This window comes from Glandiceps talaboti, chromosome 13 (genome assembly GCF_964340395.1).
Source record: "Glandiceps talaboti chromosome 13, keGlaTala1.1, whole genome shotgun sequence".
Lineage (NCBI taxonomy): Eukaryota > Metazoa > Hemichordata > Enteropneusta > Spengelidae > Glandiceps > Glandiceps talaboti.
The window spans coordinates 21,822,085-21,894,173 of NC_135561.1; the positions used below are offsets into that span (position 1 = coordinate 21,822,085).

The 72,089-nt window shown below is 37.1% G+C and overlaps 2 protein-coding genes across 2 annotated transcripts in view; both read left to right on the forward strand.

Moving 5' to 3' along the window:
• The first annotated feature begins 23,419 nt into the window (after positions 1 to 23,419).
• Positions 23,420 to 33,072, forward strand: LOC144444599 (glucose dehydrogenase [FAD, quinone]-like). The gene is made up of 15 exons (XM_078134086.1): positions 23,420 to 23,611; positions 25,816 to 25,881; positions 26,354 to 26,499; positions 26,736 to 26,836; positions 27,777 to 27,826; positions 28,076 to 28,201; positions 28,580 to 28,696; positions 29,169 to 29,261; positions 29,658 to 29,711; positions 29,937 to 29,996; positions 30,301 to 30,395; positions 30,596 to 30,791; positions 31,195 to 31,247; positions 31,602 to 31,769; positions 32,221 to 33,072. The coding sequence occupies exons 1-15, from the start codon at positions 23,420 to 23,422 to the stop codon at positions 32,351 to 32,353; spliced, it is 1,650 nt and encodes a 549-aa protein (XP_077990212.1). The 3' UTR covers positions 32,354 to 33,072.
• Positions 33,073 to 54,649: 21,577 nt separating this feature from the next.
• The window catches only part of LOC144444182 (putative inhibitor of apoptosis), a 24,092-nt gene continuing 6,652 nt past the window's right edge, over positions 54,650 to 72,089 (forward strand). Inside the window, exons 1-2 of the mRNA XM_078133595.1 lie at positions 54,650 to 54,756; positions 56,161 to 57,405. Coding sequence (XP_077989721.1) covers positions 56,268 to 57,405 — 1,138 coding nt within the window. The 5' untranslated portion in view covers positions 54,650 to 54,756; positions 56,161 to 56,267. The remainder of the gene's footprint in view (positions 54,757 to 56,160; positions 57,406 to 72,089) is intronic.

Genomic DNA, 72,089 nt, shown 5'->3' on the forward strand with positions numbered 1-72,089 from the left:
ATTTTAGTATGGTTCGGTAGGTACATGTACACAATGTGATGTCATCGTATTTTAGTATGGTGCGGTAGGTACATGTACACAATGTGATGTCATCGTATTTTAGTATGGTTCGGTAGGTACATGTACACAATGTGATGTCACTGTATTTTAGTATGGTTCGGTAAGTACATGTACACAATGTGATGTCACTGTATTTTAGTATGGTGCGGTAGGTACATGTACACAATGTGATGTTGTCACTGTATTTTAGTATGGTTCGGTAGGTACATGTACACAATGTGATGTTGTCACTGTATTTTAGTATGGTTCGGTAGGTACATGTACACAATGTGATGTTGTCACTGTATTTTAGTATGGTTCGGTAAGTACATGTACACAATGTGATGTCATCACTGTATTTTAGTATGGTTCGGTACGTACATGTACACAATGTGATGTCATCACTGTATTTTAGTATGGTTCGGTAGGTACATGTACACAATGTGATGTCATCACTGTATTTTAGTATATGGTTCGGTAGGTACATGTACACAATGTGATGTCATCACTGTATTTTAGTATGGTTCGGTAGGTACATGTACACAATGTGATGTCATCACTGTATTTTAGTATATGGTTCGGTAGGTACATGTACACAATGTGATGTCATCACTGTATTTTAGTATGGTTCGGTAGGTACATGTACACAATGTGATGTCATCACTGTATTTTAGTATGGTGCGGTAGGTACATGTACACAATGTGATGTCATCACTGTATTTTAGTATGGTTCGGTAAGTACATGTACACAATGTGATGTCACTGTATTTTAGTATGGTTCGGTAAGTACATGTACACAATGTGATGTCATCACTGTATTTTAGTATGGTTCGGTAGGTACATGTACACAATGTGATGTCATCACTGTATTTTAGTATGGTTCGGTAGGTACATGTACACAATGTGATGTCATCACTGTATTTTAGTATGGTGCGGTAGGTACATGTACACAATGTGATGTCACTGTATTTTAGTATGGTTCGGTAGGTACATGTACACAATGTGATGTCATCACTGTATTTTAGTATGGTTCGGTAAGTACATGTACACAATGTGATGTCATCACTGTATTTTAGTATGGTTCGGTAGGTACATATACACAATGTGATGTCATCACTGTATTTTAGTATGGTTCGGTAAGTACATATACACAATGTGATGTCATCACTGTATTTTAGTATGGTTCGGTAAGTACATGTACACAATGTGATGTCATCACTGTATTTTAGTATGGTGCGGTAGGTACATGTACACAATGTGATGTCATCACTGTATTTTAGTATATGGTTCGGTAGGTACATGTACACAATGCGATGTCACTGTATTTTAGTATGGTTCGGTAAGTACATGTACACAATGTGATGTCATCACTGTATTTTAGTATGGTTCGGTAGGTACATGTACACAATGTGATGTCATCACTGTATTTCAGTATGGTTCGGTAAGTACATGTACACAATGTGATGTCACTGTATTTTAGTATGGTTCGGTAGGTACATGTACACAATGTGATGTCATCACTGTATTTTAGTATGGTTCGGTAGGTACATGTACACAATGTGATGTCACTGTATTTTAGTATGGTTCGGTAGGTACATGTACACAATGTGATGTCATCACTGTATTTTAGTATGGTTCGGTAGGTACATGTACACAATGTGATGTCACTGTATTTTAGTATGGTTCGGTAAGTACATGTACACAATGTGATGTCATCACTGTATTTTAGTATGGTTCGGTAGGTACATGTACACAATGTGATGTCATCACTGTATTTCAGTATGGTTCGGTAAGTACATGTACACAATGTGATGTCATCACTGTATTTTAGTATGGTTCGGTAGGTACATGTACACAATGTGATGTCATCACTGTATTTTAGTATGGTTCGGTAGGTACATGTACACAATGTGATGTCATCACTGTATTTTAGTATGGTTCGGTAAGTACATGTACACAATGTGATGTCATCACTGTATTTTAGTATGGTTCGGTAGGTACATGTACACAATGTGATGTCATCACTGTATTTTAGTATGGTTCGGTAAGTACATGTACACAATGTGATGTCATCACTGTATTTTAGTATGGTTCGGTAAGTACATGTACACAATGTGATGTCATCACTGTATTTTAGTATGGTTCGGTAGGTACATGTACACAATGTGATGTCATCACTGTATTTCAACTGGCATCATACAAATGTATTCTCCTTCAGACTAATCGACCAAAGAAATGTCAATTCGTATTTAACGAGTTGAGAAAACCTCTCTCAGATCTTGTCTGGCTGTCTTAATTTCATAGTGACAAATAAGCCCTTGTACACTCACATGTCACTAAAATAAACAACCTAATTACAGATAACCTTACGTTACAGATTGCCACCAGATATAAATGAGCTATGTCGATATGGTGACTCTTTTCAGAATGGTTACAGTCCAATAACGACATTTTATGCTGCTACAGGCTCACATGCACAGGGTGGTGATCTACACAACTATATTGAGGTAACTTTATTATGTAAAGATAATCAGATAAATCCATTGTGTTAGGATTAAAAGTTTAGTTGAAAGTAATATTGGAACGACTTAAATGACTAAACACGTGATCTAAAGCTGATCTCAGATTTGTCAAAAATACACATCTTTCAGCAAACATTGTTGTCCTATATAAAAACAGATATAAACAGAACCTGCTGAGTATGTATGTAATGTGTATAACTGTGATATTGTCATATCTCATACCACATTATAGGTTGCTATATGTTATTGTTATATCTCATTCCACGTTAACGTGATAGATTGCTAACCCATGTATACCTTGTCAGAGTGTATGTAGTATGTATAACTGTGATATTGTTATATCTCATACCACGTTATAGGTTGCTAAACCATGCATACCTTGTCAGAGTGTATGTAGTGTGTATAACTGTGACAATGACTGTTCACCTACCAAGACCATAGAGTATCACGTACATGTAGATGATTTAAATCTGCCTGAGTGGATGATACAGAATGGAACGGAGGTTATATTGGACTACTTTGTCAACATTTTAGCTATAAGTGGTAAGTAAAGTTATTGACATTTACAGTGTGCAAATAATCATCAAGAACTATTAGAGAATGTATTCACTTAAAACAGAAATAAAAACAGATTCTCTGTACTTGTTGGTAGTAAGGCCTAAACAAATTGTTTGGTTACGGTTACCGGAACCACTTAGTTTTACACGCCGACCCTAAACTTTTTTCACGCATTCAAGAAACAAAAATAATAAAAATTAGTCTTGCAAGAAATAGTGGACGCCGACACTGACATCAACTTTGAAAACGGTTCTTACAATCTGTAATGGATGTACATGAGAAGAAATTGCATTGATACTACAGAGATCATTTGGAAAACAACGGAAAACAATTTACATAACATATAAAAATCAACTTATCCCATCTATTCTAAAATTGAGCGTAATCGGAACCATACTTTTTTTGTTAGACCTAAACGGAGTTACAAGAATAAAAAGAAACACCAACTTTTTCAAATTTTTTTCCGCTAGTCTGCAATTACATACCATCCATGTCAAAAACTTTGTTGTCTTTACATTTAGCTTCCGGTAGACGTACATCAGCAATCTCTAGTGGTGTATTATTGGACCGAGAACCCCCTGTCTTTGATAATCTGTATAGTATTGATGTATCTTGGTCTGAGACACAGCAAGTAGACTACCAGGGTAGTAATTCTACCATCGCTGCCATGTGGACAGCTCACGATGAAGATTCAGAGGTAATGTAACATTGTCGTAAATCAAAGCTACACGTCCTCCCCTTTTTTACGGCACCACTTATCAATGATCTGCTGTAGGCTGTGTTTGTCTTGTTGTCACAGATATGAAAATCTCTAAATGTAATATGTAATTCCTGTACAGTTTGAATTCCACGTTTCATGCAGTCCTAAACATTGCTCTGAACGAATTTGCTTATCTTACTTAATTTCCGTTTCTCTCTCTCTCTCTCTCTCTCTCTCTCTCTCTCTCTCTCTCTCTCTCTCTCTCTCTCTCTCTCTCTCTCTCTCTCTCTCTCTCTCTCTCTCTCTCTCTCTCTCTCTCTCTCTCTCTGACTCTGTCTCTCTCTCTCTGACTCTGTCTCTCTCTGTCTCTCTCTCTCTCTCTCTCTCTCTCTCTCTAGATCTCTCTCTCTCTCTCTCTCTCTCTCCAGTTTTATAGTTTTACGTATACTAAATTATTGCATAAATATGAATGTGAATGTGTTTTGACACCTTACTCAGGGGTTCGAAAGATGTATCATAAAAAAGAAAAAAATAAAGTCTTTTCAAAATTGATAAGATGTCTTTTTTCTCAGCTATGCTTACTTTAAATTTGCGAACACATTTGTCAAAGTGTATGGTAAGACTAATAAGGCCAAAAGAAATGTTTCTGGTCACTGAGGACATTTTGTCCAAAGTGGTGCGACGATGCCACTTTTTTGTTATTCTCAACAAACCTGTCACTCAATCTACTACATGTATTTATGGCAGTTACTGTTCTTTTTATTTAGTACTTTAGAGCAAGTGTGTGTGCTTGTTCATGATTGGCTCTGCAGTTGTCTTTACGTAGGGAGGGTAATTTTTGTGTTTCCCCTGGATCTGCAGACAGCATGGGCTGGGCAAACACGACACAAAAACCTAGGGTATTTAAGTGATGTGCGCGCTGACCAGTAACAATTTTCCTTTTTAGCCTAACACTAGCTATGATTAATTCCACTACAGTCATATTTAGAAACGATATAAACCATCTTCAATTTCATTGTAGATAAAAGATTTTCAATGGGCCATAGGCACGTCTCCAGGTGCTACTGATATACAAGGATTTGTGTCCGTGGGAAATGCCACCAAAGTTAGCAATGACCAACTCTTTGGAAAATTACACAATCGCCATATGTACTATGTGACAGTTAGAGCCATCGATGAGGCAGATTTGTACACAGATCAAACAACAGGTATATAATAAAACATATTGAATAAAATGATTGATGATACACGTTTCCTGTGAAATCGTATTATTATACAACCAATGTACAAAATAAAAAGACCAATCAGATTTATTTCTGCTTAAATTCACTTAATACTGCTATTTGACATGATTCGGAAGCTAAGGGAATAGCACTTCAGTAATTTAAACAAATTTGAAATCTTGTCAAAACACCTACTTTACATGACATGCACGCGACAGTAGGGAGCCCTCCACGACACTCTTAGGAGAGGGAAATGTGTGTCAAGTTCAATAGGCAAAACAATAACGAATGTATATAAGTACGAGTCATCTGTATGGTTTGCACTGTAACAGATACCGAGTATGAAAAGGCAATTGAAAACCTGCCAGTTGAGTGGTCATATCAGACAGGAAGAATGTCAGATATTTGCATAGCAAATTGGACCCTCTAGTTGTGAGTTAACGACCATTTTTGTCAACGAAGTAAATTTCGTACTTTAAAGTTAATAAACGATGCACTCTTCACATACTATTGATTTGTCATTTTTAACAGGTGTAGAAGTGATAATGGAACCACTGACGACGTTTAACATGCAATCTGCCCCTATATCACAATCCGGCGAAATTAAACCTTTCTGTGGAGACAACGTGTATTTGACTAACGATCTGATGTCTACAGGTGTAGCTTGGGATAAACTTGATGATGACCTTGTCGGAGATTACTGTAAGTTTATTTTATTAGCCAATTCTAGATTATCAATTTAAGGTCATTCTGTAAGTAAATTATACATGAACTAAATCAGGTCATTCTGTAAGTTAAAACTAAACTAATATGAAATATGTCGTTAAAATTGAGTGAGGACTACAAAAACGTTGCTAAGTTCTGAGGTCTAATCATTTACTGGTACGCATTAACCCACCGTACTTCTAACTATAGGCTACAGTTACAACAATATATTAATATAAACTTATGTTAACTGATAAGGTAGATGTTCTTTATGAATATATGACAATGTCTTCAAGTCTCTTCATACTTATTACCTTCAGATTTCCCCCACTATATAATAGTTGGTAAATACCATACAATTTCTACAGTATGTAATTAAAGAATCCACAGATACATACCATTTTTTCCTCAGATATTTTCAGATACTTAAATTTTTTGGTCTTCAGTTTTCAGGATTGGCTCCAAAGAAGGTTTGGACGACATTATACCTGAACTATTGGCGGTGTATAACGATTCTGGCATTGTTACCATTGGCAACGGAAAGCTCTTCCTAGCTTCAGTACCCAGTTTTAATATTTCGGAGCTGAAATTTCTAAACGATGAATGTGCTGAGAGATATTGTGGTGACGTAATCTTGACAGATAATGATTTTTATATGGAACCTGGCAGGTAAGTATATTATTTGCAATTAATCAAATAGTACAAAAATTAATATCACAGAGATGAACATGTTCAATCTACAACCTTGCCAACATGAATCTATCTTTAGTTAGAAGGTAGCTGGCTCTTGCCTAATTCATGTCTCTGTAGTTTTTTCTATATTCTGCTGATGGAAAAACCCTGATACCTTATCTCATCTGATTAAATTTTAAATTTCACTTTCTTATCCGTATATTTGTAGGACTCTGTATTGTGAAGTTATAGCTTGTACACTTGGTCACAGATGTGAAGTAACCAGCGTTATTAAAACAACATTGTATCGTAGGTATCCACAGCAGTTTTAGTGGCATGGGTTGTTTCACAGTACTATAGTTTTAAATGGCATGGGTTATGTTTCGCAGTACTGCAGTTTTAGTGACATGGGTTATGTTTCACAGTACTATATTTTAATGGCATGGGTTATGTTGCACAGTACTATAGTTTTAATGGCATGGGTTATGTTGCACAGTACTATATTTTAATGGCATGGGTTATGTTTCACAGTACTATATTTTAATTGCATGGGTTAGGTTTCACAGTACTGTATTTTAATGGCATGGGTTAGGTTTCACAGTACTATATTTTAATGGCATGGGTTAGGTTTCACAGTACTATATTTTAATGGCATGGGTTATGTTTCACAGTACTATATTTTAATGGCATGGGTTATGTTTCACAGTACTATATTTTAATGGCATGGGTTATGTTTCACAGTACTATATTTTAATGGCATGGGTTATGTTTCACAGTACTATATTTTAATGGCATGGGTTATGTTTCACATTACTATATTTTAATGGGATGGGTTATGTTTCACAGTACTATATTTTAATGGGATGGGTTAGGTTGCACAGTACTATATTTTAATGGCATGGGTTATGTTTCACATTACTATATTTTAATGGGATGGGTTATGTTTCACAGTACTATATTTTAATGGGATGGGTTAGGTTGCACAGTACTATATTTTAATGGCATGGGTTAGGTTTCACAGTACTATATTTTAATGGCATGGGTTATGTTTCACAGTACTATATTTTAATGGCATGGGTTAGGTTTCACAGTACTATATTTTAATGGCATGGGTTATGTTTCACAGTACTATATTTTAATGGGATGGGTTATGTTTCACAGTACTATATTTTAATGGGATGGGTTAGGTTGCACAGTACTATATTTTAATGGCATGGGTTAGGTTTCACAGTACTATATTTTAATGGCATGGGTTAGGTTTCACAGTACTATATTTTAATGGCATGGGTTATGTTTCACAGTACTATATTTTAATGGCATGGGTTATGTTTCACAGTACTATATTTTAATGGCATGGGTTATGTTTCACAGTACTATATTTTAATGGCATGGGTTATGTTTCACAGTACTATATTTTAATGGCATGGGTTATGTTTCACAGTACTATATTTTAATGGGATGGGTTATGTTTCACAGTACTATATTTTAATGGGATGGGTTATGTTTCACAGTACTATATTTTAATGGCATGGGTTATGTTTCACAGTACTATATTTTAATGGCATGGGTTATGTTTCACAGTACTATAGTTTTAATGGCATGGGTTATGTTGCACAGTACTATATTTTAGTGGCATGGGTTATGTTTCACTACTATATTTTAATGGGATGGGTTATGTTTCACAGTACTGCAGTTTTAGTGACATGGGTTATGTTTCACATTATTATATTTTAATGGCATGGGTTATGTTGCACAGTGCTATAGTTTTAATGGCATGGGTTATGTTGCACAGTACTATATTTTAATGGCATGGGTTATGTTTCACAGTACTATTTTTTTAATGGCATGGGTTATGTTTCACTACTATATTTTAATGGCATGGGTTAGGTTGCACAGTACTATATTTTAATGGCATGGGTTATGTTTCACAGTACTATATTTAAATGGCATGGGTTATGTTGCACAGTACTATAGTTTTAATGGCATGGGTTATGTTGCACAGTACTATATTTTAATGGCATGGGTTATGTTTCACAGTACTATTTTTTAATGGCATGGGTTATGTTTCACAGTACTATAGTTTTAATGGCATGGGTTATGTTTCACAGTACTATATTTTAATGGCATGGGTTATGTTGCACAGTACTATTTTTTAATGACATGGGTTATGTTTCACAGTACTATTTTTTAATGGCATGGGTTATGTTGCACAGTACTATATTTTAATGGCATGGGTTATGTTTCACAGTACTATTTTTTAATGACGGGTTATGTTGCACAGTACTATAGTTTTAATGGCATGGGTTATGTTTCACAGTACTATATTTTAATGGCATGGGTTAGGTTGCACAGTACTATATTTAAATGGCATGGGTTAGGTTTCACAGTACTGTATTTTAATGGCATGGGTTAGGTTTCACAGTACTATATTTTAATGGCATGGGTTAGGTTTCACAGTACTATATTTTAATGGCATGGGTTATGTTTCACAGTACTATATTTTAATGGCATGGGTTATGTTTCACAGTACTATATTTTAATGGCATGGGTTATGTTTCACAGTACTATATTTTAATGGCATGGGTTATGTTTCACAGTACTATATTTTAATGGCATGGGTTAGGTTTCACAGTACTATATTTTAATGGCATGGGTTAGGTTTCACAGTACTATATTTTAATGGCATGGGTTAGGTTTCACAGTACTATATTTTAATGGCATGGGTTATGTTTCACAGTACTATATTTTAATGGCATGGGTTATGTTTCACAGTACTATATTTTAATGGCATGGGTTATGTTTCACAGTACTATATTTTAATGGCATGGGTTATGTTTCACAGTACTATATTTTAATGGGATGGGTTATGTTTCACAGTACTATATTTTAATGGCATGGGTTATGTTTCACAGTACTATATTTTAATGGCATGGGTTAGGTTTCACAGTACTATATTTTAATGGCATGGGTTATGTTTCACAGTACTATATTTTAGTGACATGGGTTATGTTTCACAGTACTATATTTTAATGGCATGGGTTATGTTTCACAGTACTGCAGTTTTAGTGACATGGGTTATGTTTCACAGTACTATATTTTAATGGCATGGGTTATGTTTCACATTACTATAGTTTTAATGGCATGGGTTATGTTTCACAGTACTATATTTTAATGGCATAGGTTATGTTGCACAGTACTATATTTTAATGGCATGGGTTATGTTTCACATTACTATATTTTAATGGCATGGGTTAGGTTTCACAGTACTATATTTTAATGGCATGGGTTATGTTTCACAGTACTATATTTTAATGGCATGGGTTATGTTTCACAGTACTGCAGTTTTAGTGACATGGGTTATGTTTCACAGTACTATTTTTTTTAATGGCATGGGTTATGTTTCACAGTACTATATTTTAATGGCATGGGTTAGGTTTCACAGTACTATATTTTAATGGCATGGGTTATGTTGCACAGTACTATAGTTTTAATGGCATGGGTTATGTTTCACAGTAATATATTTTAATGGCATGGTTTATGTTTCACATTACTATAGTTTTAATGGCATGGGTTATGTTGCACAGTACTATATTTTAATGGCATGGGTTATGTTTCACATTACTATATTTTAATGTCATGGGTTATGTTTCGCAGTACGAAAACGTTCTTGTGTTAAGTCAATCGAACTTGAATTTTGAGGATTACAATGTGAATGTGTAATGAATCATGCTACATGTGTCATTGTATTAAAAATGACATTCAGTATGTCAGATTAGTACAATCACTCGTGTAACAATCTTTATCTATAGGTGACACAGATACCTTAATTAGCTCTTCAAGTGGCTCAGACAATGAAATACCTCTGAGAGATAGTGGTAGTGGAAGAACAGATTCCCATGTAACAATTAAAGCTACCGAAGGCAAGTGATTTGAACTTACATAAATTCCACTAACATTACATACTCTTTATTGGACAAAACACACACAAGGTGATATTTTCTATTCCACATTCATATCTTCAACAAAGATTGCAACCTTATAATACTAGGATTAAGTCATTCAGTTATTCGCACAGTAAGGCAATAATCATTTATAGTAATACAAATCTCTTGACAAAAAGTTTTCCTTACTTGATTTGTCTAAAAATTAATGTTTTTTCTACACCTCTTCATGCTTGTAAACATACAGTTCGATGTCTATGGTAACATTTCTTAATTGCAATGTTTGGATCTTCAACAGGAATGTTGGATGGTCAAGGTATGCTTGCAGGATTACTAAGCAATCAAGACCTACAAGAAAGATACATATCCGATGCATCATTTACTTTCTCCCCATTTATTGTAATCCCGCACCAGACAATGAATCAGACAACCCGCTTTTTACGACACAGGTAATGTCAACTATATACCATAAGATTGCTGACATGGAATACGCCCTCTCTGTCTGTCTGTTTGTCAGCCTGTCTGCTTGCCTGTCTATCTATATGTCTTTATACTTAATGTTGTTTTCGGTGTTTACCTTATCTTTACGTTAGTCATCCTGACTGACCAATCGTCATGACATGTGTTGTTTCTATTTTCTCAGGGTTGTAGACATGTTCAGACCTGCATTTTATACAACAACAGTGGCAAACGTTCCTCTGACCAGTCCACTAAGTATTAACATTACTTATGACAGCTGTGATGTAGAATTTGATGGCGAATACACGACACGTAGAATACTCTTTTGGGATCCAGGTAATATAAATTGTCTTTAATGTATCATATCAAATATCAATCGTACACTTGGTAAAATGGAGGGATGGCAAATGTTGACTAATAGTAAATGGAAGGTTGACAAACCTCGACTTTAGTTCAGACCAATATAGATAATGGGGGTCTGAGACTTCAAAAATGTAAATGTTTTGGGTTCAGAGAGTATAGAACAGATTGATTTAAAAAATACAAATGTGGGAAAGGTTTCCTTTTTCCACTTTTTATCATAAAAAAACTCTGAAAAAAGTTATATTAATTATCTTATTTTTTCAAAAATATATTGTTTTGACTAATAATTCAGATTTAATGTAGTCTAAAATCATAAATTTACATTCCAAAAGTATGTCTAATCAAACATTGTTTTTTTCTTTCAGTGACAAAACAATGGCATGATGCTAGTCATACATGTGACAATACATTTGATGAATACTTCTACCATCAAGAAAAATGTATGATGACGGTGAATGTGAGTACATAATTTAGTATCCAGTTCACATGTCATTACATCAGTAAGCCATCTTTGAAGGGTGACAATTATTTGCAATACAGTCTCACTGTATTTGTTGAAATGTAACTTCTTCTTTAGCTTAAGATGCGATTTAACCTTATATGAAGTTTGCGCTGAAATCAACTGAAAATGATCTGATTATCAGACGATGTTTTAAGCGTTTGTCTTCACCTGGAAGAGAATTGATGACCGTTAACAAATAGCGAGTTTTATTGGTAATTCTTTTCAGTCACATATACATTAGACGGTATCTTTAGCGATAATGTCTCCACTACTATAGTGTACATCTAATATATCAAACTACTCCTCTTCTATAGGTGTGTTCTACTAACATCGAATTCGAACATGTTGAAGACAACAGTCGTGTATCTCGAGAACCACATCATGCAATGTTTGCTGGTCCGAATCTATTCATGGTAGCAGAGGTTTTCAACCAATTTGTCAATGATCCACCCGTAATGACGTCACTGACTACATTCTTTATGAAAGAAGACAATGGCACATTGTTCTATACCCTGACTGCAGAAGACCCGGATGGAGATGACGTGGTGTTCAGTTTGGTCGATGCGGCAAACAGCGTGACAATGGGGGAAGCACTGGTCGCGCCAGATGGTCGATTCGTATATAGACCCTGTTTAGATTGTTTCGGTGAGGATACAATCTTGGTAATGATGGAGGAAAATAGATATGATCCTGTTGAACCTCTGTTTGTGCACGAGACTTTACTAGTAAATGTGATTCCAGTTAATGATAATCCCGAACTTTTCTTTGCTGTGAATGGTTGGAATGAAGTGGAGGAAGACCGTTATGACATCACTGTTGTCGTTGAACAGCGTACGACTAAAAATGCTGCTTATGTCGACCTGGTAGCGCAAGTTGGAGGATATGACGTAGACACAAATGATGTCCTTACATTAACATATGACGACAGTTTCCCTAACAACGGCCAACTTGAGAACGATGATCAGTTGCATGACTTTACGTTTGTTCCTATTGACTGTGGCGATGGAAATGGTAAAGTGACAGCAGTTGGGGATGGAGGCTCCGCTGTGGTACCATACCCATGTAATCTGTATCCACCTCATGACGTAGACAGACTTGCTTGGGTTGTGTCTCGTATCAAATACATTCCTGATGAGAACTACTTTGGTGTGGATAAACTTCAAATAAACGTTATTGACATGGAAGGCAGTTATTCCAAAGTCCTTCACGTCAACATTCATGTCTTGGAGAATAGATGTGAAAACGGCGGCAACTGTACCGGACCAACACATGATCCAGATTGTATGAGTGAACGTCGAAGTAATGGATTCGAAGGGTATAGTTGTAGCTGTCCAATTGGATACAGGGGCGAATATTGTGAGATCTACATAGATGAATGCCAATCCGATCCTTGTGAAACTAACTTCACATGCATCGACGAGGTATGCCTTCGTTTTATTGCACATGACAGAAAAATTGTAATATCAACAGTTTCATTGTTACATAATAAATGTATGATATTGTATAGTATATGTATTGATAAAGCCATCTTCAGTGTCAATGTATTATCACGTGACACTAGACACTTAAGACCAACCACAACACAACATTTATAGTATCCTTGTTATGCACCAATCACAATTTACCACGTAATCAGCAGTGAATTTATACACATGTGAAATATATTTTCGTTACAGTCACCATAATATACAGTATGTATATGCAACAATAACATAGTTTCTGTATTACGTTGTATAGACGGGAAGATATACTTGTTATTGTGAGAATCCAAACTGGCCATGTGGATATATAGAACCTATTCAACATCACAGCTCTTCAGTTGGTATCATCGTGACGACCGTGGTTTGCCTGTGTCTAGTAGTGCTAGTAATATCTGCTATGCTCCTGTATAGGAAATACAAGAAAACCAATAAGATTGCACCCGATACGTAGGTTTACAGTAACGAGTGATACTTACTATAATTGGTTTACACATACAAACACTTTACTACATCAATACATAGCTAAACACAACGTAGTATAGTAGTGATATTCTTTGGAAAAAGTACTATTTATGATTCATATATATATGCCACCACAACTAGGAAATCCCTCAAGACATTTCAACCCATTTCCACCATAAGAAGCTCACAGAGAACGGAACACATAACTACCTGAACTGGATACTCACAGAGAACGGAACACATAGCTACCTGAACTGGATACTCACAGAGAACGGAACACATAACTACCTGAACTAGACACTCACAGAGAACGGAACACATAACTACCTGAACTAGACACTCACAGAGAACGGAACACATAACTACCTGAACTAGACACTCACAGAGAACGGAACACATAACTACCTGAACTAGACACTCACAGAGAACGGAACACATAACTACCTGAACTAGACACTCACAGAGAACGGAACACATAACTACCTGAACTAGACACTCACAGAGAACGGAACACATAACTACCTGAACTAGATACTCACACAGAACGGAACACGTAACTACCTGAACTAGATACTCACAGAGAACGGAACACATAACTACCTGAACTAGACACTCACAGAGAACAGAACACATAACTACCTGAACTAGACACTCACAGAGAACGGAACACATAACTACCTGAACTAGACACTCACAGAGAACAGAACACATAACTACCTGAACTAGACACTCACAGAGAACGGAACACATAACTACCTGAACTAGACACTCACAGAGAACGGAACACATAGCTACCTGAACTAGACACTCACAGAGAACGGAACACATAACTACCTGAACTAGACACTCACAGAGAACGGAACACATAACTACCTGAACTAGACACTCACAGAGAACAGAACACATAACTACCTGAACTAGACACTCACAGAGAACGGAACACATAACTACCTGAACTAGACACTCACAGAGAACAGAACACATAACTACCTGAACTAGACACTCACAGAGAACAGAACACATAACTACCTGAACTGGATACTCACAGAGAACGGAACACATAACTACCTGAACTAGACACTCACAGAGAACAGAACACATAACTACCTGAACTAGACACTCACATAACTACCTGAACAGAACACATAACTACCTGAACTAGACACTCACAGAGAACGGAACACATAACTACCTGAACTAGACACTCACAGAGAACAGAACACATAACTACCTGAACTAGACACTCACAGAGAACAGAACACATAACTACCTGAACTAGACACTCACAGAGAACAGAACACATAACTACCTGAACTAGACACTCACAGAGAACAGAACACATAACTACCTGAACTAGACACTCACAGAGAACAGAACACATAACTACCTGAACTAGACACTCACAGAGAACGGAACACATAACTACCTGAACTAGACACTCACAGAGAACGGAACACATAACTACCTGAACTAGATACTCACACAGAACGGAACACATAACTACCTGAACTAGACACTCACACAGAACGGAACACATAACTACCTGAACTAGACACTCACAGAGAACAGAACACATAACTACCTGAACTAGACACTCACAGAGAACAGAACACATAACTACCTGAACTAGACACTCACAGAGAACAGAACACATAACTACCTGAACTGGATACTCACAGAGAACGGAACACATAACTACCTGAACTAGACACTCACAGAGAACGGAACACATAACTACCTGAACTAGACACTCACAGAGAACGGAACACATAACTACCTGAACTAGACACTCACAGAGAACGGAACACATAACTACCTGAACTAGACACTCATAGAGAACGGAACACGTAACTACCTGAACTAGACACTCACAGAGAACGGAACACATAGCTACCTGAACTAGATACTCACACAGAACGGAACACGTAACAACCTGAACTAGACACTCACAGAGAACGGAACACATAACTACCTGAACTAGACACTCACAGAGAACGGAACACATAGCTACCTGAACTAGATACTCACACAGAACGGAACACGTAACTATAGCTACCTGAACTAGACACTACATTCGTACATTAAAATAGATAAAATAAAATAAAAAATCTACCTACCCCACCTCTTCTAAAATTGAGCGTAATCGGAACCACACAATGTTTCAGGCCTTAGCTAATACAGCCTTACAAAAATACGTTATCACCCCTACTTGTAGATCTACATATACACTATATATACATTTGGATGTATATATATATATATATATATATATACATCCACAGAGAACGGAATATATATATATATATATATATATATATATATATACAGTTTTGGTAGTACTGGAACTCTTTCTTGGTTGTAACTCGGAGTTTCACGCATAGTGCGATCATCAGACAACTCAAGTTGTCTGATGATCGCACTATGCGTGGAACTCCGAGTTACAACCAAGAAAGAGTTCCAGTACTACCAAAACTATATATATATATATATATATATATATATATATATATATATATATATATATATATATATATATATATATATATATATATATATATATATATATATAACTCGGTGAGTATCAATCTGCTATAAGACAGTGCTCTATACCGCAGTGGCAGAGCGTAATAGTTTTGGTAGTACTGGAACTCTTTCTTGGGTGTAACTCGGAGTTTCACGCATATTGCGATCATCAGACACTCTCTGTCTGAGTGTCTGATGATCGCAATATGCGTGAAACTCCGAGTTACACCCAAGAAAGAGTTCCAGTACTACCAAATATATATATATATATATATATATATATATATATATTTGTACAGAACACCAGCTACATAGAAGTTAACAATAAGAAGTGTGACATTACAGATATAACAAGTCATGTACCTTGTTCCTCAATGTACATACTCGATATCGCCACTTGTAACCATCACAGAAATGTCGGCCTTTGTAAAATGTAGCCTATATGGACGATTTACATGTAAATGGTTATTTGAAATTATCTAGATATGAAAAAACATCTTTGAATACTTGATTCGGTGCATGCTTGTATCTATAAGTGGTAGTCATGACAATGATTTACAGTCCTGAAGTTTATTTTTGTGACGAACGACAATTTAACCAACGAAATGTCGGCGTTTTATTAATTTATTTGGAGTAAGGGCATTTTATTTTATGAAGTTTTCGCTTGGTCAAACAGGTTTGCACTTTAACAAGAATACATCCACTCAGTAATGTCACTTTTCCTGGGATTACCAATGTCTATCTTGTTCATTTCATCTCTTAGGGTAACTGATACCATTCAAATGTCACAGACTCGTTCTAGGGTGTGGCGAAGTAACAAGGTTCACCCAGTTGCTATTGGAACTGATTGTCACAAGGAACCAGACACTGGGAAGACATCTCCTTCAGTGGGAGATGGTGGAATTGAAACTGAGAGAGAAACATCTGAAGATGTGACGACTGGTAAGGATGGCACTGTGGAAGAGATTGAAGACGATATTAAGTGTCCATGTGACGAAGACTTAGAAGTTACTCGTCAACAACACGATGATAACATTCCTCTAGTTACAGATCTGACAGGAACTACAAAGCAAAACGTAAGGATTTTGTTTGATAGATCACATTTTTGGTGTTTTTATACCAAATATTCTCTTCATAAGTTCATCAACCCCTTTCCACAGAAAAAAAATTATTTCCATAATAACACTCGCGATGATGTGAATGTGTAATAGTACATGTAAGTGCGTGTGAATGTTTGCGTACGTATGTATGTATGTATGACATGTATCTATGTGTGTGCGTACATGCGTATGGATGAGAGTATGTATGTATGTATGTATGTATGTATGTATGTATGTAATGTATGTATGTATGTATGTATGTATGTATGTATGTGTGTGTGTATGTATGTATGTATGTATGTATGTATGTATGTATGTATGTATGTATGTAATGTATGTATGTATGTGTGTATGTATGTATGTAATGTATGTATGTATGTATGTGTGTATGTATGTATGTATGTATGTATGTATGTATGTGTGTGTGTATGTATGTATGTAATGTATGTATGTATGTATGTATGTATGTATGTATGTATGTATGTATGTGTGTATGTATGTATGTAATGTGTGTATGTATGTATGTATGTATGTATGTATGTATGTATGTATGTATGTATGTATGTATGTATGTAATGTATGTATGTATGTATGTGTGTGTGTGTACATAGTATCAACATAATGTACAACGTTGCATTTAGGTAATTGTGTATATACAAAAGAACGTCATTACACGTGTGTATGGAAAAGACATTAAACTTGAACATAATGCTAAATACAAATTTAAATAAACAACGCCATTACACATGTGTGTATAGAAAAGACATTAAACTTGAACATACATTAAACTTGAACATAATGCTAAATACAAATTTAAAAAAACAAACACGTAAATCGTTTTCTCTATTGTAATTCCAAAAAAAACTTATATGTTATTTATCATCGTACAAATGAATACAATCACATTTATGGTCATTTGTATTCGTTTACCTCTCACTGCGTTTAATACATTTTAATAAATGTACACATTAATCAGAACTATTTTTATCAGACATTATATATCGTATATTGATTTTGAAATTGCAGCTATGGAAACTAGGAGCGAATTGTAGTATTTGCGTTGAATGTGTTGTTATTCCATTTTGTCTTTATCAGAAGGAAGCCTGGACTGACAGTACGCCTACTGAAACCAATAACCAACCTGACGAAGTTAACGAAAGCAACGTCTAATGACTTCTCCAATTCTCCTTCCTGTACGTGTGTGCGCAAAGATTAAATAATTAAATATAACCAATCAACACCACAATGTCTGTTTATAATGTTTTGACTATATAAAATGAATGTAAGCTCAGATGTCAAACAACATGTACTCTATAGATAGAGATTATATAATGGTAAAGTACGTCCGTCACAACTGATTGTACTTTCTTTTAGTTGAATCCGTACGTTTACTTTAAAAGTAAAATCAATGTTTGTTAGTAATACTTAATTTCATTTTCAGTGCAACAATAAAAAGCATCATGCAAAACATACATATTGCCTTGGTCGTTATTTTGCTTTCACAGTTAGCAAACTTGGAACTTGACTTGCTCACACAGGGAATTGTTCTAAAATTAAAGTCTTCACACGTAATTTTGCACAAACTATACAAATATCTTGGGGCAGTTGTCCGGGAGGAGGAGGGGAGGTGTTGTCCTGACACCACAAATCACGCACCTACATACATCGCTCAAAATAGCTGATAAAGTTTAATGTATCAGAAACAAAGTCGACTGTAGCTAGATTGATTGAAAACAATATCAAACTATTAAAACCAGGGGGTTAGATTGTATAAATAAATGTCAGTTTAGATAGGTTACAGTACCTGACGATTTGTATCTACAGTAAAAGATAAATTTATTATAGATGCATGTCATTTATTTCTTCATTTTTGTAAACTAAAGAGAGTTTAATTTTAGTACGGTCTTCACTATTACGGACAGACGTTGTGCGTAAATACCGGGCAGTTTCTTTTTTCTTGAGCATCATACTGTAATAGTGACTACACAGGGTAAATATATCCAAAAAGGAGTTTAGTAGGGGTTAGGCTTTATGGGAATATGTATACCTCTCAAGGGAAGGGGGTCCTAGGTGTGTCCCCCATTAGGAGCTCTGGAGATTTATTGACACCTAAAGCCAACTTTTAAAGTGGCCATATGGATGAAAATTTGGTATTTATTTTGGATTTTTATTTGATAAAACAGCTCCACTATGTTTTTATACTTGAAAAAATAATGCGAACGAGCATATACCAAGTCTATGTTCATAACTCAATAAACTGCAAAAGATTAAAAAATGTATAAAATGTTTGTTATTGTACGTACAATAACAAACTTTTTACACTTTTTCCATCTTTTTGCAATGTATTGAGTTATGAACATGGACTTGGTATATGCTCTTTCGCATTATTTTTTCAAGTATAAAAACATAGTGGAGCTGTTTTATCAAATAAAAATCCAAAATAAATACCAAATTCTCATCCATATGGCCACTTTAAGTTATTTAGATCATTTTGGGCAATAATTTTCAAGCTTTACAAGACAGCACCAACATTTAATTAGCGACTACATATTGTGGAAATATTTTTAAAGGTTCAATCTGAAATGTTGACAGTAAAAGGAAGGAGAAAGATCTTGAGATAAGGTTCTCATTACTTACGAGTAACGTATCCCCTGGTTACGTCGACTGGCTTTGTCAAACTGTCCGTTTGTTGGTTTTAAAGCTAGCTAGGTGGCGCAATACTCAATCTGATTAAAATCCGATGTAGATGTCGGCTAATCGTTCATTGCTATTTTACCTTTGTTATTTTGCCTGAATTGACCGCCTTCTTGGTACATGTTTACATTTTTAGCCTGAATCAGGCCCTGTTGACGTCCCTAGTCGAGAATCTATTCAGTAGATAATCGTGATAGTTGTCGACTTTGGTGCATACGCAAGATAGTTTGATGACTTGGTCGTACTGTGGTCAATAATGTCATGAGGTTCGAGACGCCTCGGGGCATATACATGCAGAGATAGTGCTACATTTAATTTTACATTCTCTGCATGTATATGCTACGAGGTTCGACACGTCTTCTCTTTCGATCTGACCTCATAGCATATACATGCAGAGGTAATGCAGCACATGCAAAAGTGGGGTAAAATACAGAATGAATTAAAGTTGTCACCGCTGTACAATTTATGTTCACTCCATACCATGACACGACCTGCAACTCAATGTCTCTAGCTACATACTAGGACTCCGACAGAGAGTCGCCGTTACAAACGTATCCCGGCCAGAGTACTTAGTCCTGCTTGCAGACATAGTAAATCAGGAATGGAGTCGTGACTTTTCCGTCTGCAAGCAGGATCCCGGGAGTAGGACTGTATCCATGAGCAGCTACTTACCTTTAGTCCTGTCAATAAATGAGAAAGACTCAAAGTAATGATTTAGTGGAATGTGGAAAAGATAAAGATGTTATAAGGCTTATTGCATGGCAGCTCAGGTGACAGACTGCTGTATCATGTAGGATATGTGATAAAAAAATATAGCAATGTGCATGGTGAATTCAAAGGTCAGGGTAAGCCGGGGAGGGGGGGGGGCAATCTGATTATCTGATGTGTTGAAAGTGGCTAGATGCTTTTATTTACCTCTATTTCCATGTTTGCGTCTTTTGTTTTGTTCTGGGTTTGAAGGCGGCGATCACCCAGAACAAGACAAACGATACAAAACGATGGAAATAGACTCGGTAAATGAAGGTATCTAGCCGCTTTCACCACATCGGATTTTAATCATATGGAGGGGGGGGGGGGCTGCCGGAGGATAAGCAACTGCAAGGCAATTTTTTTTTTTGCCGAATACATACATACATACATACATACATACATACATACATACATACAGCACGGTTCAATATTCTAATAAATTATGTATGTTTGCTTCAAGTGCAATAGCTCATATACTGCCGGGTCAGCTGCTCTATCTGGAACTGTTTTCTTCTTATGAAATTGGTTTCTAGACCAAATGTAAATCTTGGGATGATGGAAGTATAAGTGGGATCACTGGAATGACAGTTTCTACACATTACAAATTATGTCATTCGTTTGTCAAAGCGAATTGCTGTCATTCCACTTATGTTTAAAAGAGAGTTGCGGCTGTCATTCCATTTGTTTAATAGTGCAAAGGGTGTCATTCAACTAACTGAATGTAGAAAAGCGTGTTATTTCACTGTTTACATACTGTAAATGCTGTCATTCCAGTTTCATAGCGTCAATATTGCTGTCATTCCACTTATGCTAGAGTGGCGGCTGTCAATGTTTAAAAGTGTAGAGGGTGCCATTCAACTAACTGAATGTGGAAAAGGGTGTCATTCCATTGTTTACATACTGGAAATGCTGTCATTCCAGTTGCATAGCATTGGAATTGCTGTCATTCCACTTATGTTAGAGAGTTGCGGCTGTCATTCCACTTGTTTAATAGTGTAGAGGGTGACATTCAACTAACTGGATGTAGAAAAGGGTGTCATTTCACTGTTTACATACTGGAAATGCTGTCATTCCAGTTTCACAGCATTGATATTGCTGTCATTCCACTTATGCTATACATGTACTGTACTGTACGGTAGGTAGGGTAGGGTAGGCAGGGTACTGTACTGTACTGTACTGTACTGTACTGTACTGTACTGTACCGTACTGTACTGTACTGTACCGTACTGTACTGTACTGTACTGTACTGTACTGTACTCTACTCGCTGGTATCGCGATTCAGAGTTAAAGTAAAGCATTCCCGATCCCCTTCACTGTCTATGCCACATGTGTTCACACACAGAGGGCAAGGTTTTATTATTAACTACTAGACATTCTTTTATGGTCTGAGACTAAACATACTGAGAAGGCAGTGTCTAGTCTCTAACAAATCAAATGCTGAAATGGTCTCATTGTCTGTCACATGTCACAAAGGTCACACAGGGTTTCAGAAAACAAATTCTTGTCAGTAGTAAGGCTGGGGTCAGAATTTACGACAGAGGGGGCTGGAGAGAAATGGGGGTCATGAAAAAATATTGAGGGTTCAAAGGGGGGGGGCATAAAAATTCTGACAGTCTGAAAGGGGGCCCCCGAAATATTTTTCTCATGATTTGAATCAAATTAAACCTTAGGAGCGGTCGTTTACCGAGTCAATTAAAAAATATTATCGTGGCTTCGCCACAATAACTTCTAAAACCTGTATCCAGTGGTGAGGTGGATGCACGTGACAGCCATGCCAATGTATTTGTGTATGCCTTCCCCTGTCTGTCTGTATGCATGTATGTCTGTCTGTCTGTCTGTCTGTCTATCTGTCTGTCTGTCTGTCTGTCTGTCTGTCTGTCTGTCTGTCTGTCTGTCTGTCTGTCTGCCTGCCTGTCTGTCTGTCTGTAGGTCTGTCTGTCTATATCTGTATGCGTCTCTCTCTCTGTCTGTCTGTCTCTCTAGCTCTCTCTCTCTCTCTCTCTCTGTGTGGAGACTTTTCTGAATATTCAAACCTCAAGAGCAGTCATTTACATTGTGCATTTGCAAAGTTGTTTACTTCATTTACCGACCATACATTTCATTAGGAGGCAGTCAATAGCCAAGCGAATGACTGTGTCTGCCAAAATATCTAAAGTGTTCGTAAAATAGCCATACCATTGTATAATAACGTATTGAGAGTAACATTGGGTTACTGTACTCTAAGCTTATGGCTTCGATAATGTGTATAATTTGAAACTTTATGCCACTAAATGGCCTCCTACATGTCCTTACTTTCAAAAAGTGCTTACCATGGGAGGGGGCACCCCCTTCACTAGCTATCATGCGAAATGCTTATTCTGTTCAAAATCAAGATTGAAAGAGAAAACCTTGCAGGATAAGTATTTCCAAGTATAGGTTAGAGCCCAATGTCAGACATTTGTTTTCCATAGCCCACATCTATTTGTAAAGAAATATTTCATTGTTATGTATTGACGCTGAAGTTGATTTCCACTGTTAGTTTTATGTAGTGTACCATACTGTACATCTCTGAAGTGGAGGGGGGGGGTACGGTATAATTATTTAAAATATGTGCAGGGGCTACTCGAAAATACTTGGGTTCATATGGGGGATGTTTTGAGAGTGAGAAGGAGGCTGCGAAAAAATGTTTGACCGACATATGTAAATTCTGACCCCAAGCCTAAGTTCTTCAGTTGGACAAGGTACAATGGCAGACGTCTTTGACTACGTTGTTGTTGGTGCTGGTAGTGCTGGCTGCGTTGTAGCAAGTCGATTATCTGAAGATGAAAACACAAGAGTTTTGTTGATTGAAGCTGGTCCTGAGGACATAGAACCTAAAATCAGCGTACCTTTGGAAGTGGCGAATATTCTTTGTTCTAATCTGGACTGGAATTACCTGGTCAGTTTTAAGTGTATACTATGAACTTTAGATCATTAGGCTAGGCGTTTCATTTAATGTGTCGCTATAAACGTAGCAGGCAAGGACGGAATCACAATCAGAACTTGGGTTGTTCTGTTCTTTCCATCGGGTCGTGTAGCATTTCTTAGATTGTTGTTTTCATTGTATACAGGCTAAATCTAACAATGTTTTGACTAGTTTACCCCCTTCCTTTATGGAAAGAACAATAATATAGTATAACGCGTATATTGAGACATTTGTAGTAGCAGGATTCGTGTGATCTGTTAAGCAATAATATGTGTCCCTGTGGTTCCTCGGGTTGATAATCCAAGATATTTAGAAAGAAAAATCGGCCCAAAATATTTCTGACTGCTTAAGCTTGTTCGGTTGATTATCAAACAAATAGAAAGAAAACGTGACCCACATTCATTCTGTAGGGGTTCAAATAGAAAGAAAGAAAATCGGTCCAAATTCTGTCTCTCAGGTTGATTATCGAACACACAAAATTCGTTCTATCTGATTGGATTGTGAAGAGACATAGGGGTAGATCTACTTTCTGTTTGTTTTTTTCGGGTTGACTATCAAACAGGCATAAAGAAAATGCGACCCAAAGTCTGTCTGTCTGGTCGGATTTAGTACAGACAGCGGGACAGAATGGCTCTCCCCAAATTTCTCGCTAGGTTGTAAATGTATCTTACAACCAAAGTTTTAGTTCACTGAATAGATTGTGTGACAGTAAGAATGTTAATTATTAGGATTAACCTCAGACCTGTTTGGCGGTCTGAGCTGATAGCTAGTTATTAGCCGGGAGAGGGGGGGGGTACTCCCATGGAAAGGGTACACATGTATGTACCGCAGTTTGACCCACTTTTTTGGACTTTTGAATAGCTGACTAGCCAGGGCCCTGGGATAGTCATGGGCTGCTGGCTGGTACGTAGCTAGTAGGGACAACTTGTGATTTGTTGGTTTTATCTATAGTAGCTGGCAATGTATATTAAAGTTACTAGCTAGATGTAGAATAATAGCCTCCCGATTACGACTATTAACTACCTTTACCTTAAGTAGCTGTTAGCTGGCAATCCAACATTCTCACACCTTTATGGCTTAAATTTGTAGGCATATTCATTTTACACTATAAGAAGGCGAGGTAGTATACGAATGTAATTGTCGACGTTTTCTTTTGAACATATTCGGCGTATTTTGAGGACCAAAAAAAACCTTGGTTGTTATACCATGGTCCCATACACATAGTTTGACGATGTCACCCATGTATGGATCGTAATATGTTATTTTGATTAGGACTTTTCCACGTCAACCCTGTGTTGATATACTCTACCGACACACACATTTGACACCTCACTGTGTGTTGCATGACTAGGTTTGATAAGTTCATAGTTTGCATATTGTCGCTTGTCTAATTTTGAATAAGTGTTGCATACTACTACATACCTAGACGTTCCATAACGTAGAGTTATGCACGGTAAGTTTTCCTCTAATATATGCATAACTAACAACTGGTTCTGGTACAGTTAGGAAAAATGACAACGCATTCAAAAAGAACATAAATAATGGTACATGTATTTTGTAGTTTTAATATTGAACCCTCATTATAAAAAATAAAAAATGGATTATATTACTTAGTATAGTAAACATAGCCCCCCCCCCCCAAAGTATGTTGAAAGAATAGAATTAATATTATTGTTAGATGAACATTTCATATGTATATGTTACACCCAATCTGTGAAATTGCCCAATTCATGAAATGGGTAGGTAACTTTGCCCACTTCATGAAATAGTAAGTTATGTTGCCCAGGTGATGAAGTGGGTATGGTAAGATATGTCAGTACATGAAATGAGCAACTTGTATAGGACACACACAAAATAAATATCAATCAAAAAACTTCATTATCATGTATTTACAAACTTATCACTTCACAATTCTTATTTTATTATAATTCAGTGTAGCTTGTGTTTTTAATAGAGTTCGATAATCAAAACCCCAGTTCAAAACTCTTGTCCCAAAAATTTAATTTCGCCCTTTTAGATCGTAATCGATACTCTCATTTGCATAAGGTATACCATTCCATGAACTGGGCAAAGTTACATGCACATTTCATGAATTGGACAGTTTCACGGATTGGGTGAACATATACACTATAACTAATGTATGGCATCAATAATATATTACATGTATTTGTTGGCAGACTGTCCCTCAGAAGAATGCATGTCTAGCAATGAAAGATCATTGTTCTAACTGGAATAAAGGAAAGGTAATTACTTTAATTTTATGATTTTGAAATAAATAAATATGATGGGTTCTCTTTGCAAATAAACCTCTAGCTCAAAAATAGCATGTGATACGTTTCTAAGCATTTCTAGGACCCCTTCCTCGTCAAACCTCATTGGTCTGAGGTCAAACCCATAATCTACGTCACTTTTCATCTGCCATTTACTAAAATATGACATGGTAAACAGATAATATTTGCTATCATAATTCCCAATGTGGAAATTGTATTCCTCAGATCCATTTTCGACTTATATATAGGTGCTAAAACTTGTATGTATGGTTATTTAGTGCCCACCCCAAAACGGATAAATGTCCCGTCCCTCTTTCACGAGTATTTATATATAGACATACATCAGTATACAAAAATAACAAGAAATGGCGAATTACAGCTGAATAAAAGGGAAGAGTGACATAAAGTTATAATTCAGACTATTACTCATGATCATTCATTTAAGGTTCTGGGTGGTAGTAGCTCTCTGAATGGAATGATGTACGTTCGTGGATGTAAGGAAGACTATGATTCTTGGGCTAGGCTTGGAGCTGAAGGATGGAGCTATGATGACGTGCTGCCGTATTTCTTGAAATCCGAAAACAACACTAAGTGAGTATTTTTGTCACAGATTTTCGACAGCTTGTGCTTAATTGAGTGCCATATGGTAAACAGGGCACACACACACACACACACACACACACACACACACACACACACACACACACACACACACACACACACGCATCAAATCAAGTGCAAACATAAAAGACATAAAATAACAATTGTTAGTCTCCCCTCCTTATCCCAACATTTCCATACATATAATGAAAAATCGTATTTTACAGCGAGGAGCTTTTGAAAACCGAATACCACAGCAAAGGTGGTCCATTGACGGTCTCCGACATTTTCCCTGAAACCAAGTTTGGTGATGTGATCGGTGAAGCAGGTAAATGACAATATAATTATAACAAACTTCAGCTTCATACTTGAGGCACAGATTACTTTTTTACGTTAAGTCACTATTTCGTACATACCTGAAAAGCACTGATCAGTGAAAAGAATTATTGAATAATTTTTCATCTGCACAGCCAACAATAGCAAAGCAATTGGTCTGACAGTTTTTGACTTTAAGTCACACACACACACATACTTAGACACAGACACACCACCCATGCACACCCACACGTGCAGACATAGACAGACACACCACCCATACAACATACAGACATGGACACAGACACATAGATAGACAGACAGACAGACAGACAGACACAGACAGCCACACAGACACAGACACAGACACACATACATACATACATACATACATACATACATACATACATACATACATACATACATACATACATACACGGACGCCTGGGCGCTGAAAACTTGCGGGAGGGAGCCGTCGTTATTTTTGGCCGTGGTGGGGTGGACGAATTTATGTGGTTGCTGGTTGGTGATTAACATTTTGTTTTACGATTTCACCAAATGACATAAAAATTGTTCTAAAATTGTCAAAATCAGCTTACGAGAACCCCTCTCATACTCTGCCCCTACAAGGGCGATGGACCCAGTGACGGGGTATGTCCCACTGTCCTCTCCTGTTGGAAAAAGAACTAGCTGAAATCCTCAATTTGTTGATACCATATGTGCTAACACTACATTTAAAGTCTGATTGGCACCTATGACGTTATTATTTCTCACACCTCTTTCATAGCCCATTGTGTAATACAATCGGACTAATTCAATATTAGCAGATAATCAATTATTTTTGTAAAATTTATTTTAATTTCTTTATTTCATACCATGGCATGGTCTAACAAATAGGACATGTCGTTGGATAACTTAATTTGTCATTTTTCGAATTTCTTTGTTCTCCATAGCTCAAGAATTAGGATATGAGTTGAAAGATAGTAACAACTGCATCGACTCTGTAAGTCATTGTTTCTCTATAAATAATAATTTAACAGTAAACAATATATATTTTCACTAGAAAGACAACGATCACGAACATGTTGCAATGTGATATAGCGATATTAATGTTATCTATCGAGCAAATACATATTTATTTGGTGAGAATCGCGGTACAAGAAGGAGAAATGAAGGAATGCCAACATACAGCTATTGATGGATGTGAGAACCAAGAACTGACTACCCGATACATAAATATCGTGTCTTTCAGGTCGGCTTTGGTCGTGGTCAGGCAACCATCAAAAATGGTAAACGGGAAAGCACTGCAACAGCATTTCTAAATCCTGTCAAATCAAGGAAGAACTTAACAATCTGGACCGAAACCATAGCAACAAAGGTATTCAGTTCGGTGTCTTTAAATGATATCGTACCAGCCATGACAAAATAAGATGAATATTAGTATTCAAAGATCATGGTCCAATATCTACTAGTAAATTTAGAAATAGTTGAACACACATAGAATACTCTACTGGGAATAATTTAAAGATATTTATCAGAAGTGTTTGGAACTCTTCAAAGTGAAAGTGTACTATAAACAGGGTACACAGGAATTGATTGTGGGCATAACTAGTGAAATTGGTAACCGGGATTTGTCTGTAGTTATAGAACCATGTAAACAGAGATGAGTGTACGAATGTGAGAGCATGTTTTAATTAGTTGATCATCGATCTCTCGTCATATAAATGGTCTCTGCTTTATCACTGTGTCGCTATAGATACTCTTTGAAGACAACACAGCTACGAAGCTGGAATTTACCAGAAAGGGTGTGAATGGAGTTGTTAGTATGACCAAAGAACTCGTACTATCTGCAGGAGCTGTAGCATCTCCCCAGGTACACTATCTTGTATAAGTATATATTCCTACTTATCGTGTCGCGATGAAAAAGTTAGTGTTCATTGCACACTACATATAACCTCCGAGAACTCGCTGAATAAGCTAAAACAGGTTTAAAATAAGAAATACCACCCACCCACCACCACCAGCACACCACACACAGGCACATGCATAACATAACGTCAATCAATCAATCAATCAATCAAAAGAATTAATATATTTGTATCTTGATGAATAACTTTCGTATATCGCGTATTTTATCATTTGGCATTTTTAGAGATAGCACATATTGAAAACACAATTATAATAAAATATCCCAAAAGATTAAAAATTATAGTTATTTTGTAATTAAGAAGTGAAGAATTTACGAATAAATCTTTCTTTTAATATTAGAGTGATACTTTAATTGTGTAAATTACATATCCTATAGAAACCCCTAACCATATCAAATTGTATGCTTAATTTACCAGCTGCTGATGCTGTCTGGAGTAGGACCTAAGGAGCATTTGGAAGAGCTAGGAATACCAGTGTTGTGTGATCTCCCCGTTGGTGAAAACCTCCAGGTTTCAAGAATTAAAGAATTAAACAATTGTTTACACTTCAATTTGCGATAGTTTTAATTAGATATGTTGTCAATAGTCAACTTACACCAAAACTGTGATCCCTCATGCGCTGAACTGCGTAGTCCTCACTTTCCATGTATACACAATATGCAAAATGTACGCAATTAGTATATTAAATATCAAAACTCAAAGTTTAATTCTGTTTTTAAATAATACTTTCAACTTACATGTACTTATCTGAAAAAAGGAAATTTCAAATTTGATTTGAAAAGAAAGAGTTTGCTTTAATATGAAAATACAAAATACCTTATTTATCTGAATTATCTAGGGCAACGGTTATAGAAGATAGTATCGCGTGCAATAAAACACCACAACATAATATTATGTTTGTTGCAGGACCACATCATGACAACATTAAGACTAAATGGATCTGGGGGAGGTTTCATACAGGTGAGGTGGACATTGATCAGATTTACTTGCAAAATTGATTTAGTTTAATTCCCAAAATCTTCATCATTAGAAGATTGTTTATAGAAATATTAATATCGGATGGAATAGATAAAAAGAACTGTACTATCTGATGTAGACAGATGTTGTAAATGAAGGAAAACTAGCAAGTAACCTGATTTCAAACTGATTAACAGTAAAATGTCAACTAATTATTTGTTATTATAGGACGGACAGGACTGGTCATCAAATAATGGCCTTGACTACACTGGATTTATAAAAACAAAGGTTAGTTCTATTGTAACAAAATTATGACTTACACTGAAATAAATTTTCCAAAATCTTAAGAAAACAAGTTCTGCATAATGGAAGATGGCAATGAGATTCCAGATTCAATTCTTTTTGATCGCCATTGCATTCATGATGTAAAGCATGTGCGTCAATGATAGATACAATTTTCATAGGACTTGTCAGTGATGTTATATTTCCATTATAAATGGAACGATAGATCCAAGGACTGAAGCATAACTGAAGTCAACATTCGACCTTTACTGGTTATCTCTTATATGAAAATTAAATAAACGTCTTACAGGATAATTTGCCATGGCCAGATGTTCAGCTTATGTACTTCCCAGGATTCTATCTTGGTGGAAGTGATGAAAAAGAAATACTTCGCTTTGATGATAAGTAAGTATGAATGGCCAACAAAAAGAATGTAGTTTTTCGTACACAAGTTTTTAATAGTCCACACATCTAATGTTAGAGTATTGTAATTGATGTGCTTTTATGTGAACTACATCGCAAATTAAATGTTTAATTTTACATTTTATATCAAGTGAGGGACCCGGATGATGTTTGTTTCCTAAATGTTCTTCTTTGTGTCCTAGGTTCGACGGAGCATTACATTACACAAATGTGACCAAAGAAGATATGTTAGCCAAAGAAGGACTGACATTTATGCCTGGTTTGTTACACCCAAAGAGCGTTGGAAATATCAAGCTGAAAAGTACCGATCCCATCGAACCTCCATTAATGGATCCACACTATTTAGAGGACCAAGACGATGTGGAAACTATAATACGGGTATGTCATTATCTGCAGGGCCCGGATGTTGGTTCTGCGCACTGAAGGTCGCAGTGTACGCAGAAGTAGGTTGTATTACCGAGGTCTGAAATCCTCATAGCTGAACAGTATAGTTTTCAGTGAAATGCTAAAATACGGTCGAAATCAATAATTTGGACATCTTTTGAGGCAATGTGCAACGTGATATTGAAAATGAACCACCATCTGACACCACACCAACTGAATGTTCACTTTGGTATGGGGAAAATATTCACTTGCGAAAAGAAAATATATAAACATTACTTTGCATGAAGGATTAAACCAGTACAAAGCTGCTGTCCCGATTGGAGTTTTCTACCCATTAATATATTTGCATAATTTTCAAAGTTGATGTAGATTTTTGTTGTTTTTCAAATTCATCTAGGGCATACGATTTATCCAAAAGCTTGTAAGTACAAAGGCCATGAAAGACGCTGGGTGAGTAACTTTTGTTTATTTACTGAACGTATTTGTAATAATTTGATAAATATTAAAATACGACCAGGAATTTCATTAATAATAATTAAATACAAGGGACTGGGCAGTGTATTAATATATTATTTATGTATGCAGTATGAATAAGAAAACACTTTGAAGTGTTCCAAGTATTCAAGTGCATTAATATCACTGAAATGCCATATCGATACCGCTGACATTATGTTACTCGAAAATAATATTTTTCCAAACATCCGATTAAACGTTGTATGGAGTAAAATAATTGAAACCACATAGGGTGGAATATAGCGTCAACTCTAGGATTGTTTAACTTACTTTACTATATATTCTCCATAGTATCACCATGGAATATTACAAGTTCGACAACTGCGATCATGAGTTGGACAGTGACGGCTATTGGGAACACGTGATCAGACACATCACTCGAACAATATGGCATTTGTGTGGTACTTGTAAAATGGGCGCCAAGGATGACCAAACAGCTGTTGTAGACCCTTCGTTAAGGTCAATTTATTTCCATTTTATCATACATTAAAACGAATTATTTCATTCAAGACATGCAAAACTTGTGCATGCTTATTTGTTTGTTTTTGGAATATTTTGAAATTTATGATCAAAAGGCGGGTTTTATCCTACGGTCATTGATTGTAATCTATGGCCATCAGCCCGAAAAAAACAACAAGTGTATTCTTACATTTACTTCTTCCATGTAGAAAATACCATTTCTACTGCAAATCAGCTGTCTCTATCTTTCATAATCTTAATCAGTATCTGTGTAGTATTATCAAACGATTGTGAATAATCAAAACATGAGGTTTCATTTTCATTTCATTGAATATTTCTAAAGAAAGTAATCGCGTGGAGTAATCATGAGGGAACATTCATCAGACGGATTTGCAATAATTATCAAGTATGGACTGCTCATATTGAAATCTTACATTTTTTTTCCATACAGAGTTCGTGGTTTATACAACGTCCGCGTCATCGATGCGTCCATCATGCCGCACTTGCCGTCAGGAAATACAAATGCACCTACAATTATGATTGGTGAAAAGGGTGCAGATTTGATCAAGAAGGGCAAAAAATGAAGAAGTTATGCAGTGAATCGGAGGTTGTCTTTCTTTTGTAAGGGCCCCTTTGAACCTATAAAAAATAAACATTGCACATTGTTACTATTTCAAATATATATGAATTTGAAAGTTGTAATGTACTTTCTTACTAACCTTCTACAATACTGTAGTTTACTTAAAGCCTTACTTTAATTCTGTGTTTCTAATGACCCGGCCAACCCTAAATTCGTTCACTCTGACGATTTTTTTAATCGATGCCCTCTACGGTAGTATTAGAAAAATCACAACAACGTCACTGATTGTCAGATGGAAACAATCACGTATCTGAGCAAAAGTTATCATATATTGCTGAAATTTGGGGAAATTAATAACACATATGGCTAAAAGTTTCCTTATGATTTTAAATTATTTCTACGTCATTCAGACTTGTTAAAATGTAATTATGAACTGAAAGTATCAACGACATGTACTCCTATACTGTGTTCATTTTTAATCGACAAACACACCATTTTGAAGATGTTACGTCGAGAATCATAGAATTAAGTACGGGCGGGCGCCCTAATAGATGTTGGCTCATCAATTACCTCGTTCATCATAGATATTAAAACTATATAGATTATGTTAATGTTACATTAATGAAACAAGTGACGCGGACACAGGGTTGGGATAAACGAGGCGAGTGTAACCTCAAACAGGCGTCGTAACAACCTGTCTCCAGATGCCAATCGCACGATCGAGAAGCATTTAAAAATGAATTGAAAGAGTTAATATATACAGACGGGTAATTTTAATTAATTTTGTATTTCTTTATGTTTATTGTATTTTCCTCATTGTGTAAAGGTAATGTGTAATTGTTATTGTGATGTATGGTACACGTTTTGTTCAATCATTTATTGTATTTTATCAAGGTCGTCCTGTTATTGGGCTAAGCCTGTTGGATGATGAATGAACAAAATAAAATAAAAAATCTGGAGGAGGATGCATGGTACCTGAATGAGGCCGTCACATACAGAAGCCCACATGGCATCGTGGCGGCCTATCCGCCGAGGGTCAAGGTCTTTATGACCCTGACGTGATAGGGCGGCGTGGTACCACTGTGGAACCCACATGCACTGTAGTAACAACCCCCCAAATTGAAGTAATGCATGATATGAAGCAAATACAGACAATAAATGCAGATTATGAGTGCGAAGTCTCGAACGTCAAGCTGGTTACAATATAATCTACACTACAAGTTCGAGGTCACTGTCGTAAACTGTATGTGCAAAACGGCAACCAGTCACAACGTAATGGTCACAAAATATGTCAACACACTACTACTACGAAGTCACTACAGCGTAACTGACAAAAGAAAATGACTACCAACTACAAGTTCAAAGTCACTATCATAAACAATCACGAAAACGGTTACCAAATACAAGTTCAATCAAGAATGTTCGCGCAATAAACCTGAATACACAAGCAGTTGCGAAAGGTCCAGATAAGTGTCAAAATTGTATTGGAATGTCCATGTGTTGTTATGTTTCACGCAAGAATGTACATAGAGAGATAAATTCAGAAATAGAATCTGTAAACCTGGACGAGCCATAAAACGGATGCATGACTGCAAATGAATACAAATGGGGGCAATATCTTGTCCCTACATTGTGTAGCAAGCATTAGTTGAGGTGGTATATGTGAAAACTTAAGTGAATGAGCGTAAATTGTACAGACTGAATCATGCACCTAAGAGCAAGCAAATATGTGTTCCAAAGGTAAAATGTACTGGGTTAAAAGTCTGATGAACATATTTCAAAGTCTTAAATTCATGTTAGAACATGGGTAATCTATACTCTATGTACACAAAGCTGGTCCTAAGGTAAAGTCAAACGGATAATGGGCGAGTCGAGTGTTCAGATTCAAAATGTCCTCCGCATCAAAGTCCGAGGCAAGTGTGACTTCGTGAAGTTCCTCTTGGCAATCCACACGATTATCGGGCTCCACTGAGAATACGCGGGACTGTTTTTATAAGCGATTCCGGCGTCGAAATGTAGACTTGATAATCGTCACTTTTCCATCTCCCAAGTGCTTTGATAAGCCAATCGGGTAGGTTGGCCTCCGCTGCCGTTGTGGCAGCACCGCTTCTGAAGCTGTGGGTAGCATATAAATGGGCTTGTTCGATACCTGCCTGCGACAGTAACCGTCTTAGATGTATGTTAAGGTTGTGGCACGTGAAGAGCAGGCCATTTTGAAACTTGAACGCTGGATGCGCAGGGAGTGTTGGGGAAGCCCGTTGATACTTGGTGTAGGCTCGAACAGCACAAATTGATGATGACGTCGAGGCAATCATAATGGTGCATCCACGTCAGAATGGGTCTGTTTGTGACGCCTTTAGATGGACGTGTAGATCGGCACCAATCGTAATGTCACGCGTGAGGAGTGATTGCTGTACGTCAAAGCTGTGGGGATTCGGAGCTGTAAATTCACTCACACGCAAGAAACCGAAGAAGGCAATTGTGAAAGCAGACCACAACATGAGTTTATCTATGGGATGGAGGTCTGGGTGTGTTTGCAGAGATCCCTTGAGTCGTCGAAGTATGCTAATAGTAATGGGGAGTCGAGTCCGACATGCTTCGCCTGATGAACGTTTAATGCCCTGGAGTGCTCGGTGCAGCAATATGTTTTCAGCGATGTGATTAGCGAACCCAGCCTCCTCATGCATGTGGCAGATTGCAGAGATGTACACCTTGATGGTTTTGTATGAGAGACCTCTTTGTGCCAAACTCGTAGCGAACAGGATCACGGTAGGTGTGGTCAGCGGTAGCATTGTACAACCGTGAGCACTACAGAATTGGTGAAAGATTGACTGACCTGTTTGGTATGTTCGACGCGTTGATTTGGAAATGCTATTGTGAATATATTCAACGGCTTGGGTTACAAGCTGCTGCGTGCGACAGTCAGTCGTTGATCCCTGTCTGAGATAAAGTTTACAGGATTCAGGTGGTTAGGAATTGTTGCCTGAACTGGTTCTGCCCGGGGTGCTAATGTTTTGAAACTGTGTACCTGTAGGCGAGATAGAGAGTCAGCAATGGAATTGTCAGTTCCAGGAATGTGAGCAACAGTAAAATGGAAGTTGCCTTGTGCGGCTATGAAGAAAATTCTACGAACGAGTGACATGATGTAAGGGCAGCAAGATGAGCCTTTCTTCCAGATCTTAACAACTGAATCATTATCACAGTGAAACAGAATACGACGCCCATGCCAAAGGTGCCCCCAAATTGAACATGAAATGAATATAGGGAACATCTCTTTCCATTCAATTGAGAACTGAAGTTGGTTAGGCCAAGGTAACATGAACCATTGACCTTTGTAATACCCTCCGCAACCTAGCGTGCCGGATGCATCGGTGAATAGCTCAAACTCAGGAGATGGTATCCAGTTGGCATAGAGGAATGAGGCGGATCCGTTCCATGATGGTAGAAAGTCAATCCACCATTGTACGTCTAGACAAATTCCGTGTTGAGATGAATTGAGTCCTGTAATCCAGGGACGGTGGTACTGGTGTCGATCATTCAGCGGAGGAAGATTCTCCCTGCTGGAATGCATTTGCATGCGAAGCTTAGTGTACCGATTAGAGATAACAGTTCTTGCTTTGTGCAAACGTGACGCTTGAGCCAGGTGGGAAGTAATTGCGTGAGCTCGTTATACTTGTCGAGGGGGAGTCTCAGTGTCATGGTGGTTGTGTCCAACTCAATGCCCAGAAAGGTATGGACTGGTGTAGGGCCTTCTATCTTTTCAATGGCAAGAGGGACGCCTAGGTCATCACACGTTGTAATCATAGAGTTCAACAGGTGGTGGCAGTTGTTGGTATTGGGCGCCCCTGCAGCTAGGTAGTCGTCCAGGTAATGTAACAGGTCTGATGATTTTGTCCTGTTGCAGATTATCCACTGGATGGCGTCAGCAATTTGGTTGAACAGGAACGGAGCTGATCGCAGGCCAAATGGAAGTACTCTGTCGAAGAAATAAAACCCCTTCCATTGGAACCCAAGCAAGTGCCAGTCTTCTTTTTGAACGGGACAGAGGCGGAAGGCATGTTTAATGTCGATTTTGGCAAGTAGGGTTCCTTTGCCATGTTTTTGAATCATGGCAACGACATCGTCAACGTGAACATATGATAAGGAGTATTGTTCTTTGTCTATGTAATGGTTGACAATGTCTGAAGTTGGTTGTGATAAGTCCATGGTAATGCGATGACCTCCTGTTTTTTTGGGACACAGACCAAGTGAGTTGAGTACAAAGTTCTTTAACGGTGGTGATACGAAGGGGCCAATTGTGTGGCCTAATGCAATTTCCTTATTGATGGCTTTGGTGATAGTGTCTGGATTTGAGAAAGCAGATTTTGCATTGCGAGTGTATCTGGGATGTTGTGGGCCAGTAAATCCAAGACTAGCCCCATGTGAGATCAAATGCAATATTGATGCAACGAATGTCTTGTCCGGGTGTTCGTGCAGAGCTGCGGAGAAAGCATGGAGTTTGAGTGGGGTGGTTGGATACAGTGTTCTTAACGAAGCTGCAGTGGATATTCTACCCACAAAAGGGCTGCAGGGTATGATTTTGTTGCCCTCCATTACGGTTACGGTGTTGGTGAGCGCCATGGTCGTTAGCGTTGCATGAGGTACATTGGTGCAAACGTCCGTTTTGACACGGGTCAGCACATTGACCACGGTTAAAGGCACGGCATACTTGTGACAATCTGGGTTGGCTGGAGTCCTGGTTGTGTTGTTTGTTTACCCATACATATGGATTGCTGTGCTGTTTGCATTCAGATTTCCTGTGACCTTTGATGATGAGATGGGGATGCTGCTGGAAATGGGTGAAGTCAAGTGTTGGATCAGGCAGGCTCCAGTCAGTCTGGTTTGGATACCTTGCTGCATTCAGTCTGAACATTTTGTCATATCCCAACCATGCTTCTAGTTGGTAAACCTCGGCTTTAGATGCAATGAACCGGTTGTAGTTTACAAGTGGAATGGCTTCCTGGGGAAAGAAGAAAGAGCGGTATGCCTGGAAGGTGGCGAAACATTGTGACCATAATTCGGAGGAGTCTATGTTTTTCTTCCTCTTGTGCGTCGTGAAGGTGGCTATGCCCGGTTGACTTGGGTCAAATGAGATGTGAGTTCTCGTACCTTGGGTAGCAGTGGGTTTGAGTGTGTCAGGATGTAAATCACTAAGTTCAATGAACTTTTATACCCCGGTTAGCAAGCAATGGGAGGAGAGATTGGTCCACATAAGGTAGGTGAAGGCTCGCCGGGGGAACTACAGGAGCTGTGACGATGTTGTGATGCATCGTAGAGGTGATGTTGGTGATCGGAGCTGGATAGCCTATGGGCGCTGATTATGTAATACATAATCAGTCATATATAGTCAATCACAAAATATACTCTCAGATTATACAGACGGGAACAGTTCAATACTTTATAGAATCATAGCTGATACATTCCAACAAGATATTCTAGTACTACTAACTAACTAATAAAACTATGATTACCACATTAGCCATATCTTTCCTTAGACTGAGACCGACTGACAGGGTTCCTGTGATATGAAATCCTTAGGATGGCGATACATTGGCAAAATAGTATATGATAATTGATTCAGTTCGGCGATGGTTCATATCTTAAACTGTCATGATCTGTAGTTCGAGACCAATGGTTCTTGATTTTTGAATTCCCTATTAAGTTCTTCGAAAGAGATTAAAGATGAGCTTTATGACATAAGGTTGACTGAACTTTGGTCTTCTTGCCACCTTAAATTAATAAAACGTCTAGTGCACGAATTTAGTCTCCAAACATACATTCCACAGCTGAGTTCCACTTTACCTACGATTGTCCCTTCTGTCCAGATACGATACACGTATTCAGTTCACTAAACGACCTTGTATTCGGTACTGACGTATTTGATAAAGTGTATGTATTCAAGTAGGTGTTCCAGACAGAAAGCGTCGACACCAAGTGTACTTTGTAATGGACAGCAGAAAAAGTCGTGAACCTGGTGGATACGGAATATTGGAGGTTATTTTTCTTAGGGAATGACTCAAATGGTTCTTCCCCAGACAATTTTAACATACTGCTAGATTCTGATATCACGGTCATTCACATAATATCATCTGTCTAATATTTACCTAAAGTGGGCGTAACCAGTGTGAGTGACATGTGCAAATGAGCGGATCATCCAATCATGAGTCAGTAAATAAATCTCCTGTACATGTATAGTGACAACTAGTAATAAGAGGGGGTGGGTGGGGACAATGTTTAGGAAGAATTTCAACCTCTGGAATTCAGGCTTTGAAGTATGAACTTGTGAAAACGCCTGAGAATACTGCCAAAGGCTATAGTAAAGCATTACCTTCGACATATGGTTTACACATTTTAGAAAAGAATACCGTCAGATTGCTTACTGCATAGATGTTGGCGATGGTGGCATCATCCGCGGTCCTAAAAATAGTCATTTCAAGTTCAATTTCAGCTCGTTTCCGGAAGGTACAAAGAAAGTCTTGTGAAATGATGACGTCAGTTGGCTAACATATGAAAGGTAAAGAGGCGGATTTTGAGATAAAGAATTGCAGTCGTGTACATAGTTTTGAAAGTACTAGTAGCTCCTTCAATCATTTTCCCAGAATCCTTTGAGATTCTCAAAACTGAACATCGATATCCCTGACAAGTTGTTACACTTGCTACCAACATGTCTGAATTAACGCCTCAAACAAGTTCGCAGAACAACATGGAAGAAGTCGATAGAAACTTGGGTACAACAAATGGAAGCAAGATACTGAAGAATGGCAAGAGCAATGATGGGGAAGATAACGTATCTGACAAAGTGGTGTTGAAACGACAACTCAGTCTATTCTTTTGCGTTATGATTATCGTCGGTACAACTATCGGATTGGGCATTTTCATATCACCCAAAGGGGTTCTTCATAATTCAAAGTCGGTAGGTTTGTCGCTAGTTGTCTGGACTTTGAGTGGTATATTGTCAATCCTATGTGGACTAACATAAGCTGAGCTTGGCACCACATTTGGCAAATCAGGTGGAGATTATGCGTATATCCACGAGGCTTTTGGTCCATTACTCGCATTTTTGGTCGTCTGGATCAAGTTCATTATCTCAGGACCAGTAGGAGGTGCTATCCTGTCCATTACCTTCGCAACGTATCTGATGAAACCATTCTTTTTAGAGTGTGAAGTCCCAAAGATGGCGGTGATGATGGTCGCCGTGCCCTCTACAAGTAAGTATTAGGTGACCGAATTCAAGCGGTAGCCTTCCTTTTGTACACGTTGTTCTTATATTTATTAAACACCCTTTCAAACATTTATACAGGATAAGCTATTGAAAGTTGCCAAAACAGACAGATCATTGATCAAATCATATAATAAAATGGCATAACATTCATATTCGTGACAATTCTTCAACATCTAAAATATATAACATTTGTGATTAAATTTGTCAGATACAATAAATGTCGCTTATCATTTTGATCAAGAGCAAAGCAATCTTTCAAAATATTATTTTTTGACGTACAGCAACACTCACTTTAGATTCCATCAATTAATTGGGAACTTACAATCCAGACTGAGATGCTCAGATGCAAAGGACTATGGGATTATCTGTGGTTATCGTAATACCTAATCTGGAGCTACTGATAAAATTAACCCCCCACAATGGTCAGGGTAACTCTGAATTGTGGTTTGTTTTGTGGTTACAAACAATGTCTCAACATTGTTTACAATGCTGATTGATTAGTATTTATAACCACATTTCCCGTGATGCAACATTCAACATGGCGGGTTTGCATGTTCCCTATTGGGACAACATGATTTGATTAAATTATATATTAACAAGGTGTGTGTAAAGAAACCACGATTACGAATAAAGTTATCTTTTCTATGCCCATGTGATGCTTTGTAGGATATAATATTCTCTTTTTTTTAACGTCCTCATTGTTAATGTGGTATGTTGGATTCCAGAGACCAAATGTTCTGATTGTTTGCTTTGCCCCCATACGCAATTGTCTAAGATTAAAGATTGACATTATGTGTCTAACATTGTTACTTTCTCTATTTCTACATGGGGGATTGTTTACCTAGTTCTAAATGTGTTGAAGCATGTTCTTCGTCCCTTTGTCCTTGCACTCGACATGTGTCAGAAATAAACTGTTGTACATACTCAAATAGTATTGTAGGTTAGAATGCGAATTCCTATTTATCTGAACTGTGCAACCTACCCTGGAAAACTTTAACCTTTAAAGAATATACCCCAAGTATTTGCAGTGAAGATGTTCATCACTATAATAATGGTTGGCTGGTAAATTCGTTTTTGGGCAAGACGTTGGAGAATGTCTGGCCAACAGATTTGAAAACAAACTGTCAATACTCCTTCTTATGTCATACAGTTTACCAAATCTGATTAAAATCCGATGTAGATGTCGGCTAATCGTTCATTGCTTGTTTCTGTGATCGCGAAGGTTCACTCACCGCGAGGTGAGTGAACCTGCGCGATCACAGAAACAAGTGTAATTTTACCCCTTTCATATATAGTTGGCTAAATACGTCAATATTAACGATATTATCGACATTTCATTGTATTCTGATATAAATATTCGGAGACATAACTCGGGAAACAAATGCCTGTGGTCTAATAGGTGTTAGTGACACAGAATTCAAAAGCTTTCAGAGAGAACAACCACAAGTCTTCATTTAAACTTGATCACAAGAAGAAAGACACTGCGCTCAGCAAATATATTTGGCACCTAAAAGACAGCAAAACCAATTACGACATACACTGGTCAGTTCTCAAGCAGGCTTCCTCATACTCAAATGTTACCAAACGATGTCAACTATGTCTCTGGGAAAATATTTTATTATAACTGCCGACAAATCAACGACCTTGAACAGCAGAACTGATTTAATCAGTAAATGCCGGTGTCTGCACGCTAACAAGTTCTTACTTAATAATACGTAACCTTTGTTTTCAATTTTTTTGTGTACACACAGCCATAAGTTATGTACATAAAGCAGAATGTACAGCCAACGACTACTATTACACCCTACTATTACACCCGACGATCCTTCTGGTGAAACGGTCTGTAGTGTAAATCCATAATGTAATATCAGACTCGACTTCTTTCATTTGTATGTATGTATATATATATATATATATATATATATATATATATATATATATATATATATATATATATATATATATATATATATATATATATATATATATATAGACACACACACATGTATATATGTTTAGTATATGGTAATATATGTACAAGGTTTAAACACCAATAACTAGTCACTGTACATGTTAATGAGAGGTGTGTACCAACAAATAAAGTGTACAGTTAAACAAATATATTTTATAATACTAACAGTAAATTCAGTATACAATATTATGTCTTACAAATCAGCTAGTGTAGCTTTAACAGTCAACTAAAATTCCTACTACATGTGTATTTAAATAAGATGACAACAAATTTAAGGCAAAATTATATGCCATTGACAAAATATATTTCCAAAAAATAATAAAAGAAAACAAAATACCATGCTTTAATTCAAAAAAAAATATTTCATAGCATATCTTCTAGCTTTCAGAGAGAACAAAAAATAAATCCTATGCTGTGTTTACCAGAAACCATACTTACACCAAGTAATGGTTAGTGTCACCGTTAGATGTGATAAATGTTTAGGCTGGCTTCATCTGAAATGTGTTGGAACAACACTGAAGAAAATAAAAAAAACTTGATAGATATTTCTGTCCTACTTGCATTCAGCGAAAAAGTCCAAAGAAAGTGAACAGGTTAAGAAAAAAATATCGACTTTGGTGGCAATTTTCTGACATTTTTTGGGAACATTTAACTTAAAGTAAAGCTAGCAAAGTACATTTAACTGGTACACTGAAAACAAGCACAGTACATGATGACAAAGGTGTTTGTGTAGATAATGTAGTGATAGATAACCAAAGGGAGGAAGGGGAACTAGGCCATCTAGCAGAGAGACTTCTGCTTGGCAAGGATAACATAGATGAAATGGGTAATGACAAATTCAGACACCAATATTGTCCCAAGGACTTTGTAATCATATTGCCACAAAGAGAATGGCAGTAGATTAAGACCGGGAAAAGTACACAGTCTGATGGAAGGAGAACTTTGAAGAGCAACTATAGAATATTGTTGTATTCTAAGATCAACAAAGTATAGCCTTTAACTTTCTATTATTGCCGAGTTGTAAGAGAAAATAAAATAAAACGTAACTCTAAATGTTGTTGTATAAGAGCATACTGCACATTCAATGGATGCCAGAAGTTCACAATAACATAGGATGAAGAGCCATTAGACTCCAGTGATAACATAGAATTCAATGTTAGATGTGATGGTAGGATCAAGCCTGATTATGACAAGTTAAAGGCACGACATATCTGTCAACAAGAAAGGTTACATATAGCTAAAAAAGATATCAGATTCCTAAGCTGGAGAAGATAAATTTCAGCAAATTAACGCATGTGACATGCAAAGTCTAAAATTGGGGAATACTACAGACATTCAGACTGAAAATTTGTACAGACAAAAGACAATCTAATCACAAGAACAAAACAGGGTCACCAAAAGATATTGATCAAGATGTCGTCAACACCAAACTGATGCAGAAGGCAAATGAGGTTGGGATCAACCTAGCTGGATATATTCAATACCTATATTACATGCCATTTAAATTTACCATCCACATGCTACATGGAAAAACAGCTACTCTGGCAGATCGCTAAATCAAGTATACTATACTTCCATGGAACAAGATTAGAAGTCAGTCCATCACCAAATATCAACATGCGATTTTGTATTACACCATTGTGTCAAGTTTACAAGCAGGAAAGCCACCACTTCGAATGGCAGATATGGTTACTTCAATTCTACATTTTCTAATGACACTTAAAAGGGAGACAAAGGAAGTTTGCTGTGGCTCCAAAGTTCAGTCCTGACAAGTTGAGACTGACCAGTTGAGCAATGATACAGGCTGTACTCTTGGCATATAACACAGAAGACATAAGAGGCTACTGAAAGAAATGTTGGAATAATGTTCACATGAAATGCAGGAAAGAACAGCTGTAACTATCATACATATATGTGCTGCTCACTTTCACCACGTTATGAGCAGAAACAAAATCAGAAACCTGTCAGAGGCATCTAGATTTCTTTACCTCAAGAATTTATGATTTCATCAAGTCTGCTAGCTGTTGAAAGCATGGATGAAGAGTATGATGCTGAGGTCGAGGAAGAGTTGTACACTCAACAGTCAAAAGTATGTCACCAGAGAGTACTCACTCTTCACAAAACATTTCTGAATCAATATGCAAAGCACGGCAAGAGAAAACATTGTGGGAGGAAGCCATAAGCCAAGCAGGTGGGGTTTCACAATTAAACAATGTTATTATACCTGACTTGTTGGCTCACCAAGTCGGGATTGTAGCATTTGATCAGCTAATAGGGGAAAAACCGCCATGGTTAATATAGAGAAGCTGACGATAACCAATATAGATGTGAAGATGTTTTAACAATCATGTTCTAGAGATATATTCCATTGTTACCAGTATGGAGCAAGTTGATGTTTGGGAATTTCGTATTATATACTTTTGATGGTGAAATGCTCATTCAGCCAACAATATCAAGGGTTTCCATTGCGACTGTAGAAAATTGGATGAAGATAGTCAAATACCAAATCCTTTCAAATAAGGTTAGCCTTCCTCCTGGAAAATTCCTATGTATTATGTACCGATCAATTTCAGCATGACTGACTGAATGTGGACTCTTTGTCCTGCAACAAGGGGAGAAATACAGACAATTATTAGAATAATGGTGATGAAATCAACGTGGATGATGCACATGAACAATGGAAGAAACAAGCTACTGATATGAGTATACAATGGAATATAGAAAAGCAATGACATTACTACTGCAGGAAACCAAAAGAGATAAAACTACCAAAACATACAGCACAGGTAAAATTGAAAGTTTTAATGTATTTCCAAAACAAACTCACTCACTCACTGTAACAGCTTACATGTAAATGGGTCTAACTTCAAGTGAGCTTGTATGCGAAACAGAAAATTTAGTGCACAAATACGACATCAGTGGGGAAATATACCTTGGGATGGCACTTGGAATGGTGTTGAGATGACCAGTATCTTTCAAGTTGGCAATACATGTATGTTGATGCTACACTATCTCATACTGGATAAGTGAAATGGTATACTTCAGTTTTACACTTATCAGCCTGGAACAAGAAACATAGAGCTATTACATCAACTTTCCCTTTTGAGTAAGTGGTTACAAGGAAGGCTACAGTGGTTACAAAGTCTCCAACTATATACAAACAAGAAGGCAACACACTGAACTGGTGCAGTACTGAGGTAAAGTATGTCGATTATCTAATGAGGTGCAACCACAATTTTTGTTCACCACAATAAGTTGATGGTGGGACCACTCCTGTGCCGTTAATAAGGTGAGAAATATACCAATTCATAACATTGGGATCCACATGCACTTAAGTGTATATTTTTATACTTGTTAAAAAGTATGTATTTATGATACATTTATGTCTTTCAGTCTCTGTTCTATTATATATTCATTTGTCTGGGAACATATAGGTAAATTAATGAGGAACTATGAGAACAGGAATGTGTGTGAAGAACTATGGCTAGACATGACTTACAGTGTGACATGATGTGTTGACTTTACTGTGCTAGGTCCACTATTTGGCATGATGCAGTCATTTATCTGTCTGTTTTGCATATTGACTTATTGTAAGTTTTCTATATATGTGACCAAGGATTCTTTGTTTCTACAATACCCTCACCACAACATTTACACATGACCTTTCCATCTGATGTTGCTGCTATCAATGTGTTTTCAGAGTAGATAATTAACCCTACTTCAGAATATTTAAATTGTGTATGATTCTTTTTTTTTTGATGTTTTTTATATTCTTTTATTGCAACAGGTTCTTGTTGTAACCCCCATGATGTTGCCAGTGGTAAAAGGAACATGATATCCCATAATATCATCATCATTTTTTATAATAAACTAACATTTGTATACCTTTGAGGCTGTTTTTTGTTTCTTAAGTTGATTTTTCAAAAGTTTACAGTGGACTTTTATACTGGTCTTTTGTGTTTTGATGAATGTACAAGATTCGTTGGTTATTTCAATACATTCAACATTTTCTTTTCAAAATTTTGAAATGATACCTCAGGTTCATTACTTTTTAATTGTGCAAAGTCACTTCTGTTTATATACACACACGGGGAGGAGTTTGTAGACTCTTTGGTGTGCCAGTAACTTTTTGAATTTTTATTTGTTTCAAGTAATGTGGTTTGTGGAGTTTAGATGTAGACTTGGGTGATTGGTGTCATTGTTGAGGTTTCCAGTACATATGCAGTTATGACCAGAACAACTTCATTGATAGTACAGTGCAGTAAAGCAGCCACACGTTTGCAACTTCCAAGGAGTCTATTAAAAAACAACATGAGCTATCTTTACTATGTGCCTTACTATATATGATATAATGACACCATTTCTATTAAAATTGTCTCCATTTGTAAATTGCATTCATGTACTGTAGCTGTATTTAAACAGTCTTAGACAAAGAATTAAACAAAATAATGGGAAACAAATGTTGCAAAATTAATATATTCAAGCTAACAATATTGGAATATCTGTGTTCAATTACAATACACTTGTAACAATATGTTACATATTACATAACAAAACCATATGGACAAACCTTATTTTAATGGATTGTTGACTTGACTCTAATATGAGAGTGTCTATCTTGTGTGTATCCAGTACCCATTTCTTCAAAAACACTGTTTACTGATACTTCTGATAAAGCTGTGTCTGGAATGAAATGAGATAATGCCTATCCTCCAATACACTAGCTCTATCCTGTGATATCTTCTCCAGCAATTTTATTGATTACCAACCACGCTTTGTATTGAGGGTTATTCATACTTATACTTGTTTATGGTGTTACCTAGTTTATGTTTCCACTGATGCCATTCTACTATAGGCAAGTTACATGGCAAGACAGAAACACACTCTTACCCTCTTTGGAATGCTCTGGTCATCAGTACACTATTATCACCAGAATGCCTCCCAGTAAGGGCAAAACTGTAGATCTTTGTATGTGCATTCATTGTTGGAATACAGAATCCTGGCAATATAGCTATCGTACATGTTGTATGCTTAATTGGAAAATTTATTATATATGAAAATATTTGAAATTAGCCCTTACATGTACATTGTATATACTTAATAATTATGGAAATGAATGATTAGGATAATAAACTACATCAACAAGCTTTTATGGACACATAAACTTCTTTACCATCAATGCATGTACTAAATTAAGTGAAATTTATAGCCTGCATTCTATTAAAGCAAAGCAACAACGCTGTCGAGCAGAAAGGCAGTGGCTGAAAACTGGACTTGAAATTCATAAACAGATATACAACCATGCAAAGAGAACTGTGACAAACTTAGTTCATTCAGCAAAGACCAATTTAATTATTACTCTAAACAAATTAGTGAAAGCAGATCAGCAAAGCAACTGTTCAGTATCACAAATCGGTTGCTTGGGAGTAAGAAAGCTTCTCCCACCCCAACAATATTTCCAGCAATTGAACAACCTGAGCGTTTTGTTGACTTCTTCAATTATAAAGTTAAAGCTATACGATCTAATCTTGACACCCAAAATGCCCATCAACCTATGTGTACTGAACATTGCATTCAGGGTCAACCTCTCGGTTGTTTCAAAAATGTTGATGCAGAACTTGTGAAGAAGGTCATCTTGGGTTCTGTTGCTAAGACATGTGATCTTGATCCTATGCCAACTAACCTGTTAATTGAATGCTTAGATGTCCTGTTACCACACATTACATTAGTTATCAATTATTCTCTTTCATCTGGTACATTTCGATCTATCTTCAAAACTGCTCTTGTAAAACCATTGTTGAAGAAAGCAATGTTGGATTTTTGGTTTCTGACCATACCTGTAACATACATTGTATTTCTAAAGAAGCCTGAAAACTTCACTGAAACTTAAAGTTACATCTCAGAAGTAATTCAATACCACCTACTTTTTCTAATTCTCTCTCCAGAAACTATTTCCATGGATGACTTATATTGGGATCACAATACATTTTTATCCAATTAGTAAGTTGGGATTTATATGTATTGCTTTTATATCAGACATTGACATTCCACCTTAATCAATGTTTCCAATCATTGTCTGTCTTGCTATTTTATCTGGACCATTCCACAAAAACTTAGAAATTGTTAATATCCTTCAAACCACTGGGTGGGACATCAACCATATTCATCACATATTGATTTCTACTGATAGCCATACTCCGATTTGAATCTTACCAAGCATGGTTAGATCTCTACATTTCCTGAAATTTAGACTGCATACCAGTCTTCTATAGACCCTGCCAAATGTAACTCAAGTGCTTTATTTTTGTCATATGATACATAAATACCCATACCCACTATTTTGATAGGAACCTCATTGTTTCGCCTTCAGTAAAAACCAATAACCAATGTGATATGATTGTCTGTGGAAGTACGGAAGAGTGTCAGTCGGTTTGGTGTAGTCACTGTCTAGATAACCAGAATGTGGTTTCTATAACCACACATTGTATAAATGGTAACAATCGATACTGTATAGGAACTAGACTAGTTTGGTGTGAGTCTTGATATCCAACCTTTTGGTTTGTTTGAACCTACATTGTATGACCTTTGTAAATCACCAAATCAAGACATACCACTTCTGTTTCTGAGCTGACCAACAAAAATGTTAATGTTGGGTGCATTTCATTTATCTTTTCACTCAGAATATCAGTGAGTTCAGTTTGTGTGCCATGGAATAACATGAATATGACATCACTGAAACGTGTCCAAAGTGATATTTTATCCATGTATGTTTCAATAATGCAACGCTCAAGTTTGTAGAATGCGATGTCAGCTATCTCTGGAGAAGCTGGTGAGCCCATACTACAACCACATGTTTGTTTGTAGACATCTTACAAACAGAGGCTACGAGAGGAAAACCAACATTTGTATTTTCTCTTGGATTTATTTATAATTTACCAAGGTATTGTTTTTGTCTTGAAAATGTTCTTCTATCCATATTGGGAGATTATCCTCAAGACTTTATTTGTTGAAACTATAGTTTAGTGGTTTGATTGTTCTCTTTTTGGAGGATGTGGTGGCCCTGAAAAGGGCCGTTAGTAATAAAGGGAAGGAGATTTCTAACACTATCAATATAAATAAGTGTATGTTAGATCAAGTTTGTTAATTAGTGGAAGCATTTTCCAAGGTTGGTTCAAACTTGATTATTTTGTTTGGTAATAATAAATTGGTTTAAAGGTCAGTTAGCCAAGTGATCAGTCAGCTCCTCGTGGATTTTTTACCAGGTGTCTATCTTAAATAGAAGCATGGATTGTTAACTGCTACTTATTGCTTCTCACACAGAACAAGTTAGTTATGAACCAGTGACATGTAGGTATAGTTATGAACCACACATCACAAAATTGGTACCCGAGAAAAAAAAATTACATTGCTTGTACATAATATAATTTGATGCAGGACTAACAATAGAAAAAAATATTTGCTGTCAGTGATGGGAAAAAAAATTGCTGCCATACCTAACCCCCCCCCCCCCGAAATCAAATGGTTCTCCCCTAAGCATAGCTACATGTGTATTGTATTCTGTCACCATGGTCACAGTGCAGTAGAAACAGCTAAAACTAATTAAAACATTACACATGGACTTGATGGTTTTAATGGCTGCAATTGTTTATTTTCTAACGGATCATGATAATCAACATTCGACTTGACTACTTCTAAATCCCATGACTGTGTACATGTGTAATTGTTTCTCTTCCATGAAAGTTGTCTGCAGATATGTATCAAGTTAAATGTCATCTCAAGCCTACATCATTTTAGCTGTAAATTATTGAAATCAACTATGGCGAACAAGTTGATCACATCACATGGTGTATTTTCTGCAATACTGATTATGTGTGCAAGCGTGTGCAATCACTTGTAAAATTGTAATATATGTCAAAAGTGTGGTTAACGAATGGTACACAACTCAACCCTCTTTACATTTACAAATATTATTTCTCTGTTTTCCAATAGATTTACTGCATTTGTTGTCACGTTTACATGGTAGCCACTACTTTATATGCAAAATCGAAAGACATACTGAAATTATTTGGACGGATACTTTATGACGGCCTGAAAGCATGTCATGGCATACTTGTACTAATACACTATTGAGCATCAAGCTAAGGCTCTTACCGTACTTGTAGACGTTCCAGACAATCTCTATCATTCAAAGGGTTCCAATAAGTACACTATCCTCTCTGTACTGGCAAAAAGTGGTGTACTACTATGTATGTATAACGCCACGCTTTTTCACAAACAGATTGACCAGCAAATGTGTAGTTGAAGTATTGTCGCTCCCTCTTGCCTCCACGAATAGTATCACCTATGCACCTAAGACTTCACTCTGTTCTAACTTTGATAATATAAATACATCTAACTGGTCCCTTGGAAACTTTGCTATACGTTTAAACGGTATTCCCATACTATGTCGGCACTCAAACTGGTAAAACACTCATCGCTAACTCTACTGCACTCTTGGCTAAATGACCCGGGCCCTTCGTCTGCTGATAAGTCGTCTGATATTGAAAATAATCTTGCTATTTCTTCTGGGTCGAGTTGGTGGTCTTCGTCTTCGGAATTATCCTCTGCTTCGGTTGAATCGCCTTGGACAATAGTAGTATTTTCATCTTGGGTCCTGCTTACATGACCGTCATGCAAAGAGCAATAGAGTCGGCCTATTACGACACCACAAGCAAAATATACGTGTGCCAACCTACCCAACGATCAAATATTAGCAATCGCTCGAATATCTATGCCATTTCCATTCCTCTGACGGTAGTATTCCCTGCTCAGATCACAAAAAGTGTCGAAATCGGACCTTTTCAAGTTCGAACTGCAATATTCAATTGGACCCTCGTCAACACCACCACATCTGAAATCGCGAGCGATATGAATAATTACCCAGAGACACTTGCGTCGACGTACGTAAAAAGGAGCTGTGATAAATTTACTGTAGAACTTGAAAAGTTCCGATTTTGATAGTTTTGGTCATCCGCTATAGGACTTTTTCAGTCAAAATGAGGTAAACCGACTGAGTAATAGATGTATTGCTAATATTTGCCCACTGGGCGATTTTATTCCTTAGTTACTGACATTTTTAGTAAGTCCGTGTTTCACGGCTAGCGGCTGGCTCTTTGCAGGACGGATGTAGGACAATTGTCAGAATCGAGTCCCGGATTACTGAGCCGTATGCAAGCAGGAGGAACAATTGTCAGAATCGAGTCCCGCATTACTCCGTATGCAAGCAAGAGGGACAATTGTCAGAATCGAGTTCCGGATTACTCCGTATGCAAGCAGGACTACTTGGGAACTTGATCTGCGAATTGGATGTCGATTGCGGTGGGCTAAAGCCTAGGTTTCGGCGATGTCATCCTAACGTGCGTAGTTCCGTGTCTATTTCACGATCAATTGGGATTTCTAAGGACATTGTAGTAGGCTACATGTATAATATGAGCTGTGATGAGGTTTTTGTTTACGCTTTGAAATGTTGAGTTGATTTCAGAAGTTAGTCGGTCACGTTTGAGATCTGGCCGGAATGTGCAGCACGGAACTTCGTTTGGACATGGATGTATGTGAGATATCCATGGTTTGGAGTTGGAGAAATATCGTAGAAATGGTAAAACTGTTATCAATTTAATTATTTTTATTCATTTTCATCGTAAAATAAGCAGCATCTTTTCGAAAAGAAAAAAATATTAACACAAAACGATCAAACATCAAGCCTAGAGTCCTCAAGGTCATTCGCACTTTCGAACTCACTGGTAACGAAAAGTGATACAATGTTCGAACGCGTGTAACTTTTAACTTACAATGTAGCAAAAGTCGACATAAGGGCCCTTTCTGCCTGCGACGGCCCATATTGAACACATATTGCCTGGCCATGAGGGTTATAGCACCCGTTTATTACACCCGAGGGACTGTGAGTTACCAGAATCACATGCTACTTCCCGAGGCCGAAGGCAAAAAAAACAATATAAAACTGTTCTTTCAATCTGTAATGGTTGTACATCTGATGGGAAGAAACCAATAACACAGAGTCCATTTGGAAAACAGTGCGAAACATAACCACCTGAACAATATATATGAAAAATATATATCTATAAAAAAAATAAAAAATACCTACCCACCTATTCTAAAATTAAAATAGGAACCACACATTTTTTGTGTGACACGCAAGGACGCCCTCTTTGGTCGCAGTTTCTTTGCTGCACGACTAGTAAATTAGTTAGCCGTTAGTTGGCGCACTTTTGTGCCGTTTGATCTGTGCCTGTTGTTGTGTTAGGGGCGAACCATTTTGATATCCTGAGGGGGGGGGGGCTTGGAAGATTTCGAGGGAAAAAAGATGCCAAATGGAGTGGGTGATGGGAAAAAAAGATGGACCACTGCTGCTAGAAAAAAAATGTCTTGGCAGGGAAATGATGCACAAGTTCGAGTGTACTGTTCAACCTGCTAGTACCTCTCCAACCAGGACACTTGTCAAATCATGACAAACATTTTCAAACACATGTCAGGGGCCAGTCAGTTTTGTTGGCCTGTGGTACATATATATTTGTTCTTGTCTCTGTTTCTTTCATAACTTTTTAAAAATGTTACTTCATGTAAGGGTTCAAACATAACTATACATAAAATCATACAAATATATAGATATTATTTTATTATAGTGACACAGTTTCACATACAAAAGTATACACGTACATAAAGAAATTTGTGACAACAAAAGTAGGTGTTCAACATTGATGTAAAAAAAAAAATCCGGATATCTCAAAGAAGGTAAGAAAAAAAGTTGCCAGCATAGGCGAAGGAGAAAAAAAATAATTCACAGGCAAGTAGGTGTGAAAAAAACATTAATGACTCTCCAGTCTCCACCAATCTTCCAAGCCCCCCCCCCCCCCCCCCCCGATATCAAATGGTCTATCCAACAATATACTACGCAGAGGGAGAAAGTGAAGAACTTTAGAAGTCATGGAACAATTAGCATGCAAGAAGTCGACAGAGAAATCGATAAATTAAGAGCAGCTTCAATCAATTCAACAGCAGCCAATTCAAAATTGACGGACCACCGCACCCTGGGCCATTATACACAACACTGTCCGATCGACCCAACGCCTGGGGGGGGGGGGGTAAGCCCTCCAATTTTGTATACTTATATGTGTCGCCCTTTGGGTGGGCTTTTCGCCCTTTGGTCTAACATTGGTACTGTGTTTTTAGAGATAAGGAGTCTAACCTGGTAGGAACCACATAATATATTTTCGACTAGTTCGGAATTTCCGGGAATGTTCCCTCGGAATTTCCCCCAACAATTCGCTGGTTGATATTTCCATATCGGTGATTATGTATTTTGGTCTAAAATGGGATCTTCTAAAAACTTGAATGGTCTATTATGGGGTATTGCCTTTCGGTCAAAATGGGTCTAAAATGGGGTCCGGCGTTGGCAGCATTGGCCGCACGCTCCTATCTACAGACCTGGCCAGTGGTACCCCGGGGACCCAACGTTACCGTACATAGTAGACACCGCGCGCGAGGTTGACATGGACAACCTACGTTGCAGTGATGATAACTTGGTATGGCGAACAGAAAAAAAAGAGGGGATCAAGATGGCCATAAGCCTTTCGTAGATACATGATAGATATCGGCCATTCCGGCAAACACGACGCATTGTTGTTCGCAGCTAGACTAGCAGGCAACTGTACCACTAAGTTCTGCGTCCTATTGATGTCTTTTACATTCCAAATTTGACTTTTAGCCTATAATTTCAATTCACTCCATTTTTTTTACTCTTTAGACACAAACTAGCTTCATAAAATACTGACGGCCTTTTCGGGGTATACTGAAACCAAAACCCCGACATTTAATTTTGGACCCCCATGATGATGTCGGTTCCAAGTTAATGATGACATTTGAAACCATTTGTTTTATAATTTTACATGCCAGTAGTATATAATACCTTAAAAAAAATACAATAAATAAACTAAAAGATCGAGATACCCAAATTTAGCCAAAAGTGATGCTGGTGACTCTAGACACCATTTTTTCATGACACTGCCTTTTCTATGCATGTATTTCTAAACTGTCGGTAGATATGTTTTATGCATGCAGCAGTTTACACTAATAGTATTTTATTTATTTATTTATTTATTGCATCCCTTTTGTATCAGGGACTCACTAAGATTGTTAGGAGCAGCAGAAACAAAAATTAAAGGTGATTCAAAATACTCCATACCACAACCTTGAAAAATGTTCTTTATACGTCTCATAACCAGTAAATACACTATTAAAAAGGTGAGTGAAAACATATACAGGAACAAACAAAACAAAACAATCCTTTCATTAAGATCTGTCATTGTGTAGAATGGCTTTCACATGTAGTAAAAAAAGTGTTCAAGTGTCTCAGCATCTTTCCGCAACAAGGACAAGTACAATCATCATTAATTTTCCCATTTTCTCTTTTCATATGCAAGACTGAGAGAATATGATTTCCGTTTACATTTTAATTATGACCCTTTAAAAATAGTAAATGATTTAAGATACTATTCTGGTTCTGAAGTTGTTTTTTGTCATGTTTTTTTTTTTCATATGAGCTCATCCTTTTTTATATGGTATGTTTGATTTCAATCTCTGAAAGAGTTTGAATTTGGTCTTTATCAATATTAAGGTCTATTAATACATTATTTACAGTTTACGGCCAATTCCAGGACATTTTTGTCATATTCAGATTGTTCACTATTACAGTAACAGTATGTACATAGACTTGGTGGAGGGTCTATGGCCATATTGTATGTGTTCTATGATTCTTGCCGCCCGATAATAGAGTGTGCCCTCTACGTAGAGAATGGCGCAACGTTTATGTGGTATTTCTAGTACATAATTAAAACGATAAAAGTCAACATCGGTCGAAAACACCGAGACGGGGAATTTTTAATTCTAAAAATTTCGAAAAAAATAATTGTATTTATTCTTTATACTATAAAAGACATTGTCAATCGCGAATTTTCTACTTTTCTTGTAATTTTATTTTGATGAACAATTTGCGAATACCGTGCTGTGTTTAATCGTGTAGCCGCAGCAGCTAGCAGTGCTATTTATTACTTCCCGGTTGCTTCGGCTTTTAAACAGTGTCAGCGTACCATTGATCTTCGACTATTTCGCACGTAATCTGGTAGGTGGTCAACTCTTTACTCTAACGTTTTAAAAGTTAATTTTGTTTTCAAACGTGAATATGTTATGAAGGTTTACTTCACTACCAATCACGGGGCCACAATAGATCAATAGATACTACATGTACATGTAATGATATGACGCTCTCGATCTTGTGTAGTCCTTCATATGTTGACGATGTAACAGTAAAGCCCTACGGAATCTGACATTGTCCACAAGGAAAGGGACAATGTCAGAGTCGAGTCCCGTACTTCGTCAGCAAGCAGGACTATCGCTGTTGACGTCCGTTGCATACGTTCAGACGAGCAATGTCCAGATGTAGAAATGTACATATGAAAGAGGGTATTCCCCAGCACATCCGGTTTGTGACGAAGATAAAATCATGGTACATGTACTTGTAGAATAAACTGAACACAGACCCTACACCAAATTACGTGTAGGATCTATGGTATAATCAGGGTACATGTACTTGTAATATACACTGAACATAAACCCTACACCAAATTACATGTACATGTAGGATCTATGGTATAATCTATACTTCCATGATAAAACTGTGACCATGGCGTCTAGATCCTTGGAGAAAAGTCAGCAGCGTGATGAGAACTGTCATATAGAATATTTAGAAAAGGTCAGCTTCCCTACTTGTAACACATCGAAGGTCACATAAGGTACTACTTCAGACTTGTATGTACATGTATTATGTGTACATGTATAGCTACTATAGAATAAACCCATCCACCAACCAAATATGTATAGTCTGAGATCCCATTCGATCCATTTCTTGTATAATACTAGTGACAATCCAGGTTTTGGCTTAGACAGACACTTAAAACTGTTGTTGCAACTAGTCATTGAATAGATGTTGGCTAACTCCCCCCCCCCCCCAACCCCCCGAGAGGGATGACATGATGAACCTCATAGTGTATACATCCATAGCTAGGTTAGATTATACTCACAGTGTTATGGTGTGTCTAATGACTTCCATGATCTTACAGTGTACTTTTTGGGGACTTTCAGTTTTTACATTATCTTGATTACAGGGTGATTATATCGCCAGGGAGACACCACTATCATTCACTTGTATGATCTACTATGTCAAGCAACAACAATACATAAAATACAATCAATGTATTCCCTTTTGCAGTACATATATACATGTACATGTAAACTTCTTTCAGCTCATTTACAGTAGTACAAGTAGCTGAGACAATTAATGTTTTAGTCAAAATAAATTAGCATAACTAGATGTACATGTAAGCTGAAATTGCTTCCTCAGTTTAGTTTCTCAATATTAGGCTGACGGGTGTAACAGGAGCCCTGATATTAGTAAACCAACAAAGTATTCCCAGGGTAACTTTGTTTTCATTACTTTGATAGTTAATGTAATTTTGATGTTTTACAGATCTGATGGTCCATACATGTACATGTACACTGTAGGAAATGTTAGAGGACTGTAAAAATTGAAGTTGTACATTTGTAAAGTTGTGTCAGTGTGTATCATATACAGAGATGGATTGTATAGAGACAAGGCAATGTAATATGGAGGATTTAGACTCTGCCATGGGACGTATGTATCTTAATAATAACACTCAGTTGATGATGGTGGATGGGGATGTCAAAGAAGAAAGTATGGAAACAGCTGATAATGATATGAATTGTGAAGCAACTCGTTTATCCACATTTAGAAACTGGCCACATTATGCGCCTGTCATGCCAGCAGCTTTGGCCAGAGCTGGATTCTTTTTTACTAATAGTAAAGACATTGTAGAATGTTTCTCTTGTAAGGGAAGAATACAGGACTGGGAGCACGGTGACACTGCTATGGGAGAACATAAAAAACTCTTCCCTGCCTGTCCATTTGTGCAAGGTCAGGATTCAAGGAATAAACCATTGTTGGCCAAAAGACAGGATGCTATGCCTCAACCAAGTCCTAGACAACGTATTCTATTAAGTCCTAATCAGATGGAGTCTGGTACTGAGTGTGCACAACAACAACTCGCCAATGTACTTGAACAAGAACTTAAAATTAAGGACAAAAAACAAGAAGTAGAAGCAGCAGCAAATGCTCAGTTAGAGGAAGCAAATAGAACATTACAACGAGAAGAAAAAAGACTTCTAACATTTGTTAATTGGCCAAGAAATTCAGCAGTGCAGCCTGAAGACCTAGCTAAAGCTGGCTTCTATTATGTTGGATATGGTGACACAGTTCAGTGCTTTGCTTGTTTTGGTACTTTGAAGAACTGGAAAGAAACAGATGTTCCAATGACAGAACATCGAAGCCATTTCCCATCATGCCATTTTGTGTTAGGGATTAACTGTGGAAATCGTCCAATCAGATTGGACCGTGATGAAGAAATGAATTTAAAACTACCAGTTAGAGTATCAGAGGGGGTGGGTCCAGAAGATGTAAGAGCTAGTGAAGCTGTTAATCATCAGCAGCAACAACAACAACAACAACAACAACAACAACAACAACACCATAAGCAGCAACAGCAAACAGCAAGTATCTGCAATGTTAATGCTGTCAAACCATGTGTTCATCCAGAGTACAAAGAATTAAAGAGAAGACTAAGTACATATCATAACTGGCCTGAAACTGCCAATGTAACACCAGATGAACTAGCACAAGCAGGATTCTATTATACAGGTATGTACTTTTAAATATTATTCTCAGCCATGGAAAATATGAGTGAACAAGCTGAGGGGCTATGTCACTACAAGTCACTAGATGAGTAGTGACATAGCCTCCTTAGGTCATGAATATTTTCCAGCTGAATGAAGAAAAATATCAGGGAATAAAATAATACACCTCCTCAAGCATAATTTATGTAAGGTCTGGGAAAATAATGGCAATTTATAATGTTTTGACTCATTTATCAAGCAAAATAAAACCAGTGACACAGACATGGGTTATCTTGACGTAGAACGACCAAGGTATACAAAATGTACATGTACACATGTATGATCCATGTTTTCTGTTTGAGGACAATAACCTGGCTTGAGTATACTGTGTGGTATAATAGCACAGTACATGTACAATGTACACACACACACACACACACACATACATACATACATACATACATACATACATACATACATACATACATACATACATGTAGTTGTCATCAAATATAATACCAGGTGGATTAACACAAGCCGGCTTTCATAGTACAACACCAGGTGAACTAACACTTTATTGTACAACACCTGGTGAACTAACACTTCATTGTACAACACCAGGTGAACTAACACTTTATTGTACAACACCTGGTGAACTAACACTTCATTGTACAACACCAGGTGAACTAACACTTCATAGTACAACACCAGGTGAACTAACACTTTATTGTACAACACCTGGTGAACTAACACTTCATTGTACAACACTAGGTGAACTAACACTTCATTGTACAACACTAGGTGAACTAACACTTCATTGTACAACACTAGGTGAACTAACACTTCATTGTACAACACTAGGTGAACTAACACTTCATTGTACAACACTAGGTGAACTAACACTTCATTGTACAACACCAGGTGAACTAACACTTCATTGTACAACACTAGGTGAACTAACACAAGCCGGCTATATATATGTATTGTACAGTAGTTGTCATCACATTCAGTCCGTACTACATTGTACATATAACTTCTTTCTAATTGTATAATTTCAATTTATTTTGGGAAATACACTTTGATGTCTACATTGACTTGATAAGGAATTCTAATGTGGTAATTCAATATAGTTTGTAAGCTGAGTATCTTGTGATACATGTATATCTATTTATGTCAGTGTGTAAAATTAATGGCATATTTACATGTACACTGTATGAATTGCACTGGTACAATGTACATGTATCCAGAATTAACAAATCATCATATTATAACTTAATTACAATACACATAAAGTGTAGGTTACCATACATGTACATTTACGATGTCTGTGTGTGCCACTCCAAGCAGTGTACTTAGAATGTCTGGCCACAGTCTATGTTTATACAAAATAACATTTCTGTAAGTGTTAATATTTATATAAATTAATGATGACTTGCCATGTTCATTCTAGAGTGCAGCATCGTGGGATAAGCACATATTTTCTATAAAAGGCTCCAATAAATCTGATGAATGAGCCCACAGGGCCACGTTGAAAAATGGTCTACAATGTCTGCATTCCTACCTTTTACATTCCATTTCCCTAGACGAGTCAAAGCTATTAATTGAACTATCAAGATCAGTAAGCCTGATGACAAGGTTTCATGATGAGATAAACGCCATAAAGATAACACACAAATATAACTTACATGTACATGTACACTGTGTGGGCTCTTTATTGTGTGGTTCTAATTGCACTCAATTTTAGAATAGGTGGGGTAGGTAGATTTTTTATTTCATTTTATTTTTTTTTTTCTGTGTGAGTGTCTACATGAAGTTCAAGGTTTCCATTGGTTTCCAAATGGTCTCATGTGTTGTTTTATTTCTTGATATCAGATGTACAGCCATTACAGATTGGAAGAACAGTTTTATTTGGTCTTTTTAAATTGATGTTGGTTTCACTATTTCTTGTGAGACTTCACAACTTTTTAGCGATAATACTAATTTTTTTCTCAAATATATGTATAAATAAAAAAGTTTAGGGTTGGCAGTGAAAAGCTACATTGTAGGTGGGGTCAGGTTACCGGCACCAAACAATTATATTTTTAGGCCTAATTAAAAGTTAACATTTTTGTCTCCTCAGTTGAAAGGTACAGGACTAAATGTATTGACAAATAACATGTAGTAATGTACAATGTACAATGTAATTTGTTTTCCATACATGTACATGTAGGTCAATTTGAAAAAAGAAGTTGACAATACAGGCGAATGTTTTACAGTAAGAAATGTATATAATGTATATACATGTACAATGTAAACACATTGTTTGTTTAGCAGCACTCACAATATGTGTCAATATCAATATAATAACACTTGTCATTATTTTCTACATATTTTCCTAACTTCACTTGGTTAGCACAGATACATGTATTTGTCTAATGATATTAAATCCCAATATTTCTCCATTCAGCTGAAAATACTCACATGGGAAGGGTTTTGTGAATAACTTTTGTATTCTTAGTGACAAGGCTTCATCACTTGCATTTTCCATGATTAATGAAAAAAAATTTTAAATGGAGAAAAATATTGGGGGAATAATATTGTCTCATAATTAAAAAAATGTGTAACTATGCAGGTGTGGAAACCCATGACAATATGTAATAAACTATGCAGGTGTGGAAACCCATGACAATATGTAATACATGTAAACTTTATATGTTTATGTCATGTTAATGTACATAATATTAGCATTCAATTCACAGACAAAATACTATCAAGTCATGCTAAAAACAGATATGAAAACAACCACTGAAGGATGAAATATACAAATGTACATCAATGTTGACCCTAGGGTTGAAAGGTCAAAGTGCAAATTACCAACTGATAATTAAACTTGTTTAGTAGTATTGGGAAATTTCTTTGATTTTTGCCTTTTCAGCTACTTGCCATTTTGAGTGTCACAAACTCTATCATTTAAGTTGAAACTAAATGATTCCTCCATCTGTAGTACAGAAATGTAAGGCATGCTACCTTTTGTACTTTAATATAGTTAATTCCCATCTTTTCAGGAATTAAATGATCAGGATTAAGAAGCATATGGTGTACAAACATTCTTATGTTTAGTTTATACATTTTACATGTAGGTTGTTAGTCCCCGCCGGACGAAGTCCGGGACGGGGACTTATGGATTGGGTTCCGTGTGTCCGTCCGTGCGTCCGTGCGTCTGTCCGCAGCCGTTTCTTGGAGATGCCTGGACCGATTTTTTTCAAACTTGGTACAGGGGCAACATACAATGTCATACATATGCACGTCAATTTGTTTCATGATACGATCCAATATGGCCGCCTAGCAGCCATTTTGTTTGCAAATTTTCCCTGTCTAAAGCCATAACTCAGACATGCTTGAACAGATCTCATTCAAAGTTGGTATTAGGACAGTGTTTTATGGCATACATGTGCATATATATTGTTGTCATGATACGATCCAATATGGTCGCCTAGCAGCCATTTTGTTTGTGAATTTTCTATGTCCAAAGCAATAACTCAGACATGCTTGAACAGATCTCATTCAAAGTTGGTATTAGGACAGTGTTCTATGACATACATGTGCATATCCATTTTCGTCGTGATACAATCCCCCATACCCGACCCATCATTTATTGTTGTAGGCATGTTCCATGTCCAACAAGCAGACACAACATATCTAAGTCTGTTTGATTTAGGTTCACAAGTGTTGTTGCGTGATCAGAGTAGTGATAATTCCTTAAAACCCAATCATAGCAGGGAATATGTCATTCTCAATGACTTGTTACATTGTATTTTTGTTGCACGTTCAAAAGGTACAATGTACATATAGTAAATATTGTATTTACTGTTGTACATGTATTATATGCTATTGGCAGAACTCAGCCCATGACATAGTAATACATGCATACTGTAAGTATACTAATAACATGCATAAACCAACATGTACACTTTAAAACAAAAATACACTATTTACATCTAGTTCTGTATAGCTCAAAATATGAGTCAAAATGTTCAAAATCGTTATATTTCCCCAAAGTTTCCCTTTATTACATGTACAAATGTAAGCCTGTACATGTTATTAAATATCATTCCCTATATTTAATCATTCAGATAAAATATACTCTTGATGTAATGGTTTTGTCAATATTGTTCCAGTATACATTTTGTACTAGTGTAGACTTACAAGTTATATACAAATATAAGGACTATTTTCCTTGGCTAAATGAAGACAAATAAAAGAAATGATTGATTTGTAAACTGTGTATGACATACTACTAGTGTATAGTTACAAAGCTATATTTAGTTCATGTCAGTGTTATCAATGTATGCATACATGTACAGACATACAATGTAAATGACATGACTGCAATAACTCTCATAACTCAGTATTAACATATTGCCAGGCCATACCATTCCTCTTGATTGTTATACAGCAACTGTGACTCATAAAGTCATTGATCCCAGTACAGGAAAGTGAGTGCTGTACTTGTAATGCAGTGTAATAAATCATATGTATGTGAGCTACTTGTACATGTCATTGTTCTCACAGCAGTTATTGCCCATAAAATAGCAAGGTACATGAAAGGACTTGATAATTAATGATTGTGCTATAATATACATGTACTACAGTATGTACATGTACACATTACAAGTGTAATATACAAATATACATGTACATGTATTATATTTAGATGTGTAGTTTGTATGTACATTGTACATTCTATGTCTGTATTCACCAGAGTTTTACATGTATTTCTGCTTTTTTGGCAGAGTCATATTGACTGAAATATATCATGCATGCATATTGCAAATTTATACTACATTATTATTAGGTTTGTCTTAAAAATGAATTAAAATCCATTAAATTGTTGACAATTTATATAGACAATATACAAACCAATTTCATTATTTGTTTACCATTGAAATATTAGAGGGATGAGTTAGAGACAGAAACATACCGACACAATAAATAAATACAGATAGATAGATAGATAGACAGACAGATACATAGATAGATGATAGATACATGTACATTGTACATACATACATACATACATACATTGTACATACATACATACATACATACATACATACATACATACATACATACATACATACATACATACATATATACATACATACATACATACACATACATATATACGTACGTACGTACGTACGTACGTACGTACGTACGTACGTACGTACTTACATACATACATACATACATACATACATACATACATACATACATACATACGGAACAGAGATACAGGTACACATGTATATACATATAGGGAGATAGAGATAGAGACAGAGATAGAGAGACAGAGATAGAGACAGAGACAGACACAGACAGAGATAGAGACAGAGACAGAGACAGAGATAGAGATAGAGATAGAGAAAAACAGGCAAAGCTTGCATGTACATGTAGTTTTCCATACATACCATGTACATGTACGTGTGTATAGTATATTATGTAGTTGTATTATTATAATTTTGTTGGGAAATCTTTGTAAAAAATAAAACCTGAGTGTCTGAGTGCATGTACACATTTGATTCTATACATCTAAATCACAGGCACCGCATTTGTTACCTGAGATATGTCTTAGAATACAATAAAATATCAATGATATTGACGTATTTAGCCGATAATATAAGAAAGGGGTAAAATAACATGGGTTTCTAGGATTGTGCAAAGACACACACTCACCACGATATATCTGCTGTGTGTGGACTTACACGATCCTAGAAATCTGTGTTATTATACCCCTTCCATATATTATCTGCTAAATACATCATTCAATATTATTGATATTTTATTGTATTCTGAAATATATCTTGGGTAACAAATGTCTGTAATCTAAATGTACTTGTACCACCCTCAGTGATATCAAAACAATCACTGTCTTGATTTTCACAAGTCTGGCAACCTTGCATGAATTGAAGTACCATTTACCAGGGTTCGCACGGTCCTGGAAAACCCTGGAAAACCCTGGAATTTCAAACCCTCCCTGGAAAACCCTGGAAAACCCTGGAAAAATGCGCCCTACCCCTGGAAAATGATCATGTTCAATCGATCGATTAATATTGACGATCGTCATGCCCGTGCTCGAGCCACCCATTCATATGATTCTGAATCTCGTAAATGTGAAATCGCGAAAATATTTTCAAAGTCATTCGCCACGCTGGGTGATGAATTAAAATTCACGCCGATTGAACCCAGACAGTCAAGCGATCGTTCCACGGGACACTTTGCCCCACAGACCGTGCGTATTAGTTGAATGGGCGCCGCAGTGTTTCTTTCGATCTTGCATATATTGCTACTCCGTACATCTCCCAGTCGTCATTTCAGGGACATGATATTGTAACAGTCCCGGCCGGGGTAACATGTACAGTAGGTCTGTTAACAAGATTATCGTAACACGACTGATACTACAAGCTAGGGCTAGGGCCTAGGGAAGTGCAGTTGAATTTCCGGGTTGTGGAAGTACGGTTGTGACTTTTATTTTGTCGATAAATGGGTATTTGTGTTACATGTTCTAAAAGAATAAACTACTGTTTTATGTTGTCGGTACAGTAACATTCGTCAATGGTCAAATTTGAGTTGAAATCGCGATGTTCCGCAACTCGTGGCATCGGTACATAAACATCGAGACGCAAGCGATGAATGTATTTAGTTATTCATAGCTCGAAATTTCGTTACGTAAATGACGTTTTTATTCAAAATTTTGAAGAAAAAAATTATTTTAGGTGACTTATAAATCTAGTAACATCAAACCATACAATAACGAGGACAAACTTTAGTTTTTGATTTATTTTTCTGGATATGTCTGAATTAGACTGACGAATGCTGCGACTCAATCTTACACGATCAATGCACCAGCTTGACGAAACGGCTACTTAGGGGGTAGGACAGTTAATCTTAGCGTGTAAACGTGGTTTTGAAACCAATATCTTGCATAGTGTCGATTGTCTTTAAAATGTTTTGTGACATATTATGGGATTCACTGTTGTTAATTTTCAACACATCAGACAATTAGATGTCATTCAAAAAATATACTTTAGTGTCAACACCCCTGGAAAATGGCCAAAATCAATATGAATACCCCTGGAAAACTGACGAAAAACCCCTGGAAAGTCCTGGAATTTTGTTTTGCTTTAAGTGTACGAACCCTGATTTACAGTAAACACAATTCTGATGGGTGAATATAGGCACAGAATACTCACTGGCAGCTAGATTTGTACATACATACATAGCCACCTATAAGTGTCATGGTATTTTTGTTTAGATCATTCAGTGCATCAAACTTACTGCATACACACTGTAAGTTACAGTTATTTGATTTCCTGATCACTTGCAGTGTAGTCATGTGTAGTGATTGGAAGCTATGGCGATTACTCAAGGTTTTCTCAACTATATAAAAAATTGCAAAAATCTCTTTAAGTACAAACGTCATGTGATTTCAAGATTAGATTTTTGTTAGCGAGATAAAGTACATGTAGTGTATTACACTCACATAGTGTATTGAGGTCAGTGTATTACACTCACATAGTGTATTGAGGTCAGTGTATTACATTCACAGTGTATTGAGGTCAGTGTATTACATTCACAGTGTATTGAGGTCAGTGTATTATACTCACATAGTGTATTGAGGTCAGTGTATTACATTCACAGTGTATTGAGGTCAGTGTATTACATTCACAGTGTATTGAGGTCAGTGTATTACACTCACATAGTATATTGAGGTCAGTGTATTACACTCACAGTGTATTGAGGTCAGTGTATTACACTCACATAGTGTATTGAGGTCAGTGTATTACACTCACAGTGTATTGAGGTCAGTGTATTACACTCACAGTGTATTGAGGTCAGTGTATTACATTCACAGTGTATTGAGGTTAGTGTATTACACTCACATAGTGTATTGAGGTTAGTGTATTACACTCACATAGTGTATTGAGGTCAGTGTATTACACTCACATAGTGTATTGAGGTCAGTGTATTACACTCACATAGTGTATTGAGGTCAGTGTATTACACTCACAGTGTATTGAGGTCAGTGTATTACACTCACAGTCAGTGTATTGAGGTCAGTGTATTAAACTCACAGTGTATTGAGGTCAGTGTATTACACTCACAGTCAGTGTATTGAGGTCAGTGTATTACATTCACAGTCAGTGTATTGAGGTCAGTGTATTACACTCACTGTATTGAGGTCAGTGTATTACACTCACAGTGTATTGAGGTCAGTGTATTACACTCACAGTGTATTGAGATCAGTGTATTACACTCACATAGTATATTGAGGTCAGTGTATTACACTCACAGTCAGTGTATTGAGGTCAGTGTATAACACTCACATAGTGTATTGAGGTCAGTGTATTACACTCACATATTGTATTGAGGTCAGTGTATTACACTCACATAGTGTATTGAGGTTAGTGTATTACACTCACATAGTGTATTGAGGTCAGTGTATTACACTCACATAGTGTATTGAGGTCAGTGTATTACACTCACAGTCAGTGTATTGAGGTCAGTGTATAACACTCACATAGTGTATTGAGGTCAGTGTATTACACTCACATAGTGTATTGAGGTCAGTGTATTACACTCACATAGTGTATTGAGGTCAGTGTATTACACTCAGTGTATTGAGGTCAGTGTATTACATTCACAGTGTATTGAGATCAGTGTATTACACTCACATAGTATATTGAGGTCACTGTATTACACTCACATAGTCGGTGTATTGAGATCAGTATACTAGTATTACATTCACATAGTGTATTGAGGTCAGTGTTTTACACTCACATAGTGTATTGAGGTCAGTGTATTACACTCACAGTCAGTGTATTGAGGTCAGTGTATAACACTCACATAGTGTATTGAGGTCAGTGTATTACACTCACATATTGTATTGAGGTCAGTGTATTACATTCACATAGTGTATTGAGGTCAGTGTATTACACTCACATAGTGTATTGATGTCAGTGTATTACATTCATATAGTGTATTGAGGTCAGTGTATTACACTCACATATATATAGTGTATTGAGGTCAGTGTATTACACTCACATAGTGTATTGAGGTCAGTGTATTACATTCATATAGTGCATTGAGGTCAGTGTATTACACTCACATATATATAGTGTATTGAGGTCAGTGTATTACACTCACATAGTGTATTGAGGTCAGTGTATTACACTCACATAGTGTATTGAGGTCAGTGTATTACACTCACAGTCGGTATATTGAGGTCAGTGTATTACACTCACATAGTCAGTGTATTGAAGTCGATGTATTACCATTACATGGTGTTATTTTCTCTAGAGGGTTGGCAGGATATTTCAGTAACATTTCAATTTCTTGGATGACATGATATGATGTAAATTTGAATCTTTATTTATGACTCAATTACATGTACTTTATATTGGAGTGGATGATATCTCTTGTATTGTCACCTCTGTATTCTAAATGTCAGCTTTAATATCATCAGAGACAGTCATGTACAAATGTACAGATACTGTAACATTATTATAATATTAATGAGTATATTAACTTACATTTAGAAGACAGTACATATGTATACTTGTAAGTGTAAATCATGTCTCATTTTGTAACATAAAGCCTGACAGAGTTTTTTTATGGGTGGTATGAAGTGATGGATGTAATGTGAATGCGTGGGATAATATCTTGATAAACTGTAATGAAACACTCAGTGTATATAAAGATCACACAGATATTTGATAGACAAGAGGTTTAAATGTGGATCCTTTCAAAAGACCAACTCAGATGTGTTAAATAACATTTGAACAATTTCAAATAAATCAATCCTCATTCTCCCAACTTGTACTTGATTACCAGTTGGAAAGTAAGTAATTGAATTATTAATATGATCAAGTCCATGTGTAATTTGGCAGCAGAAGCCTATTTTTACTAGTCTTTAAAAGAATAGCAATACTTTATCACTTTTCACTGTAATTAGGAATTGGCTCCTGTTGCATCCTGTGTGTCTTGTGTCTTTGTTATTGTTCGTCTAAAGTTGAAATGTGCACTACATGTATCTTTTTGTAAAAAACATGTTCCATATACATGTACCACTACTACACCAGCACTGTTTATACTGTAACATAGAGTACATTGTACATACACATGTATACATGTACATGTTGTAAATGAATACAATCACATGCAATTGTACAAAATGTAGTGTATACAATTTCCAGTGAACAACCCAATTCATTAAGATAACTTCCAAGTTATTAGTGGTACACTTGTTATATTATTCAGTGTTTTTATTAAGGGCAGAGCAGGTAAACTCTACCTGAGTTCCATTATCATTTTACCAGGAAACCCTATCAGTGTGTTTGTAAGGGCAGTACATGTAAGCATGTAAAATCTATCTGAGTTTAATAATTCCCTTATCATTTTACCAGGGTTCCCTACCACTGTACCATTGTCTTTGTTAGGGTGGTAAGCAGGTAAAATCTACCTGAGTTCCCCTGTCATTTACCAGGGTTCCCTGCCAGTGTTTTTGTAAGGGCAGTACATGTAAGCATGTAAAATCTACCTGAGTTCCCCTGTCATTTTACCATGGTTCCCTACCAGTGTTTTTGTTAAGGGCAGTAAGCAGGAAGAATCTACAAATGTACCTGAGTTACCCTGTCATTTTACCAGGGTTCCCTACCAGTGTTTTGTTAAGGGCAGTAAGCAGGTAAAATCTACCTGTGTTCCCCTGTCATTTTACCAGGGTTCCCTACCAGTGTTTTGTTAAGGGCAGTAAGCAGGTAAAATCTACCTGAGTTACCCTGTCATTTTACCAGGGTTCCCTACCAGTGTTTTGTTAAGGGCAGTAAGCAGGTAAAATCTACCTGTGTTCCCCTGTCATTTTACCAGGGTTCCCTACCAGTGTTTTGTTAAGGGCAGTAAGCAGGTAAAATCTACCTGTGTTCCCCTGTCATTTTACCAGGGTTCCCTACCAGTGTTTTGTTAAGGGCAGTAAGCAGGTAAAATCTACCTGTGTTCCCCTGTCATTTTACCAGGGTTCCCTACCAGTGTTTTGTTAAGGGCAGTAAGCAGGTAAAATCTACCTGTGTTCCCCTGTCATTTTACCAGGGTTCCCTACCAGTGTTTTGTTAAGGGCAGTAAGCAGGTAAAATCTACCTGTGTTCCCCTGTCATTTTACCAGGGTTCCCTACCAGTGTTTTGTTAAGGGCAGTAAACAGGTAAAATCTACCTGTGTTCCCCTGTCATTTTACCAGGGTGCCCTACCAGTGTTTTGTTAAGGGCAGTAAACAGGTAAAATCTACCTGTGTTCCCCTGTCATTTTACCAGGGTTCCCTACCAGTGTTTTGTTAAGGGCAGTGAGCAGATAAAATCTACCTGTGTTCCCCTGTCATTTTACCAGGGTTCCCTACCAGTGTTATGTTAAGGGCAGTGAGCAGATAAAATCTACCTGAGTTACCCTGTCATTTTACCAGGGTTCCCTACTAGTGTTTTGTTAAGGGCAGTGAGCAGATAAAATCTACCTGTGTTCCCCTGTCATTTTACCAGGGTTCCCTACCAGTGTTTTTGTACAGGGTGGTAAGTAGGTAAAATCTACCTGTGTTCCCCTGTCATTTTACCAGGGTTCCCTACCAGTGTTTTTGTACAGGGTGGTAAGTAGGTAAAATCTACCTGTGTTCCCCTGTCATTTTACCAGGGTTCCCTACCAGTGTTTTTGTACAGGGTGGTAAGTAGGTAAAATCTACCTGAGTTACCCTGTCATTTTACCAGGGTTCCCTACCAGTGTTTTTGTACAGGGTGGTAAGTAGGTAAAATCTACCTGTGTTCCCCTGTCATTTTACCAGGGTTCCCTACCAGTGTTTTGTTAAGGGCAGTAAGCAGGTAAAATCTACCTGTGTTCCCCTGTCATTTTACCAGGGTTCCCTACCAGTGTTTTTGTTTAGGGCAGTAAGCAGGTAAAATCTACCTGAGTTACCCTGTCATTTTACCAGGGTTCCCTACCAGTGTTTTGTTAAGGGCAGTAAGCAGGTAAAATCTACCTGTGTTCCCCTGTCATTTTACCAGGGTTCCCTACCAGTGTTTTGTTAAGGGCAGTAAGCAGGTAAAATCTACCTGTGTTCCCCTGTCATTTTACCAGGGTTCCCTACCAGTGTTTTTGTACAGGGTGGTAAGTAGGTAAAATCTACCTGTGTTCCCCTGTCATTTTACCAGGGTTCCCTACCAGTGTTTTTGTACAGGGTGGTAAGTAGGTAAAATCTACCTGAGTTACCCTGTCATTTTACCAGGGTTCCCTACCAGTGTTTTTGTACAGGGTGGTAAGTAGGTAAAATCTACCTGTGTTCCCCTGTCATTTTACCAGGGTTCCCTACCAGTGTTTTGTTAAGGGCAGTAAGCAGGTAAAATCTACCTGTGTTCCCCTGTCATTTTACCAGGGTTCCCTACCAGTGTTTTTGTTTAGGGCAGTAAGCAGGTAAAATCTACCTGAGTTACCCTGTCATTTTACCAGGGTTCCCTACCAGTGTTTTGTTAAGGGCAGTAAGCAGGTAAAATCTACCTGTGTTCCCCTGTCATTTTACCAGGGTTCCCTACCAGTGTTTTTGTACAGGGTGGTAAGTAGGTAAAATCTACCTGTGTTCCCCTGTCATTTTACCAGGGTTCCCTACCAGTGTTTTGTTAAGGGCAGTAAGCAGGTAAAATCTACCTGTGTTCCCCTGTCATTTTACCAGGGTTCCCTACCAGTGTTTTTGTTTAGGGCAGTAAGCAGGTAAAATCTACCTGAGTTACCCTGTCATTTTACCAGGGTTCCCTACCAGTGTTTTGTTAAGGGCAGTGAGTAGGTAAAATCTACCTGAGTTACCCTGTCATTTTACCAGGGTTCCCTACCAGTGTTTTGTTAAGGGTGGTACATGTAAGTAGGTAAAATCTACCTGTGTTCCCCTGTCATTTTACCAGGGTTCCCTACCAGTGTTTTGTTAAGGGTGGTACATGTAAGTAGGTAAAATCTACCTGTGTTCCCCTGTCATTTTACCAGGGTTCCCTACCAGTGTTTTGTTAAGGGCAGTAAACAGGTAAAATCTACATGTGTTCCCCAGTCATTTTACCAGGGTTCCCTACCAGTGTTTTGTTAAGGGCAGTAAACAGGTAAAATCTACATGTGTTCCCCAGTCATTTTACCAGGGTTCCCTACCAGTGTTTTGTTAAGGGCAGTAAACAGGTAAAATCTACATGTGTTCCCCAGTCATTTTACCAGGGTTCCCTACCAGTGTTTTGTTAAGGGCAGTAAACAGGTAAAATCTACCTGTGTTCCCCTGTCATTTTACCAGGGTTCCCTACCAGTGTTTTGTTAAGGGCAGTAAGCAGGTAAAATCTACCTGTGTTCCCCTGTCATTTTACCAGGGTTCCCTACCAGTGTTTTGTTAAGGGCAGTGAGCAGGTAAAATCTACCTGTGTTCCCCTGTCATTTTACCAGGGTTCCCTACCAGTGTTTTGTTAAGGGCAGTGAGCAGGTAAAATCTACCTGTGTTCCCCAGTCATTTTACCAGGGTTCCCTACCAGTGTTTTGTTAAGGGCAGTAAGCAGGTAAAATCTACCTGTGTTCCCCTGTCATTTTACCAGGGTTCCCTACCAGTGTTTTGTTAAGGGCAGTGAGCAGGTAAAATCTACCTGTGTTCCCCTGTCATTTTACCAGGTTTCCCTACCAGTGTTTTGTTAAGGGCAGTAAGCAGGTAAAACTACATGTGTTCCCCTGTCATTTTACCAGGGTTCCCTACCAGTGTTTTGTTAAGGGCAGTAAGCAGGTAAAACTACATGTGTTCCCCTGTCATTTTACCAGGGTTCCCTACCAGTGTTTTGTTAAGGGCAGTAAACAGGTAAAATCTACCTGAGTTCCCCTGTCATTTTACCAGGGTTCCCTACCAAAATTATGGTACAATGTATTGGAAACTACAGGTATGCCAGTTTTACCATATTTTGTCCTTTCTGTTCCTGGTGTACCCAAACCTTAGCAAAGACACAGGGATTTGTACAAATACACCACGTAATAATGTCATACAGGGTTTAAAGCCATATGTACACATACAATGTACGATGTACAAATACACCATGTATGTCATACAGGGTTTAAAGCCGTATGTACACATAAAATGTATGATGTACAAATACACCATGTATGTCACACAGGGTTTAAAGCCGTATGTACACATACAATGTATGATGTACAAATACACCATGTATGTCATACAGGGTTTAAAGCCGTATGTACACATACAATGTATGATGTACAAATACACCATGTATGTCATACAGGGTTTAAAGCCGTATGTACACATACAATGTATGATGTACAAATACACCATGTATGTCATACAGGGTTTAAAGCCATATGTACACATTCAATATACAATGTACTTGTAAAATTGGTAAATACTCATTCATTTTCTAGCATATCATTGATTTATTAATTCACACATTTACATTTGTATCCATGACAAATTGTATACAATGCTTCCGTACACTTGCTACAATGTACATCAGCAATACATTTATATACAAATTCAACCTTCCATAGACTTGCTACATCAGCTACTTGTATACACATTCAATCTTCCATTGACTTGCTACATCAGCAATACATTTGTACAAATTCAACCTTCCATAGACTTTATACTGCATCAGCTACTTGTATACACATTCAAT

Excerpts from the sequence above, each read along its gene's own strand:
- LOC144444599 (XM_078134086.1), top strand. The coding sequence starts at position 23,420 with ATGGCAGACGTCTTTGACTACGTTGTTGTTGGTGCTGGTAGTGCTGGC. Across the intron at positions 26,837-27,776 it reads TGATGTGATCGGTGAAGCAG|CTCAAGAATTAGGATATGAG; the intron begins GTAAATGACAAT and ends TGTTCTCCATAG. Across the intron at positions 29,997-30,300 it reads CTGGATTTATAAAAACAAAG|GATAATTTGCCATGGCCAGA; the intron begins GTTAGTTCTATT and ends AACGTCTTACAG.